The following is a 71232-nucleotide window of genomic DNA, read 5'->3' on the forward strand; positions in this document are numbered from 1 at the left end:
GGGCGGGTACTGCCTTCAGACGAGAGTGATGGATCCAGTTCTTCTGTCCCTCGATCTTTGCCGCTGTATGGGAGATCAGCAGGACGGTATAGGGTCCTTTCCACTTTTCCTGGAGAGGCTCGTCTTTCCAGGTGCGAACAAGCACGGAGTCACCAGGCTGTAAGGAGTGAACGGGAGAGTCCAAGGGGAGAGGCTGGGAATCCTTGGTATACCTGTGAAGAGACAAGAGAACAGCAGACAGGGAACACATATACTGTGACAAAAAACCATTACCCAACTCCCATTCCCCTGACAGAACCGGGGTGCCATTCATGGGCCATGCCCTTCCAAACATAATTTCAAAGGGACTGAGCCCTAATCTACCCTTTGGGAGAACGCGGATACGGAGTAGGACGAGGGGCAAAGCATCAGGCCATCGCAGTGAGGCTTCTTGGCACACTTTTGAGAGATGCCGTTTGAGGGTCTGATTGGTACGCTCCACTACCCCACTGGCTTGCGGTCTCCAGGGCGTATGGAGTTTCCAGGGGATCTGTGAGGCATGTGAGATGCTTTGAATGATTTTTGACGTGAAGTGTGTCCCGTTGTCAGATTCCATCCACAGGGGGAGTCCAAAGCGAGGAATGAGCTCCTTAACAAACTTGAGGGCCACTGTCCTGGCAGTGCAGTTACGGCATGGGAAGGCTTCTGGCCATCCGCTGAACCGATCCACTATAACAAGGAGATATTTGAACCCTTGGGTTCGGGGAAACTCAGTAAAGTCTATTTGCCACACTTGTCCGGGGCCCGGAGTGGGTTCTAGGGCAGCTGGTGGCACAGGATGTCCCGGTCGGGGGTTATTCTTTTGGCAGACTAAGCAGTCCGCTTGTACCTGGGCAGCCAGGGGTCGGAGTCCGGAAGTGATAAAGTATTTTCCCATTAGTTGGATAAGTGCTTCCCTGCCAGCATGAGTGGTTTGATGTAGTTTCTGCAGCACTGGCCGGATTAGGCCCTTTGGTAAGAGGACCTTCCCTTCTGGGGAATGGAGCCATCCCTCCTTTTCCCGGAGACTGAGTTTGTCAGTTAGCTGTCTCTCCTCCCCAGAGTACTGAGGGGTTGGAAGCTCCCCTACTGATGGGATAAGGGCATGCATATGGGCGTTCTCAGCCTGAGGGGATGGCAGGGTGGCAGCATGCTTAGCCTCTCTATCTGCCCGGGCGTTACCTCTGGCCACATCTTGATCCTCCCTTTGATGGGCTTTACAGTGTACCACCGCCACTTCCGAGGGGAGTTGTACAGCTTCTAGGAGCTGGAGGATTTGGGGCCCGTACTTGACTGGGGAGCCTTGGGCTGTCAGCATTCCCCTTTGCTTCCATAGGCCAGCAGGAGCATGCAGCACACCAAAAGCATACTTTGAATCAGTAAAAATGTTGACCCGCTTTCCTTTTGACAGTTCAAGTGCACGGGTCAGGGCTATTAGTTCGGCAAGCTGGGCAGAGGTCCCAGCAGGCAAACCTTCAGCTTCCACAGTGTCATGGAGGGTCACAACAGCATAACCCGCCCTCCTTTGCCCATCTATTACAGTACTGCTACCATCAGTGTACCACTCATAATCTGCATTTGGGAGAGGTACATCCTTTAAATCCGGACGGCTGGAGTACTGGACATCTATGATCTCTAAACAGTCATGTTTCTGTTCCTCTGTTTCTGGCAAGAGAGTGGCTGGGTTAAGGGAGGGGCAAGGCTGTAGGGTGACTTCAGAGTTCTCTAACAGCTTAGCCTGGTACCGAGCAATCCGAGCCTGGGTGAGCCAAAGCCCTCCCTTTGCATCCAATAAGGCTCGGACCATATGGGGAGTATAGATTTGCATAACCCCTCCCAATGTTAGCTTCTCGGCTTCCTCAAGCAATAGGGCAGTAGCTGCGACCGCCCGTAAACATGCCGGCCAACCCTTTGCAACCTGATCCAGTTGCTTAGAAAAATAAGCCACAGGACGCTTCCATGCTCCTAACAGCTGTGTAAGCACTCCTAGCGCCACCCCCCTTCGTTCATGTACATACAACTGAAACGGCTGAGAGAGATCTGGCAGGCCCAGAGCCGGGGCTTCCATCAATTTTCTTTTCAGGATTTTAAATGCCCTATCAGCCTCTGGGGTCCAATAGAAGGGGTCATGATCTGCTCCTTTTACACAGTCGTACAGGGGTTTAGCCCACAGTCCAAACTCTGGGATCCATATCCTGCAAAAGCCTGCCATACCCAGAAATGCCCTGAGCCGCTTACGGTTACTTGGGGTAGGAACTTGACAGATAGCTTCCTTTCTTTTGCTTGAAAGCTGACGCTCCCCTTGCCTTAGCTGTAACCTGATCCCTCTCCACCTCAGACAACAGGGTTCTCAGGAGGACGTTACAATCATCCCAGTCCGGCTTGTGACTACTGAGGCACCCCTCAAAGACTGATATAAACCTGCTTGGGTTGGTGGAAAACTCTCCTGCCTGTGCTTTGAAAGCTGCTAAGTCTATTGGATTGAATGGCACATGGATGTAAACTTGCATAGTGGTAGCCTGACGTCCATCTGCCCCTGGGCAAGCCACAACAGTCTCGGTAAGCAAAGGATAGAGTCCCACCGAGGGGGCAATCTCTGTAACCCGAGGCATCCTACCCTTATAAGGTGGGGATGTGGGGGCCGAAGGGGACACCGGCTCTGCCATTACAGTGGGGGTGGGGGTCTGGGGACTAACATTAGCTGCTACCGAACCAGTTGGAGTCAGATTACAGCGCTGTAAAATATCTGGTCGAGTACATAAAGTCAGAAACAAATGCGCATACATATGTTCATTCCATTTCCTTGTTCTCTGACAGAACAGGAGTAACTGAAGGATCGTGTTGTAATTAATTGACCCTCCTGGTGGCCACCACTCCTGGTCCTCTAGTTGATATTGAGGCCAGTCAACTGTACAGAATCGTTTTAATTGGCTCTTAGTCATCGGATCCGCACCAAATACCTTCCAGTTTGCTAGAATGCACTCTAGGGGCGTACACCGTGCCCTAACCTCTGAGCTCTGTCCCTGTCCCATACCTACAGGGTAACTCTGGGCGTCCCCAGGTTCCAACAGAGCATATAATCCGGATTTTAAAAGGATCCTACCTTATCCAAGGGACCGGTTCTTCACCGCCGTCCTGTAGCTGCTGCTCCCCCACGTCTAAGGGACCGGTTCTTCACCGCCGTCCACAACAGCTTCTCCACTATATGAGTGCGTTGCACCGTTGTGCCCTCTGGGGTCGATCAAATCGCGTCTCCTCCGAGGCCCCCGATGAACTCACCGGTGCGCGCTGGGCGTCGGTTCTTGTCGCAATCCTCGACCTCCAGGAGGGGTCCGGGCAAGGCTAAATTGCAGCCTCGTCGCCCACCCAGGGACGCCAAAAGCTGTTGCCGGCACCCAGTGCCGAGAGGCTGAACAACAGCTTGAGTGGTTCGTTACCCGGTGTGCTACACCCAATAATCACAACGGGGTGGAGAAGCAGAAAAGTTTATTTGCAGCTGCAAAAAGGTACAGGGAGAATAAAATCTCAAATCCTGCACAACAGAGTAGGAAGTTACACAGGCTTTTATACATCCTTTTTCCCAGCATACTTATCCAATAGCAAGCTGCTCCAAGTATCCATATAGCCAGCCAATCCAGTTCCCAGCTAGTTCCCTGATTCTCTGTATCATTTGTGAAACTATACATAAAGCTGCTTTATTCAGCATTGTTCTTCCATATCTGTCCTGTTTGGCCTTGCTTAGTTTCAGGCAGTCTGACTCTGCAACATACTGTTGCAGATTCTCAGCATAACTGCTGTGTGTGCCTCCAGGCAGGGGGGCCAAGGACACTTGGGCCTAGTACGCAGAGCTGCTGCGAGTGCCTCCAGGCAGGAGGGGGGCCAAGGACACCGGGGCCTAGTGCGAGGGGGCTTCATCGACACTCGTGGTCTTCCATCCCCTCGAGTTACCTAGTGGCCATGCCCCAGTGTTCCCAACAACTCCCCCCTTTGAGAACACTCAACAGCCTTGGCTCTGAGTTTTCTCACTTGGGCTTGCTACATTGGAGATATTAACTGGACGGCAAGTTACATTTTCAAACCCCTTTTTTGTGGTAAGATTATTTGTAAGTGTTTCCCTAAAAGGGGAGGAACCATTACACCCACATTGCTGGCCTCGCCTTTTGGTCTTTATCCAATACCCATCAGCCCACTGTGTAATAACACAGGAGCTCTTTCCCACAGGATGCCCATAGGGATCAGATTGGTTTCGGGTAAAACATAACACTCCCTCAGTGAGTACTGCAACTGAATACTCCTGGTCCTGATAGGTGGCCTGCTGTAAAGAGGTCTTGTTCCAGAACGGTGAGTCCGTTCTTTCCTGCTCTTTGGTGGTGGCTCATTCTGCTAGGGTCAAGGGCAGCATGTCAAGGGGCATTCCCGTTTTGGGGGATAGTGGAGTTGGAGCACACACCCAGCAATCAGTCTGGTTTGTTAAAGTAGCACCATGGTGCGCAAGCAAAACAAAGGAGTTATGCTCCCGATATGCACCATTTGGAAATACCAATACAAAGAATAACAATGTTACCCAATTAATTATTACCAGAGTCTTCCCAACCCAGGGTCTCCAGTACCTGGGTGGGCCCATTTTAGCATTAAGGTGCCCGCTATTTGTGTCTTTTAAACAGTAGCTTTAGCCCGAGATCGTCACTAGATGAGGAGTCAGCAGGTTGGACGGTCCACTGTTCTGCTGACGAGGGGGCGGGTACTGCCTTCAGACGAGAGTGATGGATCCAGTTCTTCTGTCCCTCGATCTTTGCCGCTGTATGGGAGATCAGCAGGACGGTATAGGGTCCTTTCCACTTTTCCTGGAGAGGCTCGTCTTTCCAGGTGCGAACAAGCACGGAGTCACCAGGCTGTAAGGAGTGAACGGGAGAGTCCAAGGGGAGAGGCTGGGAATCCTTGGTATACCTGTGAAGAGACAAGAGAACAGCAGACAGGGAACACATATACTGTGACAAAAAACCATTACCCAACTCCCATTCCCCTGACAGAACCGGGGTGCCATTCATGGGCCATGCCCTTCCAAACATAATTTCAAAGGGACTGAGCCCTAATCTACCCTTTGGGAGAACGCGGATACGGAGTAGGACGAGGGGCAAAGCATCAGGCCATCGCAGTGAGGCTTCTTGGCACACTTTTGAGAGATGCCGTTTGAGGGTCTGATTGGTACGCTCCACTACCCCACTGGCTTGCGGTCTCCAGGGCGTATGGAGTTTCCAGGGGATCTGTGAGGCATGTGAGATGCTTTGAATGATTTTTGACGTGAAGTGTGTCCCGTTGTCAGATTCCATCCACAGGGGGAGTCCAAAGCGAGGAATGAGCTCCTTAACAAACTTGAGGGCCACTGTCCTGGCAGTGCAGTTACGGCATGGGAAGGCTTCTGGCCATCCGCTGAACCGATCCACTATAACAAGGAGATATTTGAACCCTTGGGTTCGGGGAAACTCAGTAAAGTCTATTTGCCACACTTGTCCGGGGCCCGGAGTGGGTTCTAGGGCAGCTGGTGGCACAGGATGTCCCGGTCGGGGGTTATTCTTTTGGCAGACTAAGCAGTCCGCTTGTACCTGGGCAGCCAGGGGTCGGAGTCCGGAAGTGATAAAGTATTTTCCCATTAGTTGGATAAGTGCTTCCCTGCCAGCATGAGTGGTTTGATGTAGTTTCTGCAGCACTGGCCGGATTAGGCCCTTTGGTAAGAGGACCTTCCCTTCTGGGGAATGGAGCCATCCCTCCTTTTCCCGGAGACTGAGTTTGTCAGTTAGCTGTCTCTCCTCCCCAGAGTACTGAGGGGTTGGAAGCTCCCCTACTGATGGGATAAGGGCATGCATATGGGCGTTCTCAGCCTGAGGGGATGGCAGGGTGGCAGCATGCTTAGCCTCTCTATCTGCCCGGGCGTTACCTCTGGCCACATCTTGATCCTCCCTTTGATGGGCTTTACAGTGTACCACCGCCACTTCCGAGGGGAGTTGTACAGCTTCTAGGAGCTGGAGGATTTGGGGCCCGTACTTGACTGGGGAGCCTTGGGCTGTCAGCATTCCCCTTTGCTTCCATAGGCCAGCAGGAGCATGCAGCACACCAAAAGCATACTTTGAATCAGTAAAAATGTTGACCCGCTTTCCTTTTGACAGTTCAAGTGCACGGGTCAGGGCTATTAGTTCGGCAAGCTGGGCAGAGGTCCCAGCAGGCAAACCTTCAGCTTCCACAGTGTCATGGAGGGTCACAACAGCATAACCCGCCCTCCTTTGCCCATCTATTACAGTACTGCTACCATCAGTGTACCACTCATAATCTGCATTTGGGAGAGGTACATCCTTTAAATCCGGACGGCTGGAGTACTGGACATCTATGATCTCTAAACAGTCATGTTTCTGTTCCTCTGTTTCTGGCAAGAGAGTGGCTGGGTTAAGGGAGGGGCAAGGCTGTAGGGTGACTTCAGAGTTCTCTAACAGCTTAGCCTGGTACCGAGCAATCCGAGCCTGGGTGAGCCAAAGCCCTCCCTTTGCATCCAATAAGGCTCGGACCATATGGGGAGTATAGATTTGCATAACCCCTCCCAATGTTAGCTTCTCGGCTTCCTCAAGCAATAGGGCAGTAGCTGCGACCGCCCGTAAACATGCCGGCCAACCCTTTGCAACCTGATCCAGTTGCTTAGAAAAATAAGCCACAGGACGCTTCCATGCTCCTAACAGCTGTGTAAGCACTCCTAGCGCCACCCCCCTTCGTTCATGTACATACAACTGAAACGGCTGAGAGAGATCTGGCAGGCCCAGAGCCGGGGCTTCCATCAATTTTCTTTTCAGGATTTTAAATGCCCTATCAGCCTCTGGGGTCCAATAGAAGGGGTCATGATCTGCTCCTTTTACACAGTCGTACAGGGGTTTAGCCCACAGTCCAAACTCTGGGATCCATATCCTGCAAAAGCCTGCCATACCCAGAAATGCCCTGAGCCGCTTACGGTTACTTGGGGTAGGAACTTGACAGATAGCTTCCTTTCTTTTGCTTGAAAGCTGACGCTCCCCTTGCCTTAGCTGTAACCTGATCCCTCTCCACCTCAGACAACAGGGTTCTCAGGAGGACGTTACAATCATCCCAGTCCGGCTTGTGACTACTGAGGCACCCCTCAAAGACTGATATAAACCTGCTTGGGTTGGTGGAAAACTCTCCTGCCTGTGCTTTGAAAGCTGCTAAATCTATTGGATTGAATGGCACATGGATGTAAACTTGCATAGTGGTAGCCTGACGTCCATCTGCCCCTGGGCAAGCCACAACAGTCTCGGTAAGCAAAGGATAGAGTCCCACCGAGGGGGCAATCTCTGTAACCCGAGGCATCCTACCCTTATAAGGTGGGGGTGTGGGGGCCGAAGGGGACACCGGCTCTGCCATTACAGTGGGGGTGGGGGTCTGGGGACTAACATTAGCTGCTACCGAACCAGTTGGAGTCAGATTACAGCGCTGTAAAATATCTGGTCGAGTACATAAAGTCAGAAACAAATGCGCATACATATGTTCATTCCATTTCCTTGTTCTCTGACAGAACAGGAGTAACTGAAGGATCGTGTTGTAATTAATTGACCCTCCTGGTGGCCACCACTCCTGGTCCTCTAGTTGATATTGAGGCCAGTCAACTGTACAGAATCGTTTTAATTGGCTCTTAGTCATCGGATCCGCACCAAATACCTTCCAGTTTGCTAGAATGCACTCTAGGGGCGTACACCGTGCCCTAACCTCTGAGCTCTGTCCCTGTCCCATACCTACAGGGTAACTCTGGGCGTCCCCAGGTTCCAACAGAGCATATAATCCGGATTTTAAAAGGATCCTACCTTATCCAAGGGACCGGTTCTTCACCGCCGTCCTGTAGCTGCTGCTCCCCCACGTCTAAGGGACCGGTTCTTCACCGCCGTCCACAACAGCTTCTCCACTATATGAGTGCGTTGCACCGTTGTGCCCTCTGGGGTCGATCAAATCGCGTCTCCTCCGAGGCCCCCGATGAACTCACCGGTGCGCGCTGGGCGTCGGTTCTTGTCGCAATCCTCGACCTCCAGGAGGGGTCCGGGCAAGGCTAAATTGCAGCCTCGTCGCCCACCCAGGGACGCCAAAAGCTGTTGCCGGCACCCAGTGCCGAGAGGCTGAACAACAGCTTGAGTGGTTCGTTACCCGGTGTGCTACACCCAATAATCACAACGGGGTGGAGAAGCAGAAAAGTTTATTTGCAGCTGCAAAAAGGTACAGGGAGAATAAAATCTCAAATCCTGCACAACAGAGTAGGAAGTTACACAGGCTTTTATACATCCTTTTTCCCAGCATACTTATCCAATAGCAAGCTGCTCCAAGTATCCATATAGCCAGCCAATCCAGTTCCCAGCTAGTTCCCTGATTCTCTGTATCATTTGTGAAACTATACATAAAGCTGCTTTATTCAGCATTGTTCTTCCATATCTGTCCTGTTTGGCCTTGCTTAGTTTCAGGCAGTCTGACTCTGCAACATACTGTTGCAGATTCTCAGCATAACTGCTGTGTGTGCCTCCAGGCAGGGGGGCCAAGGACACTTGGGCCTAGTACGCAGAGCTGCTGCGAGTGCCTCCAGGCAGGAGGGGGGCCAAGGACACCGGGGCCTAGTGCGAGGGGGCTTCATCGACACTCGTGGTCTTCCATCCCCTCGAGTTACCTAGTGGCCATGCCCCAGTGTTCCCAACAACTCCCCCCTTTGAGAACACTCAACAGCCTTGGCTCTGAGTTTTCTCACTTGGGCTTGCTACATTGGAGATATTAACTGGACAGCAAGTTACATTTTCAAACCCCTTTTTTGTGGTAAGATTATTTGTAAGTGTTTCCCTAAAAGGGGAGGAACCATTACACCCACATTGCTGGCCTCGCCTTTTGGTCTTTATCCAATACCCATCAGCCCACTGTGTAATAACACAGGAGCTCTTTCCCACAGGATGCCCATAGGGATCAGATTGGTTTCGGGTAAAACATAACACTCCCTCAGTGAGTACTGCAACTGAATACTCCTGGTCCTGATAGGTGGCCTGCTGTAAAGAGGTCTTGTTCCAGAACGGTGAGTCCGTTCTTTCCTGCTCTTTGGTGGTGGCTCATTCTGCTAGGGTCAAGGGCAGCATGTCAAGGGGCATTCCCGTTTTGGGGGATAGTGGAGTTGGAGCACACACCCAGCAATCAGTCTGGTTTGTTAAAGTAGCACCATGGTGCGCAAGCAAAACAAAGGAGTTATGCTCCCGATATGCACCATTTGGAAATACCAATACAAAGAATAACAATGTTACCCAATTAATTATTACCAGAGTCTTCCCAACCCAGGGTCTCCAGTACCTGGGTGGGCCCATTTTAGCATTAAGGTGCCCGCTATTTGTGTCTTTTAAACAGTAGCTTTAGCCCGAGATCGTCACTAGATGAGGAGTCAGCAGGTTGGACGGTCCACTGTTCTGCTGACGAGGGGGCGGGTACTGCCTTCAGACGAGAGTGATGGATCCAGTTCTTCTGTCCCTCGATCTTTGCCGCTGTATGGGAGATCAGCAGGACGGTATAGGGTCCTTTCCACTTTTCCTGGAGAGGCTCGTCTTTCCAGGTGCGAACAAGCACGGAGTCACCAGGCTGTAAGGAGTGAACGGGAGAGTCCAAGGGGAGAGGCTGGGAATCCTTGGTATACCTGTGAAGAGACAAGAGAACAGCAGACAGGGAACACATATACTGTGACAAAAAACCATTACCCAACTCCCATTCCCCTGACAGAACCGGGGTGCCATTCATGGGCCATGCCCTTCCAAACATAATTTCAAAGGGACTGAGCCCTAATCTACCCTTTGGGAGAACGCGGATACGGAGTAGGACGAGGGGCAAAGCATCAGGCCATCGCAGTGAGGCTTCTTGGCACACTTTTGAGAGATGCCGTTTGAGGGTCTGATTGGTACGCTCCACTACCCCACTGGCTTGCGGTCTCCAGGGCGTATGGAGTTTCCAGGGGATCTGTGAGGCATGTGAGATGCTTTGAATGATTTTTGACGTGAAGTGTGTCCCGTTGTCAGATTCCATCCACAGGGGGAGTCCAAAGCGAGGAATGAGCTCCTTAACAAACTTGAGGGCCACTGTCCTGGCAGTGCAGTTACGGCATGGGAAGGCTTCTGGCCATCCGCTGAACCGATCCACTATAACAAGGAGATATTTGAACCCTTGGGTTCGGGGAAACTCAGTAAAGTCTATTTGCCACACTTGTCCGGGGCCCGGAGTGGGTTCTAGGGCAGCTGGTGGCACAGGATGTCCCGGTCGGGGGTTATTCTTTTGGCAGACTAAGCAGTCCGCTTGTACCTGGGCAGCCAGGGGTCGGAGTCCGGAAGTGATAAAGTATTTTCCCATTAGTTGGATAAGTGCTTCCCTGCCAGCATGAGTGGTTTGATGTAGTTTCTGCAGCACTGGCCGGATTAGGCCCTTTGGTAAGAGGACCTTCCCTTCTGGGGAATGGAGCCATCCCTCCTTTTCCCGGAGACTGAGTTTGTCAGTTAGCTGTCTCTCCTCCCCAGAGTACTGAGGGGTTGGAAGCTCCCCTACTGATGGGATAAGGGCATGCATATGGGCGTTCTCAGCCTGAGGGGATGGCAGGGTGGCAGCATGCTTAGCCTCTCTATCTGCCCGGGCGTTACCTCTGGCCACATCTTGATCCTCCCTTTGATGGGCTTTACAGTGTACCACCGCCACTTCCGAGGGGAGTTGTACAGCTTCTAGGAGCTGGAGGATTTGGGGCCCGTACTTGACTGGGGAGCCTTGGGCTGTCAGCATTCCCCTTTGCTTCCATAGGCCAGCAGGAGCATGCAGCACACCAAAAGCATACTTTGAATCAGTAAAAATGTTGACCCGCTTTCCTTTTGACAGTTCAAGTGCACGGGTCAGGGCTATTAGTTCGGCAAGCTGGGCAGAGGTCCCAGCAGGCAAACCTTCAGCTTCCACAGTGTCATGGAGGGTCACAACAGCATAACCCGCCCTCCTTTGCCCATCTATTACAGTACTGCTACCATCAGTGTACCACTCATAATCTGCATTTGGGAGAGGTACATCCTTTAAATCCGGACGGCTGGAGTACTGGACATCTATGATCTCTAAACAGTCATGTTTCTGTTCCTCTGTTTCTGGCAAGAGAGTGGCTGGGTTAAGGGAGGGGCAAGGCTGTAGGGTGACTTCAGAGTTCTCTAACAGCTTAGCCTGGTACCGAGCAATCCGAGCCTGGGTGAGCCAAAGCCCTCCCTTTGCATCCAATAAGGCTCGGACCATATGGGGAGTATAGATTTGCATAACCCCTCCCAATGTTAGCTTCTCGGCTTCCTCAAGCAATAGGGCAGTAGCTGCGACCGCCCGTAAACATGCCGGCCAACCCTTTGCAACCTGATCCAGTTGCTTAGAAAAATAAGCCACAGGACGCTTCCATGCTCCTAACAGCTGTGTAAGCACTCCTAGCGCCACCCCCCTTCGTTCATGTACATACAACTGAAACGGCTGAGAGAGATCTGGCAGGCCCAGAGCCGGGGCTTCCATCAATTTTCTTTTCAGGATTTTAAATGCCCTATCAGCCTCTGGGGTCCAATAGAAGGGGTCATGATCTGCTCCTTTTACACAGTCGTACAGGGGTTTAGCCCACAGTCCAAACTCTGGGATCCATATCCTGCAAAAGCCTGCCATACCCAGAAATGCCCTGAGCCGCTTACGGTTACTTGGGGTAGGAACTTGACAGATAGCTTCCTTTCTTTTGCTTGAAAGCTGACGCTCCCCTTGCCTTAGCTGTAACCTGATCCCTCTCCACCTCAGACAACAGGGTTCTCAGGAGGACGTTACAATCATCCCAGTCCGGCTTGTGACTACTGAGGCACCCCTCAAAGACTGATATAAACCTGCTTGGGTTGGTGGAAAACTCTCCTGCCTGTGCTTTGAAAGCTGCTAAATCTATTGGATTGAATGGCACATGGATGTAAACTTGCATAGTGGTAGCCTGACGTCCATCTGCCCCTGGGCAAGCCACAACAGTCTCGGTAAGCAAAGGATAGAGTCCCACCGAGGGGGCAATCTCTGTAACCCGAGGCATCCTACCCTTATAAGGTGGGGGTGTGGGGGCCGAAGGGGACACCGGCTCTGCCATTACAGTGGGGGTGGGGGTCTGGGGACTAACATTAGCTGCTACCGAACCAGTTGGAGTCAGATTACAGCGCTGTAAAATATCTGGTCGAGTACATAAAGTCAGAAACAAATGCGCATACATATGTTCATTCCATTTCCTTGTTCTCTGACAGAACAGGAGTAACTGAAGGATCGTGTTGTAATTAATTGACCCTCCTGGTGGCCACCACTCCTGGTCCTCTAGTTGATATTGAGGCCAGTCAACTGTACAGAATCGTTTTAATTGGCTCTTAGTCATCGGATCCGCACCAAATACCTTCCAGTTTGCTAGAATGCACTCTAGGGGCGTACACCGTGCCCTAACCTCTGAGCTCTGTCCCTGTCCCATACCTACAGGGTAACTCTGGGCGTCCCCAGGTTCCAACAGAGCATATAATCCGGATTTTAAAAGGATCCTACCTTATCCAAGGGACCGGTTCTTCACCGCCGTCCTGTAGCTGCTGCTCCCCCACGTCTAAGGGACCGGTTCTTCACCGCCGTCCACAACAGCTTCTCCACTATATGAGTGCGTTGCACCGTTGTGCCCTCTGGGGTCGATCAAATCGCGTCTCCTCCGAGGCCCCCGATGAACTCACCGGTGCGCGCTGGGCGTCGGTTCTTGTCGCAATCCTCGACCTCCAGGAGGGGTCCGGGCAAGGCTAAATTGCAGCCTCGTCGCCCACCCAGGGACGCCAAAAGCTGTTGCCGGCACCCAGTGCCGAGAGGCTGAACAACAGCTTGAGTGGTTCGTTACCCGGTGTGCTACACCCAATAATCACAACGGGGTGGAGAAGCAGAAAAGTTTATTTGCAGCTGCAAAAAGGTACAGGGAGAATAAAATCTCAAATCCTGCACAACAGAGTAGGAAGTTACACAGGCTTTTATACATCCTTTTTCCCAGCATACTTATCCAATAGCAAGCTGCTCCAAGTATCCATATAGCCAGCCAATCCAGTTCCCAGCTAGTTCCCTGATTCTCTGTATCATTTGTGAAACTATACATAAAGCTGCTTTATTCAGCATTGTTCTTCCATATCTGTCCTGTTTGGCCTTGCTTAGTTTCAGGCAGTCTGACTCTGCAACATACTGTTGCAGATTCTCAGCATAACTGCTGTGTGTGCCTCCAGGCAGGGGGGCCAAGGACACTTGGGCCTAGTACGCAGAGCTGCTGCGAGTGCCTCCAGGCAGGAGGGGGGCCAAGGACACCGGGGCCTAGTGCGAGGGGGCTTCATCGACACTCGTGGTCTTCCATCCCCTCGAGTTACCTAGTGGCCATGCCCCAGTGTTCCCAACAACTCCCCCCTTTGAGAACACTCAACAGCCTTGGCTCTGAGTTTTCTCACTTGGGCTTGCTACATTGGAGATATTAACTGGACAGCAAGTTACATTTTCAAACCCCTTTTTTGTGGTAAGATTATTTGTAAGTGTTTCCCTAAAAGGGGAGGAACCATTACACCCACATTGCTGGCCTCGCCTTTTGGTCTTTATCCAATACCCATCAGCCCACTGTGTAATAACACAGGAGCTCTTTCCCACAGGATGCCCATAGGGATCAGATTGGTTTCGGGTAAAACATAACACTCCCTCAGTGAGTACTGCAACTGAATACTCCTGGTCCTGATAGGTGGCCTGCTGTAAAGAGGTCTTGTTCCAGAACGGTGAGTCCGTTCTTTCCTGCTCTTTGGTGGTGGCTCATTCTGCTAGGGTCAAGGGCAGCATGTCAAGGGGCATTCCCGTTTTGGGGGATAGTGGAGTTGGAGCACACACCCAGCAATCAGTCTGGTTTGTTAAAGTAGCACCATGGTGCGCAAGCAAAACAAAGGAGTTATGCTCCCGATATGCACCATTTGGAAATACCAATACAAAGAATAACAATGTTACCCAATTAATTATTACCAGAGTCTTCCCAACCCAGGGTCTCCAGTACCTGGGTGGGCCCATTTTAGCATTAAGGTGCCCGCTATTTGTGTCTTTTAAACAGTAGCTTTAGCCCGAGATCGTCACTAGATGAGGAGTCAGCAGGTTGGACGGTCCACTGTTCTGCTGACGAGGGGGCGGGTACTGCCTTCAGACGAGAGTGATGGATCCAGTTCTTCTGTCCCTCGATCTTTGCCGCTGTATGGGAGATCAGCAGGACGGTATAGGGTCCTTTCCACTTTTCCTGGAGAGGCTCGTCTTTCCAGGTGCGAACAAGCACGGAGTCACCAGGCTGTAAGGAGTGAACGGGAGAGTCCAAGGGGAGAGGCTGGGAATCCTTGGTATACCTGTGAAGAGACAAGAGAACAGCAGACAGGGAACACATATACTGTGACAAAAAACCATTACCCAACTCCCATTCCCCTGACAGAACCGGGGTGCCATTCATGGGCCATGCCCTTCCAAACATAATTTCAAAGGGACTGAGCCCTAATCTACCCTTTGGGAGAACGCGGATACGGAGTAGGACGAGGGGCAAAGCATCAGGCCATCGCAGTGAGGCTTCTTGGCACACTTTTGAGAGATGCCGTTTGAGGGTCTGATTGGTACGCTCCACTACCCCACTGGCTTGCGGTCTCCAGGGCGTATGGAGTTTCCAGGGGATCTGTGAGGCATGTGAGATGCTTTGAATGATTTTTGACGTGAAGTGTGTCCCGTTGTCAGATTCCATCCACAGGGGGAGTCCAAAGCGAGGAATGAGCTCCTTAACAAACTTGAGGGCCACTGTCCTGGCAGTGCAGTTACGGCATGGGAAGGCTTCTGGCCATCCGCTGAACCGATCCACTATAACAAGGAGATATTTGAACCCTTGGGTTCGGGGAAACTCAGTAAAGTCTATTTGCCACACTTGTCCGGGGCCCGGAGTGGGTTCTAGGGCAGCTGGTGGCACAGGATGTCCCGGTCGGGGGTTATTCTTTTGGCAGACTAAGCAGTCCGCTTGTACCTGGGCAGCCAGGGGTCGGAGTCCGGAAGTGATAAAGTATTTTCCCATTAGTTGGATAAGTGCTTCCCTGCCAGCATGAGTGGTTTGATGTAGTTTCTGCAGCACTGGCCGGATTAGGCCCTTTGGTAAGAGGACCTTCCCTTCTGGGGAATGGAGCCATCCCTCCTTTTCCCGGAGACTGAGTTTGTCAGTTAGCTGTCTCTCCTCCCCAGAGTACTGAGGGGTTGGAAGCTCCCCTACTGATGGGATAAGGGCATGCATATGGGCGTTCTCAGCCTGAGGGGATGGCAGGGTGGCAGCATGCTTAGCCTCTCTATCTGCCCGGGCGTTACCTCTGGCCACATCTTGATCCTCCCTTTGATGGGCTTTACAGTGTACCACCGCCACTTCCGAGGGGAGTTGTACAGCTTCTAGGAGCTGGAGGATTTGGGGCCCGTACTTGACTGGGGAGCCTTGGGCTGTCAGCATTCCCCTTTGCTTCCATAGGCCAGCAGGAGCATGCAGCACACCAAAAGCATACTTTGAATCAGTAAAAATGTTGACCCGCTTTCCTTTTGACAGTTCAAGTGCACGGGTCAGGGCTATTAGTTCGGCAAGCTGGGCAGAGGTCCCAGCAGGCAAACCTTCAGCTTCCACAGTGTCATGGAGGGTCACAACAGCATAACCCGCCCTCCTTTGCCCATCTATTACAGTACTGCTACCATCAGTGTACCACTCATAATCTGCATTTGGGAGAGGTACATCCTTTAAATCCGGACGGCTGGAGTACTGGACATCTATGATCTCTAAACAGTCATGTTTCTGTTCCTCTGTTTCTGGCAAGAGAGTGGCTGGGTTAAGGGAGGGGCAAGGCTGTAGGGTGACTTCAGAGTTCTCTAACAGCTTAGCCTGGTACCGAGCAATCCGAGCCTGGGTGAGCCAAAGCCCTCCCTTTGCATCCAATAAGGCTCGGACCATATGGGGAGTATAGATTTGCATAACCCCTCCCAATGTTAGCTTCTCGGCTTCCTCAAGCAATAGGGCAGTAGCTGCGACCGCCCGTAAACATGCCGGCCAACCCTTTGCAACCTGATCCAGTTGCTTAGAAAAATAAGCCACAGGACGCTTCCATGCTCCTAACAGCTGTGTAAGCACTCCTAGCGCCACCCCCCTTCGTTCATGTACATACAACTGAAACGGCTGAGAGAGATCTGGCAGGCCCAGAGCCGGGGCTTCCATCAATTTTCTTTTCAGGATTTTAAATGCCCTATCAGCCTCTGGGGTCCAATAGAAGGGGTCATGATCTGCTCCTTTTACACAGTCGTACAGGGGTTTAGCCCACAGTCCAAACTCTGGGATCCATATCCTGCAAAAGCCTGCCATACCCAGAAATGCCCTGAGCCGCTTACGGTTACTTGGGGTAGGAACTTGACAGATAGCTTCCTTTCTTTTGCTTGAAAGCTGACGCTCCCCTTGCCTTAGCTGTAACCTGATCCCTCTCCACCTCAGACAACAGGGTTCTCAGGAGGACGTTACAATCATCCCAGTCCGGCTTGTGACTACTGAGGCACCCCTCAAAGACTGATATAAACCTGCTTGGGTTGGTGGAAAACTCTCCTGCCTGTGCTTTGAAAGCTGCTAAGTCTATTGGATTGAATGGCACATGGATGTAAACTTGCATAGTGGTAGCCTGACGTCCATCTGCCCCTGGGCAAGCCACAACAGTCTCGGTAAGCAAAGGATAGAGTCCCACCGAGGGGGCAATCTCTGTAACCCGAGGCATCCTACCCTTATAAGGTGGGGATGTGGGGGCCGAAGGGGACACCGGCTCTGCCATTACAGTGGGGGTGGGGGTCTGGGGACTAACATTAGCTGCTACCGAACCAGTTGGAGTCAGATTACAGCGCTGTAAAATATCTGGTCGAGTACATAAAGTCAGAAACAAATGCGCATACATATGTTCATTCCATTTCCTTGTTCTCTGACAGAACAGGAGTAACTGAAGGATCGTGTTGTAATTAATTGACCCTCCTGGTGGCCACCACTCCTGGTCCTCTAGTTGATATTGAGGCCAGTCAACTGTACAGAATCGTTTTAATTGGCTCTTAGTCATCGGATCCGCACCAAATACCTTCCAGTTTGCTAGAATGCACTCTAGGGGCGTACACCGTGCCCTAACCTCTGAGCTCTGTCCCTGTCCCATACCTACAGGGTAACTCTGGGCGTCCCCAGGTTCCAACAGAGCATATAATCCGGATTTTAAAAGGATCCTACCTTATCCAAGGGACCGGTTCTTCACCGCCGTCCTGTAGCTGCTGCTCCCCCACGTCTAAGGGACCGGTTCTTCACCGCCGTCCACAACAGCTTCTCCACTATATGAGTGCGTTGCACCGTTGTGCCCTCTGGGGTCGATCAAATCGCGTCTCCTCCGAGGCCCCCGATGAACTCACCGGTGCGCGCTGGGCGTCGGTTCTTGTCGCAATCCTCGACCTCCAGGAGGTGTCCGGGCAAGGCTAAATTGCAGCCTCGTCGCCCACCCAGGGACGCCAAAAGCTGTTGCCGGCACCCAGTGCCGAGAGGCTGAACAACAGCTTGAGTGGTTCGTTACCCGGTGTGCTACACCCAATAATCACAACGGGGTGGAGAAGCAGAAAAGTTTATTTGCAGCTGCAAAAAGGTACAGGGAGAATAAAATCTCAAATCCTGCACAACAGAGTAGGAAGTTACACAGGCTTTTATACATCCTTTTTCCCAGCATACTTATCCAATAGCAAGCTGCTCCAAGTATCCATATAGCCAGCCAATCCAGTTCCCAGCTAGTTCCCTGATTCTCTGTATCATTTGTGAAACTATACATAAAGCTGCTTTATTCAGCATTGTTCTTCCATATCTGTCCTGTTTGGCCTTGCTTAGTTTCAGGCAGTCTGACTCTGCAACATACTGTTGCAGATTCTCAGCATAACTGCTGTGTGTGCCTCCAGGCAGGGGGGCCAAGGACACTTGGGCCTAGTACGCAGAGCTGCTGCGAGTGCCTCCAGGCAGGAGGGGGGCCAAGGACACCGGGGCCTAGTGCGAGGGGGCTTCATCGACACTCGTGGTCTTCCATCCCCTCGAGTTACCTAGTGGCCATGCCCCAGTGTTCCCAACAACTCCCCCCTTTGAGAACACTCAACAGCCTTGGCTCTGAGTTTTCTCACTTGGGCTTGCTACATTGGAGATATTAACTGGACGGCAAGTTACATTTTCAAACCCCTTTTTTGTGGTAAGATTATTTGTAAGTGTTTCCCTAAAAGGGGAGGAACCATTACACCCACATTGCTGGCCTCGCCTTTTGGTCTTTATCCAATACCCATCAGCCCACTGTGTAATAACACAGGAGCTCTTTCCCACAGGATGCCCATAGGGATCAGATTGGTTTCGGGTAAAACATAACACTCCCTCAGTGAGTACTGCAACTGAATACTCCTGGTCCTGATAGGTGGCCTGCTGTAAAGAGGTCTTGTTCCAGAACGGTGAGTCCGTTCTTTCCTGCTCTTTGGTGGTGGCTCATTCTGCTAGGGTCAAGGGCAGCATGTCAAGGGGCATTCCCGTTTTGGGGGATAGTGGAGTTGGAGCACACACCCAGCAATCAGTCTGGTTTGTTAAAGTAGCACCATGGTGCGCAAGCAAAACAAAGGAGTTATGCTCCCGATATGCACCATTTGGAAATACCAATACAAAGAATAACAATGTTACCCAATTAATTATTACCAGAGTCTTCCCAACCCAGGGTCTCCAGTACCTGGGTGGGCCCATTTTAGCATTAAGGTGCCCGCTATTTGTGTCTTTTAAACAGTAGCTTTAGCCCGAGATCGTCACTAGATGAGGAGTCAGCAGGTTGGACGGTCCACTGTTCTGCTGACGAGGGGGCGGGTACTGCCTTCAGACGAGAGTGATGGATCCAGTTCTTCTGTCCCTCGATCTTTGCCGCTGTATGGGAGATCAGCAGGACGGTATAGGGTCCTTTCCACTTTTCCTGGAGAGGCTCGTCTTTCCAGGTGCGAACAAGCACGGAGTCACCAGGCTGTAAGGAGTGAACGGGAGAGTCCAAGGGGAGAGGCTGGGAATCCTTGGTATACCTGTGAAGAGACAAGAGAACAGCAGACAGGGAACACATATACTGTGACAAAAAACCATTACCCAACTCCCATTCCCCTGACAGAACCGGGGTGCCATTCATGGGCCATGCCCTTCCAAACATAATTTCAAAGGGACTGAGCCCTAATCTACCCTTTGGGAGAACGCGGATACGGAGTAGGACGAGGGGCAAAGCATCAGGCCATCGCAGTGAGGCTTCTTGGCACACTTTTGAGAGATGCCGTTTGAGGGTCTGATTGGTACGCTCCACTACCCCACTGGCTTGCGGTCTCCAGGGCGTATGGAGTTTCCAGGGGATCTGTGAGGCATGTGAGATGCTTTGAATGATTTTTGACGTGAAGTGTGTCCCGTTGTCAGATTCCATCCACAGGGGGAGTCCAAAGCGAGGAATGAGCTCCTTAACAAACTTGAGGGCCACTGTCCTGGCAGTGCAGTTACGGCATGGGAAGGCTTCTGGCCATCCGCTGAACCGATCCACTATAACAAGGAGATATTTGAACCCTTGGGTTCGGGGAAACTCAGTAAAGTCTATTTGCCACACTTGTCCGGGGCCCGGAGTGGGTTCTAGGGCAGCTGGTGGCACAGGATGTCCCGGTCGGGGGTTATTCTTTTGGCAGACTAAGCAGTCCGCTTGTACCTGGGCAGCCAGGGGTCGGAGTCCGGAAGTGATAAAGTATTTTCCCATTAGTTGGATAAGTGCTTCCCTGCCAGCATGAGTGGTTTGATGTAGTTTCTGCAGCACTGGCCGGATTAGGCCCTTTGGTAAGAGGACCTTCCCTTCTGGGGAATGGAGCCATCCCTCCTTTTCCCGGAGACTGAGTTTGTCAGTTAGCTGTCTCTCCTCCCCAGAGTACTGAGGGGTTGGAAGCTCCCCTACTGATGGGATAAGGGCATGCATATGGGCGTTCTCAGCCTGAGGGGATGGCAGGGTGGCAGCATGCTTAGCCTCTCTATCTGCCCGGGCGTTACCTCTGGCCACATCTTGATCCTCCCTTTGATGGGCTTTACAGTGTACCACCGCCACTTCCGAGGGGAGTTGTACAGCTTCTAGGAGCTGGAGGATTTGGGGCCCGTACTTGACTGGGGAGCCTTGGGCTGTCAGCATTCCCCTTTGCTTCCATAGGCCAGCAGGAGCATGCAGCACACCAAAAGCATACTTTGAATCAGTAAAAATGTTGACCCGCTTTCCTTTTGACAGTTCAAGTGCACGGGTCAGGGCTATTAGTTCGGCAAGCTGGGCAGAGGTCCCAGCAGGCAAACCTTCAGCTTCCACAGTGTCATGGAGGGTCACAACAGCATAACCCGCCCTCCTTTGCCCATCTATTACAGTACTGCTACCATCAGTGTACCACTCATAATCTGCATTTGGGAGAGGTACATCCTTTAAATCCGGACGGCTGGAGTACTGGACATCTATGATCTCTAAACAGTCATGTTTCTGTTCCTCTGTTTCTGGCAAGAGAGTGGCTGGGTTAAGGGAGGGGCAAGGCTGTAGGGTGACTTCAGAGTTCTCTAACAGCTTAGCCTGGTACCGAGCAATCCGAGCCTGGGTGAGCCAAAGCCCTCCCTTTGCATCCAATAAGGCTCGGACCATATGGGGAGTATAGATTTGCATAACCCCTCCCAATGTTAGCTTCTCGGCTTCCTCAAGCAATAGGGCAGTAGCTGCGACCGCCCGTAAACATGCCGGCCAACCCTTTGCAACCTGATCCAGTTGCTTAGAAAAATAAGCCACAGGACGCTTCCATGCTCCTAACAGCTGTGTAAGCACTCCTAGCGCCACCCCCCTTCGTTCATGTACATACAACTGAAACGGCTGAGAGAGATCTGGCAGGCCCAGAGCCGGGGCTTCCATCAATTTTCTTTTCAGGATTTTAAATGCCCTATCAGCCTCTGGGGTCCAATAGAAGGGGTCATGATCTGCTCCTTTTACACAGTCGTACAGGGGTTTAGCCCACAGTCCAAACTCTGGGATCCATATCCTGCAAAAGCCTGCCATACCCAGAAATGCCCTGAGCCGCTTACGGTTACTTGGGGTAGGAACTTGACAGATAGCTTCCTTTCTTTTGCTTGAAAGCTGACGCTCCCCTTGCCTTAGCTGTAACCTGATCCCTCTCCACCTCAGACAACAGGGTTCTCAGGAGGACGTTACAATCATCCCAGTCCGGCTTGTGACTACTGAGGCACCCCTCAAAGACTGATATAAACCTGCTTGGGTTGGTGGAAAACTCTCCTGCCTGTGCTTTGAAAGCTGCTAAATCTATTGGATTGAATGGCACATGGATGTAAACTTGCATAGTGGTAGCCTGACGTCCATCTGCCCCTGGGCAAGCCACAACAGTCTCGGTAAGCAAAGGATAGAGTCCCACCGAGGGGGCAATCTCTGTAACCCGAGGCATCCTACCCTTATAAGGTGGGGGTGTGGGGGCCGAAGGGGACACCGGCTCTGCCATTACAGTGGGGGTGGGGGTCTGGGGACTAACATTAGCTGCTACCGAACCAGTTGGAGTCAGATTACAGCGCTGTAAAATATCTGGTCGAGTACATAAAGTCAGAAACAAATGCGCATACATATGTTCATTCCATTTCCTTGTTCTCTGACAGAACAGGAGTAACTGAAGGATCGTGTTGTAATTAATTGACCCTCCTGGTGGCCACCACTCCTGGTCCTCTAGTTGATATTGAGGCCAGTCAACTGTACAGAATCGTTTTAATTGGCTCTTAGTCATCGGATCCGCACCAAATACCTTCCAGTTTGCTAGAATGCACTCTAGGGGCGTACACCGTGCCCTAACCTCTGAGCTCTGTCCCTGTCCCATACCTACAGGGTAACTCTGGGCGTCCCCAGGTTCCAACAGAGCATATAATCCGGATTTTAAAAGGATCCTACCTTATCCAAGGGACCGGTTCTTCACCGCCGTCCTGTAGCTGCTGCTCCCCCACGTCTAAGGGACCGGTTCTTCACCGCCGTCCACAACAGCTTCTCCACTATATGAGTGCGTTGCACCGTTGTGCCCTCTGGGGTCGATCAAATCGCGTCTCCTCCGAGGCCCCCGATGAACTCACCGGTGCGCGCTGGGCGTCGGTTCTTGTCGCAATCCTCGACCTCCAGGAGGTGTCCGGGCAAGGCTAAATTGCAGCCTCGTCGCCCACCCAGGGACGCCAAAAGCTGTTGCCGGCACCCAGTGCCGAGAGGCTGAACAACAGCTTGAGTGGTTCGTTACCCGGTGTGCTACACCCAATAATCACAACGGGGTGGAGAAGCAGAAAAGTTTATTTGCAGCTGCAAAAAGGTACAGGGAGAATAAAATCTCAAATCCTGCACAACAGAGTAGGAAGTTACACAGGCTTTTATACATCCTTTTTCCCAGCATACTTATCCAATAGCAAGCTGCTCCAAGTATCCATATAGCCAGCCAATCCAGTTCCCAGCTAGTTCCCTGATTCTCTGTATCATTTGTGAAACTATACATAAAGCTGCTTTATTCAGCATTGTTCTTCCATATCTGTCCTGTTTGGCCTTGCTTAGTTTCAGGCAGTCTGACTCTGCAACATACTGTTGCAGATTCTCAGCATAACTGCTGTGTGTGCCTCCAGGCAGGGGGGCCAAGGACACTTGGGCCTAGTACGCAGAGCTGCTGCGAGTGCCTCCAGGCAGGAGGGGGGCCAAGGACACCGGGGCCTAGTGCGAGGGGGCTTCATCGACACTCGTGGTCTTCCATCCCCTCGAGTTACCTAGTGGCCATGCCCCAGTGTTCCCAACAACTCCCCCCTTTGAGAACACTCAACAGCCTTGGCTCTGAGTTTTCTCACTTGGGCTTGCTACATTGGAGATATTAACTGGACGGCAAGTTACATTTTCAAACCCCTTTTTTGTGGTAAGATTATTTGTAAGTGTTTCCCTAAAAGGGGAGGAACCATTACACCCACATTGCTGGCCTCGCCTTTTGGTCTTTATCCAATACCCATCAGCCCACTGTGTAATAACACAGGAGCTCTTTCCCACAGGATGCCCATAGGGATCAGATTGGTTTCGGGTAAAACATAACACTCCCTCAGTGAGTACTGCAACTGAATACTCCTGGTCCTGATAGGTGGCCTGCTGTAAAGAGGTCTTGTTCCAGAACGGTGAGTCCGTTCTTTCCTGCTCTTTGGTGGTGGCTCATTCTGCTAGGGTCAAGGGCAGCATGTCAAGGGGCATTCCCGTTTTGGGGGATAGTGGAGTTGGAGCACACACCCAGCAATCAGTCTGGTTTGTTAAAGTAGCACCATGGTGCGCAAGCAAAACAAAGGAGTTATGCTCCCGATATGCACCATTTGGAAATACCAATACAAAGAATAACAATGTTACCCAATTAATTATTACCAGAGTCTTCCCAACCCAGGGTCTCCAGTACCTGGGTGGGCCCATTTTAGCATTAAGGTGCCCGCTATTTGTGTCTTTTAAACAGTAGCTTTAGCCCGAGATCGTCACTAGATGAGGAGTCAGCAGGTTGGACGGTCCACTGTTCTGCTGACGAGGGGGCGGGTACTGCCTTCAGACGAGAGTGATGGATCCAGTTCTTCTGTCCCTCGATCTTTGCCGCTGTATGGGAGATCAGCAGGACGGTATAGGGTCCTTTCCACTTTTCCTGGAGAGGCTCGTCTTTCCAGGTGCGAACAAGCACGGAGTCACCAGGCTGTAAGGAGTGAACGGGAGAGTCCAAGGGGAGAGGCTGGGAATCCTTGGTATACCTGTGAAGAGACAAGAGAACAGCAGACAGGGAACACATATACTGTGACAAAAAACCATTACCCAACTCCCATTCCCCTGACAGAACCGGGGTGCCATTCATGGGCCATGCCCTTCCAAACATAATTTCAAAGGGACTGAGCCCTAATCTACCCTTTGGGAGAACGCGGATACGGAGTAGGACGAGGGGCAAAGCATCAGGCCATCGCAGTGAGGCTTCTTGGCACACTTTTGAGAGATGCCGTTTGAGGGTCTGATTGGTACGCTCCACTACCCCACTGGCTTGCGGTCTCCAGGGCGTATGGAGTTTCCAGGGGATCTGTGAGGCATGTGAGATGCTTTGAATGATTTTTGACGTGAAGTGTGTCCCGTTGTCAGATTCCATCCACAGGGGGAGTCCAAAGCGAGGAATGAGCTCCTTAACAAACTTGAGGGCCACTGTCCTGGCAGTGCAGTTACGGCATGGGAAGGCTTCTGGCCATCCGCTGAACCGATCCACTATAACAAGGAGATATTTGAACCCTTGGGTTCGGGGAAACTCAGTAAAGTCTATTTGCCACACTTGTCCGGGGCCCGGAGTGGGTTCTAGGGCAGCTGGTGGCACAGGATGTCCCGGTCGGGGGTTATTCTTTTGGCAGACTAAGCAGTCCGCTTGTACCTGGGCAGCCAGGGGTCGGAGTCCGGAAGTGATAAAGTATTTTCCCATTAGTTGGATAAGTGCTTCCCTGCCAGCATGAGTGGTTTGATGTAGTTTCTGCAGCACTGGCCGGATTAGGCCCTTTGGTAAGAGGACCTTCCCTTCTGGGGAATGGAGCCATCCCTCCTTTTCCCGGAGACTGAGTTTGTCAGTTAGCTGTCTCTCCTCCCCAGAGTACTGAGGGGTTGGAAGCTCCCCTACTGATGGGATAAGGGCATGCATATGGGCGTTCTCAGCCTGAGGGGATGGCAGGGTGGCAGCATGCTTAGCCTCTCTATCTGCCCGGGCGTTACCTCTGGCCACATCTTGATCCTCCCTTTGATGGGCTTTACAGTGTACCACCGCCACTTCCGAGGGGAGTTGTACAGCTTCTAGGAGCTGGAGGATTTGGGGCCCGTACTTGACTGGGGAGCCTTGGGCTGTCAGCATTCCCCTTTGCTTCCATAGGCCAGCAGGAGCATGCAGCACACCAAAAGCATACTTTGAATCAGTAAAAATGTTGACCCGCTTTCCTTTTGACAGTTCAAGTGCACGGGTCAGGGCTATTAGTTCGGCAAGCTGGGCAGAGGTCCCAGCAGGCAAACCTTCAGCTTCCACAGTGTCATGGAGGGTCACAACAGCATAACCCGCCCTCCTTTGCCCATCTATTACAGTACTGCTACCATCAGTGTACCACTCATAATCTGCATTTGGGAGAGGTACATCCTTTAAATCCGGACGGCTGGAGTACTGGACATCTATGATCTCTAAACAGTCATGTTTCTGTTCCTCTGTTTCTGGCAAGAGAGTGGCTGGGTTAAGGGAGGGGCAAGGCTGTAGGGTGACTTCAGAGTTCTCTAACAGCTTAGCCTGGTACCGAGCAATCCGAGCCTGGGTGAGCCAAAGCCCTCCCTTTGCATCCAATAAGGCTCGGACCATATGGGGAGTATAGATTTGCATAACCCCTCCCAATGTTAGCTTCTCGGCTTCCTCAAGCAATAGGGCAGTAGCTGCGACCGCCCGTAAACATGCCGGCCAACCCTTTGCAACCTGATCCAGTTGCTTAGAAAAATAAGCCACAGGACGCTTCCATGCTCCTAACAGCTGTGTAAGCACTCCTAGCGCCACCCCCCTTCGTTCATGTACATACAACTGAAACGGCTGAGAGAGATCTGGCAGGCCCAGAGCCGGGGCTTCCATCAATTTTCTTTTCAGGATTTTAAATGCCCTATCAGCCTCTGGGGTCCAATAGAAGGGGTCATGATCTGCTCCTTTTACACAGTCGTACAGGGGTTTAGCCCACAGTCCAAACTCTGGGATCCATATCCTGCAAAAGCCTGCCATACCCAGAAATGCCCTGAGCCGCTTACGGTTACTTGGGGTAGGAACTTGACAGATAGCTTCCTTTCTTTTGCTTGAAAGCTGACGCTCCCCTTGCCTTAGCTGTAACCTGATCCCTCTCCACCTCAGACAACAGGGTTCTCAGGAGGACGTTACAATCATCCCAGTCCGGCTTGTGACTACTGAGGCACCCCTCAAAGACTGATATAAACCTGCTTGGGTTGGTGGAAAACTCTCCTGCCTGTGCTTTGAAAGCTGCTAAGTCTATTGGATTGAATGGCACATGGATGTAAACTTGCATAGTGGTAGCCTGACGTCCATCTGCCCCTGGGCAAGCCACAACAGTCTCGGTAAGCAAAGGATAGAGTCCCACCGAGGGGGCAATCTCTGTAACCCGAGGCATCCTACCCTTATAAGGTGGGGATGTGGGGGCCGAAGGGGACACCGGCTCTGCCATTACAGTGGGGGTGGGGGTCTGGGGACTAACATTAGCTGCTACCGAACCAGTTGGAGTCAGATTACAGCGCTGTAAAATATCTGGTCGAGTACATAAAGTCAGAAACAAATGCGCATACATATGTTCATTCCATTTCCTTGTTCTCTGACAGAACAGGAGTAACTGAAGGATCGTGTTGTAATTAATTGACCCTCCTGGTGGCCACCACTCCTGGTCCTCTAGTTGATATTGAGGCCAGTCAACTGTACAGAATCGTTTTAATTGGCTCTTAGTCATCGGATCCGCACCAAATACCTTCCAGTTTGCTAGAATGCACTCTAGGGGCGTACACCGTGCCCTAACCTCTGAGCTCTGTCCCTGTCCCATACCTACAGGGTAACTCTGGGCGTCCCCAGGTTCCAACAGAGCATATAATCCGGATTTTAAAAGGATCCTACCTTATCCAAGGGACCGGTTCTTCACCGCCGTCCTGTAGCTGCTGCTCCCCCACGTCTAAGGGACCGGTTCTTCACCGCCGTCCACAACAGCTTCTCCACTATATGAGTGCGTTGCACCGTTGTGCCCTCTGGGGTCGATCAAATCGCGTCTCCTCCGAGGCCCCCGATGAACTCACCGGTGCGCGCTGGGCGTCGGTTCTTGTCGCAATCCTCGACCTCCAGGAGGGGTCCGGGCAAGGCTAAATTGCAGCCTCGTCGCCCACCCAGGGACGCCAAAAGCTGTTGCCGGCACCCAGTGCCGAGAGGCTGAACAACAGCTTGAGTGGTTCGTTACCCGGTGTGCTACACCCAATAATCACAACAGGGTGGAGAAGCAGAAAAGTTTATTTGCAGCTGCAAAAAGGTACAGGGAGAATAAAATCTCAAATCCTGCACAACAGAGCAGGAAGTTACACAGGCTTTTATACATCCTTTTTCCCAGCATACTTATCCAATAGCAAGCTGCTCCAAGTATCCATATAGCCAGCCAATCCAGTTCCCAGCTAGTTCCCTGATTCTCTGTATCATTTGTGAAACTATACATAAAGCTGCTTTATTCAGCATTGTTCTTCCATATCTGTCCTGTTTGGCCTTGCTTAGTTTCAGGCAGTCTGACTCTGCAACATACTGTTGCAGATTCTCAGCATAACTGCTGTGTGCGCCTCCAGGCAGGGGGGCCAAGGACACTTGGGCCTAGTACGCAGAGCTGCTGCGAGTGCCTCCAGGCAGGAGGGGGGCCAAGGACACCGGGGCCTAGTGCGAGGGGGCTTCATCGACACTCGTGGTCTTCCATCCCCTCGAGTTACCTAGTGGCCATGCCCCAGTGTTCCCAACAACTCCCCCCTTTGAGAACACTCAACAGCCTTGGCTCTGAGTTTTCTCACTTGGGCTTGCTACATTGGAGATATTAACTGGACGGCAAGTTACATTTTCAAACCCCTTTTTTGTGGTAAGATTATTTGTAAGTGTTTCCCTAAAAGGGGAGGAACCATTACACCCACATTGCTGGCCTCGCCTTTTGGTCTTTATCCAATACCCATCAGCCCACTGTGTAATAACACAGGAGCTCTTTCCCACAGGATGCCCATAGGGATCAGATTGGTTTCGGGTAAAACATAACACTCCCTCAATGAGTACTGCAACTGAATACTCCTGGTCCTGATAGGTGGCCTGCTGTAAAGAGGTCTTGTTCCAGAACGGTGAGTCCGTTCTTTCCTGCTCTTTGGTGGTGGCTAATTCTGCTAGGGTCAAGGGCAGCATGTCAAGGGGCATTCCCGTTTTGGGGGATAGTGGAGTTGGAGCACACACCCAGCAATCAGTCTGGTTTGTTAAAGTAGCAACATGGTGCGCAAGCAAAACAAAGGAGTTATGCTCCCGATATGCACCATTTGGAAATACCAATACAAAGAATAACAATGTTACCCAATTAATTATTACCAGAGTCTTCCCAACCCATGGTCTCCAGTACCTGGGTGGGCCCATTTTAGCATTAAGGTGCCCGCTATTTGTGTCTTTTAAACAGTAGCTTTAGCCCGAGATCGTCACTAGATGAGGAGTCAGCAGGTTGGACGGTCCACTGTTCTGCTGACGAGGGGGCGGGTACTGCCTTCAGACGAGAGTGATGGATCCAGTTCTTCTGTCCCTCGATCTTTGCCGCTGTATGGGAGATCAGCAGGACGGTATAGGGTCCTTTCCACTTTTCCTGGAGAGGCTCGTCTTTCCAGGTGCGAACAAGCACGGAGTCACCGGGCTGTAAGGAGTGAACGGGAGAGTCCAAGGGGAGAGGCTGGGAATCCTTGGTATACCTGTGAAGAGACAAGAGAACAGCAGACAGGGAACACATATACTGTGACAAAAAACCATTACCCAACTCCCATTCCCCTGACAGAACCGGGGTGCCATTCATGGGCCATGCCCTTCCAAACATAATTTCAAAGGGACTGAGCCCTAATCTACCCTTTGGGAGAACGCAGATACGGAGTAGGACGAGGGGCAAAGCATCAGGCCATCGCAGTGAGGCTTCTTGGCACACTTTTGAGAGATGCCGTTTGAGGGTCTGATTGGTACGCTCCACTACCCCACTGGCTTGCGGTCTCCAGGGCGTATGGAGTTTCCAGGGGATCTGTGAGGCATGTGAGATGCTTTGAATGATTTTTGACGTGAAGTGTGTCCCGTTGTCAGATTCCATCCACAGGGGGAGTCCAAAGCGAGGAATGAGCTCCTTAACAAACTTGAGGGCCACTGTCCTGGCAGTGCAGTTACGGCATGGGAAGGCTTCTGGCCATCCGCTGAACCGATCCACTATAACAAGGAGATATTTGAACCCTTGGGTTCGGGGAAACTCAGTAAAGTCTATTTGCCACACTTGTCCGGGGCCCGGAGTGGGTTCTAGGGCAGCTGGTGGCACAGGATGTCCCGGTCGGGGGTTATTCTTTTGGCAGACTAAGCAGTCCGCTTGTACCTGGGCAGCCAGGGGTCGGAGTCCGGAAGTGATAAAGTATTTTCCCATTAGTTGGATAAGTGCTTCCCTGCCAGCATGAGTGGTTTGATGTAGTTTCTGCAGCACTGGCCGGATTAGGCCCTTTGGTAAGAGGACCTTCCCTTCTGGGGAATGGAGCCATCCCTCCTTTTCCCGGAGACTGAGTTTGTCAGTTAGCTGTCTCTCCTCCCCAGAGTACTGAGGGGTTGGAAGCTCCCCTACTGATGGGATAAGGGCATGCATATGGGCGTTCTCAGCCTGAGGGGATGGCAGGGTGGCAGCATGCTTAGCCTCTCTATCTGCCCGGGCGTTACCTCTGGCCACATCTTGATCCTCCCTTTGATGGGCTTTACAGTGTACCACCGCCACTTCCGAGGGGAGTTGTACAGCTTCTAGGAGCTGGAGGATTTGGGGCCCGTACTTGACTGGGGAGCCTTGGGCTGTCAGCATTCCCCTTTGCTTCCATAGGCCAGCAGGAGCATGCAGCACACCAAAAGCATACTTTGAATCAGTAAAAATGTTGACCCGCTTTCCTTTTGACAGTTCAAGTGCACGGGTCAGGGCTATTAGTTCGGCAAGCTGGGCAGAGGTCCCAGCAGGCAAACCTTCAGCTTCCACAGTGTCATGGAGGGTCACAACAGCATAACCCGCCCTCCTTTGCCCATCTATTACAGTACTGCTACCATCAGTGTACCACTCATAATCTGCATTTGGGAGAGGTACATCCTTTAAATCCGGACGGCTGGAGTACTGGACATCTATGATCTCTAAACAGTCATGTTTCTGTTCCTCTGTTTCTGGCAAGAGAGTGGCTGGGTTAAGGGAGGGGCAAGGCTGTAGGGTGACTTCAGAGTTCTCTAACAGCTTAGCCTGGTACCGAGCAATCCGAGCCTGGGTGAGCCAAAGCCCTCCCTTTGCATCCAATAAGGCTCGGACCATATGGGGAGTATAGATTTGCATAACCCCTCCCAATGTTAGCTTCTCGGCTTCCTCAAGCAATAGGGCAGTAGCTGCGACCGCCCGTAAACATGCCGGCCAACCCTTTGCAACCTGATCCAGTTGCTTAGAAAAATAAGCCACAGGACGCTTCCATGCTCCTAACAGCTGTGTAAGCACTCCTAGCGCCACCCCCCTTCGTTCATGTACATACAACTGAAACGGCTGAGAGAGATCTGGCAGGCCCAGAGCCGGGGCTTCCATCAATTTTCTTTTCAGGATTTTAAATGCCCTATCAGCCTCTGGGGTCCAATAGAAGGGGTCATGATCTGCTCCTTTTACACAGTCGTACAGGGGTTTAGCCCACAGTCCAAACTCTGGGATCCATATCCTGCAAAAGCCTGCCATACCCAGAAATGCCCTGAGCCGCTTACGGTTACTTGGGGTAGGAACTTGACAGATAGCTTCCTTTCTTTTGCTTGAAAGCTGACGCTCCCCTTGCCTTAGCTGTAACCTGATCCCTCTCCACCTCAGACAACAGGGTTCTCAGGAGGACGTTACAATCATCCCAGTCCGGCTTGTGACTACTGAGGCACCCCTCAAAGACTGATATAAACCTGCTTGGGTTGGTGGAAAACTCTCCTGCCTGTGCTTTGAAAGCTGCTAAGTCTATTGGATTGAATGGCACATGGATGTAAACTTGCATAGTGGTAGCCTGACGTCCATCTGCCCCTGGGCAAGCCACAACAGTCTCGGTAAGCAAAGGATAGAGTCCCACCGAGGGGGCAATCTCTGTAACCCGAGGCATCCTACCCTTATAAGGTGGGGATGTGGGGGCCGAAGGGGACACCGGCTCTGCCATTACAGTGGGGGTGGGGGTCTGGGGACTAACATTAGCTGCTACCGAACCAGTTGGAGTCAGATTACAGCGCTGTAAAATATCTGGTCGAGCACATAAAGTCAGAAACAAATGCGCATACATATGTTCATTCCATTTCCTTGTTCTCTGACAGAACAGGAGTAACTGAAGGATCGTGTTGTAATTAATTGACCCTCCTGGTGGCCACCACTCCTGGTCCTCTAGTTGATATTGAGGCCAGTCAACTGTACAGAATCGTTTTAATTGGCTCTTAGTCATCGGATCCGCACCAAATACCTTCCAGTTTGCTAGAATGCACTCTAGGGGCGTACACCGTGCCCTAACCTCTGAGCTCTGTCCCTGTCCCATACCTACAGGGTAACTCTGGGCGTCCCCAGGTTCCAACAGAGCATATAATCCGGATTTTAAAAGGATCCTACCTTATCCAAGGGACCGGTTCTTCACCGCCGTCCTGTAGCTGCTGCTCCCCCACGTCTAAGGGACCGGTTCTTCACCGCCGTCCACAACAGCTTCTCCACTATATGAGTGCGTTGCACCGTTGTGCCCTCTGGGGTCGATCAAATCGCGTCTCCTCCGAGGCCCCCGATGAACTCACCGGTGCGTGCTGGGCGTCGGTTCTTGTCGCAATCCTCGACCTCCAGGAGGGGTCCGGGCAAGGCTAAATTGCAGCCTCGTCGCCCACCCAGGGACGCCAAAAGCTGTTGCCGGCACCCAGTGCCGAGAGGCTGAACAACAGCTTGAGTGGTTCGTTACCCGGTGTGCTACACCCAATAATCACAACGGGGTGGAGAAGCAGAAAAGTTTATTTGCAGCTGCAAAAAGGTACAGGGAGAATAAAATCTCAAATCCTGCACAACAGAGTAGGAAGTTACACAGGCTTTTATACATCCTTTTTCCCAGCATACTTATCCAATAGCAAGCTGCTCCAAGTATCCATATAGCCAGCCAATCCAGTTCCCAGCTAGTTCCCTGATTCTCTGTATCATTTGTGAAACTATACATAAAGCTGCTTTATTCAGCATTGTTCTTCCATATCTGTCCTGTTTGGCCTTGCTTAGTTTCAGGCAGTCTGACTCTGCAACATACTGTTGCAGATTCTCAGCATAACTGCTGTGTGTGCCTCCAGGCAGGGGGGCCAAGGACACTTGGGCCTAGTACGCAGAGCTGCTGCGAGTGCCTCCAGGCAGGAGGGGGGCCAAGGACACCGGGGCCTAGTGCGAGGGGGCTTCATCGACACTCGTGGTCTTCCATCCCCTCGAGTTACCTAGTGGCCATGCCCCAGTGTTCCCAACAACTCCCCCCTTTGAGAACACTCAACAGCCTTGGCTCTGAGTTTTCTCACTTGGGCTTGCTACATTGGAGATATTAACTGGACGGCAAGTTACATTTTCAAACCCCTTTTTTGTGGTAAGATTATTTGTAAGTGTTTCCCTAAAAGGGGAGGAACCATTACACCCACATTGCTGGCCTCGCCTTTTGGTCTTTATCCAATACCCATCAGCCCACTGTGTAATAACACAGGAGCTCTTTCCCACAGGATGCCCATAGGGATCAGATTGGTTTCGGGTAAAACATAACACTCCCTCAGTGAGTACTGCAACTGAATACTCCTGGTCCTGATAGGTGGCCTGCTGTAAAGAGGTCTTGTTCCAGAACGGTGAGTCCGTTCTTTCCTGCTCTTTGGTGGTGGCTCATTCTGCTAGGGTCAAGGGCAGCATGTCAAGGGGCATTCCCGTTTTGGGGGATAGTGGAGTTGGAGCACACACCCAGCAATCAGTCTGGTTTGTTAAAGTAGCACCATGGTGCGCAAGCAAAACAAAGGAGTTATGCTCCCGATATGCACCATTTGGAAATACCAATACAAAGAATAACAATGTTACCCAATTAATTATTACCAGAGTCTTCCCAACCCAGGGTCTCCAGTACCTGGGTGGGCCCATTTTAGCATTAAGGTGCCCGCTATTTGTGTCTTTTAAACAGTAGCTTTAGCCCGAGATCGTCACTAGATGAGGAGTCAGCAGGTTGGACGGTCCACTGTTCTGCTGACGAGGGGGCGGGTACTGCCTTCAGACGAGAGTGATGGATCCAGTTCTTCTGTCCCTCGATCTTTGCCGCTGTATGGGAGATCAGCAGGACGGTATAGGGTCCTTTCCACTTTTCCTGGAGAGGCTCGTCTTTCCAGGTGCGAACAAGCACGGAGTCACCAGGCTGTAAGGAGTGAACGGGAGAGTCCAAGGGGAGAGGCTGGGAATCCTTGGTATACCTGTGAAGAGACAAGAGAACAGCAGACAGGGAACACATATACTGTGACAAAAAACCATTACCCAACTCCCATTCCCCTGACAGAACCGGGGTGCCATTCATGGGCCATGCCCTTCCAAACATAATTTCAAAGGGACTGAGCCCTAATCTACCCTTTGGGAGAACGCGGATACGGAGTAGGACGAGGGGCAAAGCATCAGGCCATCGCAGTGAGGCTTCTTGGCACACTTTTGAGAGATGCCGTTTGAGGGTCTGATTGGTACGCTCCACTACCCCACTGGCTTGCGGTCTCCAGGGCGTATGGAGTTTCCAGGGGATCTGTGAGGCATGTGAGATGCTTTGAATGATTTTTGACGTGAAGTGTGTCCCGTTGTCAGATTCCATCCACAGGGGGAGTCCAAAGCGAGGAATGAGCTCCTTAACAAACTTGAGGGCCACTGTCCTGGCAGTGCAGTTACGGCATGGGAAGGCTTCTGGCCATCCGCTGAACCGATCCACTATAACAAGGAGATATTTGAACCCTTGGGTTCGGGGAAACTCAGTAAAGTCTATTTGCCACACTTGTCCGGGGCCCGGAGTGGGTTCTAGGGCAGCTGGTGGCACAGGATGTCCCGGTCGGGGGTTATTCTTTTGGCAGACTAAGCAGTCCGCTTGTACCTGGGCAGCCAGGGGTCGGAGTCCGGAAGTGATAAAGTATTTTCCCATTAGTTGGATAAGTGCTTCCCTGCCAGCATGAGTGGTTTGATGTAGTTTCTGCAGCACTGGCCGGATTAGGCCCTTTGGTAAGAGGACCTTCCCTTCTGGGGAATGGAGCCATCCCTCCTTTTCCCGGAGACTGAGTTTGTCAGTTAGCTGTCTCTCCTCCCCAGAGTACTGAGGGGTTGGAAGCTCCCCTACTGATGGGATAAGGGCATGCATATGGGCGTTCTCAGCCTGAGGGGATGGCAGGGTGGCAGCATGCTTAGCCTCTCTATCTGCCCGGGCGTTACCTCTGGCCACATCTTGATCCTCCCTTTGATGGGCTTTACAGTGTACCACCGCCACTTCCGAGGGGAGTTGTACAGCTTCTAGGAGCTGGAGGATTTGGGGCCCGTACTTGACTGGGGAGCCTTGGGCTGTCAGCATTCCCCTTTGCTTCCATAGGCCAGCAGGAGCATGCAGCACACCAAAAGCATACTTTGAATCAGTAAAAATGTTGACCCGCTTTCCTTTTGACAGTTCAAGTGCACGGGTCAGGGCTATTAGTTCGGCAAGCTGGGCAGAGGTCCCAGCAGGCAAACCTTCAGCTTCCACAGTGTCATGGAGGGTCACAACAGCATAACCCGCCCTCCTTTGCCCATCTATTACAGTACTGCTACCATCAGTGTACCACTCATAATCTGCATTTGGGAGAGGTACATCCTTTAAATCCGGACGGCTGGAGTACTGGACATCTATGATCTCTAAACAGTCATGTTTCTGTTCCTCTGTTTCTGGCAAGAGAGTGGCTGGGTTAAGGGAGGGGCAAGGCTGTAGGGTGACTTCAGAGTTCTCTAACAGCTTAGCCTGGTACCGAGCAATCCGAGCCTGGGTGAGCCAAAGCCCTCCCTTTGCATCCAATAAGGCTCGGACCATATGGGGAGTATAGATTTGCATAACCCCTCCCAATGTTAGCTTCTCGGCTTCCTCAAGCAATAGGGCAGTAGCTGCGACCGCCCGTAAACATGCCGGCCAACCCTTTGCAACCTGATCCAGTTGCTTAGAAAAATAAGCCACAGGACGCTTCCATGCTCCTAACAGCTGTGTAAGCACTCCTAGCGCCACCCCCCTTCGTTCATGTACATACAACTGAAACGGCTGAGAGAGATCTGGCAGGCCCAGAGCCGGGGCTTCCATCAATTTTCTTTTCAGGATTTTAAATGCCCTATCAGCCTCTGGGGTCCAATAGAAGGGGTCATGATCTGCTCCTTTTACACAGTCGTACAGGGGTTTAGCCCACAGTCCAAACTCTGGGATCCATATCCTGCAAAAGCCTGCCATACCCAGAAATGCCCTGAGCCGCTTACGGTTACTTGGGGTAGGAACTTGACAGATAGCTTCCTTTCTTTTGCTTGAAAGCTGACGCTCCCCTTGCCTTAGCTGTAACCTGATCCCTCTCCACCTCAGACAACAGGGTTCTCAGGAGGACGTTACAATCATCCCAGTCCGGCTTGTGACTACTGAGGCACCCCTCAAAGACTGATATAAACCTGCTTGGGTTGGTGGAAAACTCTCCTGCCTGTGCTTTGAAAGCTGCTAAGTCTATTGGATTGAATGGCACATGGATGTAAACTTGCATAGTGGTAGCCTGACGTCCATCTGCCCCTGGGCAAGCCACAACAGTCTCGGTAAGCAAAGGATAGAGTCCCACCGAGGGGGCAATCTCTGTAACCCGAGGCATCCTACCCTTATAAGGTGGGGATGTGGGGGCCGAAGGGGACACCGGCTCTGCCATTACAGTGGGGGTGGGGGTCTGGGGACTAACATTAGCTGCTACCGAACCAGTTGGAGTCAGATTACAGCGCTGTAAAATATCTGGTCGAGTACATAAAGTCAGAAACAAATGCGCATACATATGTTCATTCCATTTCCTTGTTCTCTGACAGAACAGGAGTAACTGAAGGATCGTGTTGTAATTAATTGACCCTCCTGGTGGCCACCACTCCTGGTCCTCTAGTTGATATTGAGGCCAGTCAACTGTACAGAATCGTTTTAATTGGCTCTTAGTCATCGGATCCGCACCAAATACCTTCCAGTTTGCTAGAATGCACTCTAGGGGCGTACACCGTGCCCTAACCTCTGAGCTCGGTCCCTGTCCCATACCTACAGGGTAACTCTGGGCGTCCCCAGGTTCCAACAGAGCATATAATCCGGATTTTAAAAGGATCCTACCTTATCCAAGGGACCGGTTCTTCACCGCCGTCCTGTAGCTGCTGCTCCCCCACGTCTAAGGGACCGGTTCTTCACCGCCGTCCACAACAGCTTCTCCACTATATGAGTGCGTTGCACCGTTGTGCCCTCTGGGGTCGATCAAATCGCGTCTCCTCCGAGGCCCCCGATGAACTCACCGGTGCGCGCTGGGCGTCGGTTCTTGTCGCAATCCTCGACCTCCAGGAGGGGTCCGGGCAAGGCTAAATTGCAGCCTCGTCGCCCACCCAGGGACGCCAAAAGCTGTTGCCGGCACCCAGTGCCGAGAGGCTGAACAACAGCTTGAGTGGTTCATTACCCGGTGTGCTACACCCAATAATCACAACAGGGTGGAGAAGCAGAAAAGTTTATTTGCAGCTGCAAAAAGGTACAGGGAGAATAAAATCTCAAATCCTGCACAACAGAGCAGGAAGTTACACAGGCTTTTATACATCCTTTTTCCCAGCATACTTATCCAATAGCAAGCTGCTCCAAGTATCCATATAGCCAGCCAATCCAGTTCCCAGCTAGTTCCCTGATTCTCTGTATCATTTGTGAAACTATACATAAAGCTGCTTTATTCAGCATTGTTCTTCCATATCTGTCCTGTTTGGCCTTGCTTAGTTTCAGGCAGTCTGACTCTGCAACATACTGTTGCAGATTCTCAGCATAACTGCTGTGTGCGCCTCCAGGCAGGGGGGCCAAGGACACTTGGGCCTAGTACGCAGAGCTGCTGCGAGTGCCTCCAGGCAGGAGGGGGGCCAAGGACACCGGGGCCTAGTGCGAGGGGGCTTCATCGACACTCGTGGTCTTCCATCCCCTCGAGTTACCTAGTGGCCATGCCCCAGTGTTCCCAACAACTCCCCCCTTTGAGAACACTCAACAGCCTTGGCTCTGAGTTTTCTCACTTGGGCTTGCTACATTGGAGATATTAACTGGACGGCAAGTTACATTTTCAAACCCCTTTTTTGTGGTAAGATTATTTGTAAGTGTTTCCCTAAAAGGGGAGGAACCATTACACCCACATTGCTGGCCTCGCCTTTTGGTCTTTATCCAATACCCATCAGCCCACTGTGTAATAACACAGGAGCTCTTTCCCACAGGATGCCCATAGGGATCAGATTGGTTTCGGGTAAAACATAACACTCCCTCAGTGAGTACTGCAACTGAATACTCCTGGTCCTGATAGGTGGCCTGCTGTAAAGAGGTCTTGTTCCAGAACGGTGAGTCCGTTCTTTCCTGCTCTTTGGTGGTGGCTAATTCTGCTAGGGTCAAGGGCAGCATGTCAAGGGGCATTCCCGTTTTGGGGGATAGTGGAGTTGGAGCACACACCCAGCAATCAGTCTGGTTTGTTAAAGTAGCAACATGGTGCGCAAGCAAAACAAAGGAGTTATGCTCCCGATATGCACCATTTGGAAATACCAATACAAAGAATAACAATGTTACCCAATTAATTATTACCAGAGTCTTCCCAACCCATGGTCTCCAGTACCTGGGTGGGCCCATTTTAGCATTAAGGTGCCCGCTATTTGTGTCTTTTAAACAGTAGCTTTAGCCCGAGATCGTCACTAGATGAGGAGTCAGCAGGTTGGACGGTCCACTGTTCTGCTGACGAGGGGGCGGGTACTGCCTTCAGACGAGAGTGATGGATCCAGTTCTTCTGTCCCTCGATCTTTGCCGCTGTATGGGAGATCAGCAGGACGGTATAGGGTCCTTTCCACTTTTCCTGGAGAGGCTCGTCTTTCCAGGTGCGAACAAGCACGGAGTCACCGGGCTGTAAGGAGTGAACGGGAGAGTCCAAGGGGAGAGGCTGGGAATCCTTGGTATACCTGTGAAGAGACAAGAGAACAGCAGACAGGGAACACATATACTGTGACAAAAAACCATTACCCAACTCCCATTCCCCTGACAGAACCGGGGTGCCATTCATGGGCCATGCCCTTCCAAACATAATTTCAAAGGGACTGAGCCCTAATCTACCCTTTGGGAGAACGCAGATACGGAGTAGGACGAGGGGCAAAGCATCAGGCCATCGCAGTGAGGCTTCTTGGCACACTTTTGAGAGATGCCGTTTGAGGGTCTGATTGGTACGCTCCACTACCCCACTGGCTTGCGGTCTCCAGGGCGTATGGAGTTTCCAGGGGATCTGTGAGGCATGTGAGATGCTTTGAATGATTTTTGACGTGAAGTGTGTCCCGTTGTCAGATTCCATCCACAGGGGGAGTCCAAAGCGAGGAATGAGCTCCTTAACAAACTTGAGGGCCACTGTCCTGGCAGTGCAGTTACGGCATGGGAAGGCTTCTGGCCATCCGCTGAACCGATCCACTATAACAAGGAGATATTTGAACCCTTGGGTTCGGGGAAACTCAGTAAAGTCTATTTGCCACACTTGTCCGGGGCCCGGAGTGGGTTCTAGGGCAGCTGGTGGCACAGGATGTCCCGGTCGGGGGTTATTCTTTTGGCAGACTAAGCAGTCCGCTTGTACCTGGGCAGCCAGGGGTCGGAGTCCGGAAGTGATAAAGTATTTTCCCATTAGTTGGATAAGTGCTTCCCTGCCAGCATGAGTGGTTTGATGTAGTTTCTGCAGCACTGGCCGGATTAGGCCCTTTGGTAAGAGGACCTTCCCTTCTGGGGAATGGAGCCATCCCTCCTTTTCCCGGAGACTGAGTTTGTCAGTTAGCTGTCTCTCCTCCCCAGAGTACTGAGGGGTTGGAAGCTCCCCTACTGATGGGATAAGGGCATGCATATGGGCGTTCTCAGCCTGAGGGGATGGCAGGGTGGCAGCATGCTTAGCCTCTCTATCTGCCCGGGCGTTACCTCTGGCCACATCTTGATCCTCCCTTTGATGGGCTTTACAGTGTACCACCGCCACTTCCGAGGGGAGTTGTACAGCTTCTAGGAGCTGGAGGATTTGGGGCCCGTACTTGACTGGGGAGCCTTGGGCTGTCAGCATTCCCCTTTGCTTCCATAGGCCAGCATGAGCATGCAGCACACCAAAAGCATACTTTGAATCAGTAAAAATGTTGACCCGCTTTCCTTTTGACAGTTCAAGTGCACGGGTCAGGGCTATTAGTTCGGCAAGCTGGGCAGAGGTCCCAGCAGGCAAACCTTCAGCTTCCATAGTGTCATGGAGGGTCACAACAGCATAACCCGCCCTCCTTTGCCCATCTATTACAGTACTGCTACCATCAGTGTACCACTCATAATCTGCATTTGGGAGAGGTACATCCTTTAAATCCGGACGGCTGGAGTACTGGACATCTATGATCTCTAAACAGTCATGTTTCTGTTCCTCTGTTTCTGGCAAGAGAGTGGCTGGGTTAAGGGAGGGGCAAGGCTGTAGGGTGACTTCAGAGTTCTCTAACAGCTTAGCCTGGTACCGAGCAATCCGAGCCTGGGTGAGCCAAAGCCCTCCCTTTGCATCCAATAAGGCTCGGACCATATGGGGAGTATAGATTTGCATAACCCCTCCCAATGTTAGCTTCTCGGCTTCCTCAAGCAATAGGGCAGTAGCTGCGACCGCCCGTAAACATGCCGGCCAACCCTTTGCAACCTGATCCAGTTGCTTAGAAAAATAAGCCACAGGACGCTTCCATGCTCCTAACAGCTGTGTAAGCACTCCTAGCGCCACCCCCCTTCGTTCATGTACATACAACTGAAACGGCTGAGAGAGATCTGGCAGGCCCAGAGCCGGGGCTTCCATCAATTTTCTTTTCAGGATTTTAAATGCCCTATCAGCCTCTGGGGTCCAATAGAAGGGGTCATGATCTGCTCCTTTTACACAGTCGTACAGGGGTTTAGCCCACAGTCCAAACTCTGGGATCCATATCCTGCAAAAGCCTGCCATACCCAGAAATGCCCTGAGCCGCTTACGGTTACTTGGGGTAGGAACTTGACAGATAGCTTCCTTTCTTTTGCTTGAAAGCTGACGCTCCCCTTGCCTTAGCTGTAACCTGATCCCTCTCCACCTCAGACAACAGGGTTCTCAGGAGGACGTTACAATCATCCCAGTCCGGCTTGTGACTACTGAGGCACCCCTCAAAGACTGATATAAACCTGCTTGGGTTGGTGGAAAACTCTCCTGCCTGTGCTTTGAAAGCTGCTAAGTCTATTGGATTGAATGGCACATGGATGTAAACTTGCATAGTGGTAGCCTGACGTCCATCTGCCCCTGGGCAAGCCACAACAGTCTCGGTAAGCAAAGGATAGAGTCCCACCGAGGGGGCAATCTCTGTAACCCGAGGCATCCTACCCTTATAAGGTGGGGATGTGGGGGCCGAAGGGGACACCGGCTCTGCCATTACAGTGGGGGTGGGGGTCTGGGGACTAACATTAGCTGCTACCGAACCAGTTGGAGTCAGATTACAGCGCTGTAAAATATCTGGTCGAGTACATAAAGTCAGAAACAAATGCGCATACATATGTTCATTCCATTTCCTTGTTCTCTGACAGAACAGGAGTAACTGAAGGATCGTGTTGTAATTAATTGACCCTCCTGGTGGCCACCACTCCTGGTCCTCTAGTTGATATTGAGGCCAGTCAACTGTACAGAATCGTTTTAATTGGCTCTTAGTCATCGGATCCGCACCAAATACCTTCCAGTTTGCTAGAATGCACTCTAGGGGCGTACACCGTGCCCTAACCTCTGAGCTCGGTCCCTGTCCCATACCTACAGGGTAACTCTGGGCGTCCCCAGGTTCCAACAGAGCATATAATCCGGATTTTAAAAGGATCCTACCTTATCCAAGGGACCGGTTCTTCACCGCCGTCCTGTAGCTGCTGCTCCCCCACGTCTAAGGGACCGGTTCTTCACCGCCGTCCACAACAGCTTCTCCACTATATGAGTGCGTTGCACCGTTGTGCCCTCTGGGGTCGATCAAATCGCGTCTCCTCCGAGGCCCCCGATGAACTCACCGGTGCGCGCTGGGCGTCGGTTCTTGTCGCAATCCTCGACCTCCAGGAGGGGTCCGGGCAAGGCTAAATTGCAGCCTCGTCGCCCACCCAGGGACGCCAAAAGCTGTTGCCGGCACCCAGTGCCGAGAGGCTGAACAACAGCTTGAGTGGTTCGTTACCCGGTGTGCTACACCCAATAATCACAACGGGGTGGAGAAGCAGAAAAGTTTATTTGCAGCTGCAAAAAGGTACAGGGAGAATAAAATCTCAAATCCTGCACAACAGAGCAGGAAGTTACACAGGCTTTTATACATCCTTTTTCCCAGCATACTTATCCAATAGCAAGCTGCTCCAAGTATCCATATAGCCAGCCAATCCAGTTCCCAGCTAGTTCCCTGATTCTCTGTATCATTTGTTAAACTATACATAAAGCTGCTTTATTCAGCATTGTTCTTCCATATCTGTCCTGTTTGGCCTTGCTTAGTTTCAGGCAGTCTGACTCTGCAACATACTGTTGCAGATTCTCAGCATAACTGCTGTGTGCGCCTCCAGGCGGGGGGGCCAAGGACACTTGGGCCTAGTACGCAGAGCTGCTGCGAGTGCCTCCAGGCAGGAGGGGGGCCAAGGACACCGGGGCCTAGTGCGAGGGGGCTTCATCGACACTCGTGGTCTTCCATCCCCTCGAGTTACCTAGTGGCCATGCCCCAGTGTTCCCAACACCCAGGTCCATTTCTGCAGAACTACTGCTTAGCCAGTCAGTCCCCATAGTGTAGTGGTGCATGGGATTCTTACATCCTAAGTGCAGAGTCCTGCACTTGTACTTGTTGAACCTCATTAGATTTCTTTTGGTCCAATCCTCCAATTTGTCTCGGTCACTCTGGACCCTATTCCTACTCTACAGCGTATCTACCTCTCCTCCCCCCAGCTTAGTGTCTTCCGCAAACTTGCTGAGGGTGCAATTCATCCCGTCATCCAGATCATAAATAAAGATGTTGAACAAAACCAGCCCCAGGACTAACCCCTGGGGCACTCCGCTTGATACTGGCTGCCAACTAGACATCCAGTCGTTGATCACTACCCGTTGAGCCCAACAATCTAGCCAGCTTTCTATCCACCCATCTTTATGTTGCACAATTCAAAGAGACAAACAGAAATTTCATAGATTAACACAAGAATGCAAGTGATTTTCTCTACTGTGGCATCACGGCTAAGTAATCCTGAGAAAAGCGAACTCTGCAGCCCAGATATTTAATCAGCTTCTGGGCAGCTCGCTACTAACCAACACATTGCTGCAAAATGGAACCTGAAAGGAAAAAAGGAAAAAGCAATCCCAAACATTTCTGAAGCCACTGATTTCTAAAAACCAATTCAAATCCAAATCAATTCAAACTCAAATCAAATGGATTTACATGACAACAGGTTCACTTTTCTTCATTCATAATGCACCCTGCTAACAATTTTTGACAAATTGGATAGATTTTTATCCAAAAGGTATAAACAAGTGATTTATCATTTCATTCCTCAAATAAAGTGTTGTGGATATAAGGATTTAAATTTTAACTTTCATTTATTTTAAGCAGACCCTTTAACATTCTGATTAAAAATAAACAAACAAAAAAAAACCCTTGCATTTGAACTTCTCACTTATCACCTTTTAATATCTTAAAAACCACTTGTAGAAATCTAGATTACCAACAGCCTGGCCTTATGGTAGAAAACTCAGGTTTTGATATTCTAATCTCCAATACTATTGTCCATTTCTAATTAGTCTCCGATTAAGGCCTTAATCCCACAAAACCCCTTAACTTTACAGCTGTCAGCAGTACTATCAAAGTGAGTGGAACTACTCAGAGAGTCTAAAGTTAAAGCACGTGCACTCCGTATTCCCTCACCAAAAACAGTGGCTTGGCCAAGTTGCAGCCATGTTGGTATTAGCTTCTTGCCAGCTCCTCCATCATATGCCCAGTCTCCTAGGGCAGGGGCCGCTTTCAAACTTGGTCCTAGCGGGCATCCCTCAGCTAAGAAAAAAATAAAAACAGTGGTGCTGCTCCCGACACAAGGACCTAGAAATGCGCTACTTTGCAAGAATAGGAGTAATGGAGTAGAATGGCTGTGATCAATCTGAAACGTACAAGAAACACACACGTGGGGGCTCCTCCTCCCTTTTACTTCTTATTCGTGGGGGAAAGACCCTTCCCTCAACACCTTCCCCTACCCATGCTCCTGTGCAGCCCCCACCCAGGGGCCTCACTACAGCTCCTCCGTCTTCGCTCTGCCCCCTGCCCTACTTTAGCTCTCTCCCGCCCAGGGTGCAGCCCCTGCCCAGCTCCCACCCCGGAGCGCTGTCTGTTCCCGGCAACGGGCTCAACCTTTTGCACAGCTCTCCCCTCCCAGGACGCTGCCCCCTGCCGCTGCCCAGCTCCCTCTCCAGCAGGCTGCTCCGTCTGCCCCCAGCGCAGGGGCGCCCACGCACCCAGCTCCCTGCCCTTCGCCCCGCCTCACCTCTGTCTCCCCCGTTCCCTGGTGCCGGGGGACACGGAAAGGGGCGAGCAACTGCTGCCTCGAGCTGCTGCACCGTTTACACGGGCTCCGCCCCCCCCCTCCTCTCTCTCTCTCTCTCTCTCTCTCTCTCTCTCTCTCTCTCTCTCCAGGAGTCCGCTGCAAGCCCTGAAGCGACCTTTAGGGCGGGTAGTAGCAGCCCCGGCAGGCCTATGATATCAATACAGTATAGCTCAGCCACACCCACTGCGCGGCCAGGGTGGGGAAACGGATAAACAACGCCGCCTCTGTTTGACAGCGGCCGTTGTAGGGGTTGCGGAGCGTGGGGCGACACATAATGGTGCTTGGGGCAGCATGCACTTTTGGCCTTCTTGCTGTATCAATACTTTGGTGTCACCTGTTAAGCAGCTTTTAAGGGAACGCTGCTCTACTGTTCCTATTCTTCTGCCTTTGCTCTCCAACCTAGTGCAGCGATGCAACCGTAGTGAGCCCTCCAAAGGTCCATTTCTCAATGTAAAACCATTGGGTTCCCTGAACCATAGGCTTCCTTTGTAACCTGGCTCCCCCTACCCTAGACCCCCCCAACCCAGAAACCTCTTCTCAGCCATGATCTCCTAGGTAGTGTTGCCGGCACCCAGTGCGGAGAGGCTGAACAACAGCTTGAGTGGTTCGTTACCCGGTGTGCTACACCCAATAATCACAAGGGGGTGGAGAAGCAGAAAAGTTTATTTGCAGCTGCAAAAAGGTACAGGGAGAATAAAATCTCAAATCCTGCACAACAGAGCAGGAAGTTACACAGGCTTTTATACATCCTTTTATCCAGCATACTTGTCCAATAGCAAGCTGCCCCAAGTATCCATATAGCGAGCCAATTCAGTTCCCAGCTAGTTCCCTGATTATCTGTATCATTTGTTAAGCTATACATAAAGCTGCTTTATTCAGCATTGTTCTTCCATATCTCCCCTGTTTCGCCTTGCTTAGTTTCAGGCAGTCTGACTCTGCAACATATTGTTGCAGATTCTCAGCATAACTGCTGTGTGTGCCTTAGCTGTAACCTGATCCCTCTCCACCTCAGACAACAGGGTTTTCAGGAGGATATTACAGTGGTCTCAATCGGCTTGTGACTACTGAGGCACCCCTCAAAGACTGAAATAAACCTGCTTGCATTCGTTGAGAATTCCCCAGTCTGTGTTTTAAAAGCTGCTAAGTCTATTGGATTGAACGGCACACGGGTGTAAACTTGCATAGTGGTAGCCTGACGTCCATCTGCCCCTGGGCAAGCCACAACAGTCTCGGTAAGCAAAGAATAGAGGGGGCAATCTCTATAACCCGAGGCATCCTACCCTCATACGGTGGGGGTGTGGGGGCCGAAGGGGACACCGGCTCTGCCATTACAGTGGGGGTGGGAGTCTGGGGACTAACATTAGCTGCTACCGAACCAGTCGGAGTCAGATTACAGTGCTGTAAAATATCTGGTCGAGTACATAAAGTCAGAAACAAATGCGCATACATATGTTAATTCCATTTACCCATTCACTGACAAAACAAAACTAATTGGAGGATCGTGTTGTAATTAATTGACCCTCCTGGTGGCCACCACTCCTGGTCCTCTAGTTGATATTGAGGCCAGTCAACTGTACAGAATCGTTTTAATTGGCTCTTAGTCATCGGATCCACACCAAATACCTTCCAGTTAGCTAGAATGCACTCTAGGGGCGTACACCGTGCCCTAACCTCTGAGCTCTGTCCCTGTCCCATACCTACAGGGTAACTCTGGGCGTCCCCAGGTTCCAACAGAGCATATAATCCGGATTTTAAAAGGTTCCTACCTTATCCAAAGGACCGGTTCTTCACCGTGGCCTGCAGCTGCTCCTCCCCCATGTCTAAGGGACCGGTTCTTCACCGCCGTCCACAACAGCTTCTCCACTATATGAGTGTGTTGCACCGTTGTGCCCTCTGGGGTCGATCAAATCGCGTCTCTTCCGAGGCCCCCGATGAACTCACCAGTGCGCGCTGGGCGTCGGTTCTCGCTGCAATCCTCGACCTCCAGGAGGGGCCCGGGCAAGGCTAAATTGCAGCCTCGTCGCCCACCCAGGGACGCCAAAAGCTGTTGCAGGCACCCAGTGCCGAGAGGCTGAACAACAGCTTGAGTGGTTCGTTACCCGGTGTGCTACACCCAATAATCACAACGGGGTGGAGAAGCAGAAAAGTTTATTTGCAGCTGCAAAAAGGTACAGGGAGAATAAAATCTCCAACAGAGCAGGAAGTTACACAGGCTTTTATACATCCTTTTTTTCCAGCACACTTGTCCAATAGCAAGCTGCCCCAAGTATCCATATAGCCAGCCAATCCAGTTCCCAGCTAGTTCCCTGATTATCTGTATCATTTGTTAAACTATACATAAAGCTGCTTTATTCAGCATTGTTCTTCCATATCTCCCCTGTTTGGCCTTGCTTAGTTTCAGGCAGTCTGACTCTGCAACATATTGTTGCAGATTCTCAGCATAACTGCTGTGTGTGCCTCCAGGTGGGGGGGAGGGAGGGAGGGGAAGGACACTTTGGCCTAGTACGCAGAGCTGCTGCGAGTGCCTCCAGGCAGGAGGGGGGGGGGCAAGGACACCGGGGCCTAGTGCGAGGGGGCTTCATCGACACTCGTGGTCTTCCATCCCCTCGAGTTACCTAGTGGCCATGCCCCAGTGTTCCCAACAGTAGCCTCTCTCAGCCTCTTTCCACTTATCTCCACCAGCCCCCCACTCGCTCCGCCTCTCTCTCCACCCGCCTGAAATCATTAAAGGGTGAAACAGAGAGATTATAAAAACCAACAAGGAGTCCTCATGGGATTTTAAAGACTAACAGGTTTATTTGGACATAAACGTTCCTGGGTAGAAAAAACACTTCTTCAGATGTTTTTGTGGATACAAACTAACACGGCTACCCCCGATACTTGACACCAGGCACAGGGATTATAATTTCACTTTAAGTGCAAATTTCAATGCAACCTTAAATATAGTATCACCAAGAATACCTGCATAATGTTCCACCCCTAACAAAATAAGTAACCTGGCCTGCTATTGCCTGGGACATTTAATAACTTCTGAAATGAGAATTAATTATATAAAGTTATGGTCAGGGCATTAGATCTCCACTAGAGAAATACAGTGAAATAGGCTTTATCTCTTTCCCTTTTCATGGATTATTATTTATTATTATTTTGTTTTATTTTATTATTGGTAGGAAGTGGAAAAAATGTTAGAAAAAGGTTGAAGCCCTCTTCAACATGTATGTTTTCAAATTGTCGTAGTTCAAGAACCTATTTAGTTCACTTCAGATTGGTAGAACAATTCTACCTCAGCCCCTCATCTAAATTTAGTAAATTTCTGATGCTAACATGATCTTCTATGTGTATTTTAGAGGGAAGGCTAAAATTATGATTGAAAATCAGTTCAAACCTTAACTATAAAGTGAATTCTGCAAATGTAAAATGAACATTCAGGAGTACAAGCTTCCTTTTTTTTTCTTTTCTTTTTTATTCCTAGTTTGTTTGGGCTTTTTTTTTGTTTGATTGTTTGGTTTTGTTTGTTTGTTGTTTTTTAATAAGGATTTCCCCCCAACTGATTGTCCCTTAAAGGAAAAATAAACAAACCAATACATTTTCCTAAATAGTCCCTGGCATCAAATCAAGTCCTAATATGCTGCTTGTTAACCCTGCCTCCTAACACCTGTGCTGCTTAGCCTCTTTAAAAGGCTTGCATTCTGGTATTGTTTAAGTAGCATTTTATCCCCCTTTTCCCCCCAGTGTTAGTGCAGGTAAGGCCTCTTACAAGTGTAGAAAAGGAAGTGGCAAATTTATTTTTAAAGATTTCTATAAAGCTTAACAACTTTTTCTTAAAGTAGGACCCTGGTGTGAGAAAGAAGATCATTCCTCAGGGAAAGAAACGTGAAAGTTTGCTGATTAGTAGCAAAGGAGCAGAGGTAAGAAAAACCAGAAATCACATTAGCTACCAACTGCTCTCAGGTTATTAGGTCCTCTTTAATTTTTTTTCCCTTATGGACTGTTGGTCACTTCATTATAGTAACATCTCTAAATACCTGCAGATCTAGCTTATTTAGAATAAAACACATTTTTGGTGTCTACCTGTGGGTCCTGGGTGTCCTTGCCATCAATTTAAACAGACACTGATACAATACCAGGGAAGCTATATGCTGATTTTACTGTGAGTTTTGTGGTATTATGAGGGATGGTCACTTGATCATGGCTTTCTCTCTTCTTAAAAAGTAAGTTTCTAGATCTCATGGGTCTGAGAAAAGACTGAAGATGTTTTGAGCCTTTAAGGTTTTACCAGTAGTAAAGGAGATAAGTTGTTTCTGGTAATATCCTGTGCAGTTGATAACCTGTGTTAATGGCCAATAATATAAAGAAACCACATGGGAACAGCTGAGTTGTACATAACCATACTCCCCATGTATATGCCTGCAAGGCTGAGACAGGCTGTAAGTCTAGCTTGTTTCTAAAACATAAAAAAGTGAGCCATACGAGGGGGCTCACAGGATAGTGCATAGGAAGGAAAATAATATACTAGTAGAGTGATAGTTTACAAAAATCCTGTATTATTTCTTTGTTCTGGCTGTGTATGTAGTTTAGGAATAGATATTTTAAATAAAAAGAAGGGAGAGGAGACATGAGGGATAGGGCAGGGGAGAAGAGGTAGGAAAGGAAGGGAGGCTGGTGGAGTGAGAATGAGGGTGGTTGTTGAAGTAACATAATCAGAAGAGAATATCTAGAGTAAAACTATAAAAAGCAGCTTGAAGGCATTTTCAGCAGGGACTGTCTAAGACTCCTGAGCCTCTTGCTACCAGCTTGAAGTTTGTTTGTGGGGTATGGTAGGGGTTTTTCCCTTCCCCTGACCTTTGGAGATGCCTTACACACACAGAGGGTGTACATGTACCTACACACAATATGCCCTCTTTTCTCTTCTCCCCATCCTGCATGTGCCCTAGAGAGCGGGTGAGGATACCTCCTTCCTTTTGAAACCCTCTAAAGAGCACTGAAGTATTTCCTAGTCCAAGGTGGACTAATGAGAGGAGTAAGGCAAAGAATGATTTTTTTTTCCTCTTTTGGCTTTCTGGCAGTTCTGAGAAGGTAATGGGTTTTTTTTTTAAAACCCAAAACAACACACTGACTCTGCTCTCCACAGATGCAAATTAATGTCTTGATAGTCTCTGGATATCTATCTATATTGTACAACTTATTTTAATGTGATTGACTGTCTTTGTTCAGGGCACTTGATGATCAAAAATAGTTGGAGTTATTGTGGGATGGGACCGACAGAGCTGGTGCTAACCCATTGGAAGCCTCAAGCAGAAATATTCCCCTTCTCCAAACAAATAACTAAGGAAGTTGTTCGAATAAATGAATGGAGGGCGGGGGGCCCCTTGAGCTGCTTGGGGCCCTAAGCAATTGCTTTGTCTGCTTATGCCTAGCACCGGCTCTAGGGATTGACATTGACAAGATTTTATTTAGTTCTTACAGTGACAGAAATGGCTTCTGTAACTGAATGAGTTTCAGGATAGAGATTAAACTTTAACTGGTAATGCTGAAAACCAAGTAAGGCACTAATACCATACCTACTTTTTAATGATGGTTCCTCATTAAGCTGCAGTACTCTACATCTCCTTGGTAGGGTTGTCATAACTCAATGAGTATCTTCAATAATAAATTTGTAAGGTTGAATCTTATTATAGCTAAATGTAACACTTACCTGAGACCACATAGCTTAGTCTTGTACTAAAACTTCCATAGGGCTGCCCTGGGTAAGCCAATGTGTCTGAGCTTCCCATGAAGAATTGTGTTCATGAACAGTTGCTTTTTTCTGAATTACTGTTAATGTGAGGAGTTATAATTTGGCCCAGACACTTGGCCGAGACACTTTTTTTTTAAAAAAAAAACTGGCATCAAATGGCCATCTTTCATTTTATAGCACAGCTGTAGTAATGCTATCTAAAGGAAATGAATAGTCAGTTAACCATAGGGTCTTGTAAAAATTCACCTTACTTATAATTTTGTTTTTCTTGCATATTTGTGAACAGTAAATTGCTTCTGAGGAAACATCTCAAATTCATTAATCAGCTTGCTGAGTTAATGTACTGACATACTAAAAATAGTCTTCCCATGGGAAAACTACTTTAAACGGGTCTGTCTTTTTTTTATTATTAAAGCACCACTGCTTAAATGGAGCAGCTGTCAACTTCTTGTTAATTTCTACTCCTTTTTCCTTGGGGGGGAAAAATTATTGCCCTGCTGTATAAAATCCTTAAATAGCACCCACTTTCAGGACAGCTTGAAACTTCAAGGATCATAGACTGGACTCTTCTGGTAACCTCTACCTGCTTACTGCTTCTAGTATAAGATTGCTAGAAAGTTTAGCGTCTCTCATGTATGATAAATAAGAGAACAGGGACTAGAACCTGGTGGTGGCAGTGGCACTCTTCCAAAAGCTCTGATCCTAAATAGCGCCCACTCTGCTGGGTGCTGGACAAACACAAATAGAAATATGCAGCTCTTGATTTGGAGAGCAGATGCTCTTGAGATAGGATGCACTGAGTGAATATTTAATAAAATTAACAAAAATTACCTAAGAGAGAGGACATTTTCTTGAAACATCCCCCTCGCCCCCACCAAAACCCTCCGTCCCCTTGTTTCAAAATTTGAGGTACCCGTCGTCCTCTAGAAATAAAGGTGTGAACATCTGTTTACATGAGGTAGCTATTTCTACCACTTGGTGGCTCATTTGTTGTCATTGATGGCTAGATTGTTAAACTTCTTATGGGTGTTGCATCAGAAGTGGGCCTTGAGGAATTTGAAGGAAAGGGTAGGGTTTTTATATCCATTCAAGAGGGGAATAAGAGCTGGGGAACCGGTGTGTCATAAATATAAAGGGAAGGGTAAACCCCTTTGAAATCCCTCCTGGCCAGGGGAAAGCTCCTCTCACCTGTAAAGGTTAAGAAGCTAAAGGTAACCTTGCTGGCACATGACCAATGAGGAGACAAGATACTTTCAAAAGCTGGGAGGAGGGAGAGAAACAAAGGGTCTGTGTGTCTGTCTTTGCCGGGGATAGACCAGGAATGGAGTCTTAGAACTTTTAGTAAGTAATCTAGCTAGGTACATGTTAGATTATGATTTCTTTAAATGGCTGAGAAAAGAATTGTGCTGAATAGAATAACTATTTCTGTCTGTGTATCTTTTTTGTAACTTAAGGTTTTGCCTAGAGGGGTTCTCTATTAGTTTTTGAATCTAATTACCCTGTAAGATATCTACCATCCTGATTTTACAGGGGGGATTTCTTTATTTCTATTTACTTCTATTTTTTATTAAGTCTTCTTGTAAAAAACTGAATGCTTTTTCATTGCTCTCAGATCCAAGGGTTTGGGTCTGTGGTCACCTATGCAAATTGGTGAGGCTTTTTATCCAACATTTCCCAGGAAAGGGGGGGGTGCAAGTGTTGGGAGGATTGTTCATTGTTCTTAAGATCCAAGGGTCTAGGTCTGTAGTCACCTAGGCAAATTGGTGAGGCTTTTTACCAAACCTTGTCCAGGAAGTGGGGTGCAAGGTTTTGGGAAGTATTTTGGGGGGGAAAGACGCATCCAAACAGCTCTTCCCCAGTAACCAGTATTAGTTTGGTGGTGGTAGTGGCAAGTCCAAGGACAACGGGTGGAATATGTTGTACCTTGGGGAAGTTTTGACCTAAGCTGGTAAAGATAAGCTTAGGAGGTTTTTCATGCAGGTCCCCACATCTGTACCCTAGAGTTCAGAGTGGGGGAGGAACCTTGACACGGTGAATGGACCTAAGGGCTTTCAAAGCTTGCAGAATGGGGTAGAGGCAACATGATATGTACAGAGGGGCACAGTTGTGAAGAGCTTTGAAATCAAAGACAAGCTCAAATTTGATGGGGATGGAAAAGGGGAGCTAGTTGAGGTTAGTGTGACTTGGTCAGAACGCTAGGCAGCAAAAAGTGTCTTGGCCGATGTCTGCTATGGTTCAGAAGAGGGCTCTGATTGTCATTCACGATTATCATGGAGAATTAGGAAGCTGCACTCCTCTGTATAACAGAGATGGGGCCTGAACAAGCGTTTTAGTGGCATAGACAGTCTCTTTAAGGCTCTTCAGGAAGAAGAAGTGGGAGGAAGAAGTGACAGGAGTAGCACATAAGCTGGATGTGAGGTTGGGGGGGGGGGGGAGATAGGAATAACATACATGGTAGTGGTCCCACAGGCTAGGGCATTGGGATAAACTGTTCAAAGGAAGATATTCCATAAGTGACAGTCTACCACGGGGTTCTTCCTCAGTATATCTAGTACTGACTGATGGATGGGATGCTGGACTAGAAGGTCATGCTTGATGAAGCCAGTGGTCCATTTTTACTTTCCTATGGAAGTTTTTTTTAAGGAAAGACAACTTTGGGATCCGTACATGGGGATCTTTTTCTAAAGAAGCATCATGGGCAAAACTGACACACTTTCTTTCTTTTCAGACTGCACTTCTTCACCCACACTTGAGAGCCATGGCCACTTGGAAATCCTACATTGACCACCTGATGGCTGATGGGACATGCCAGGATGCTGCCATTGTTGGTTACAAGGATGTTCCTTCTGTGTGGGCTGCTGTCCCTGGCAAGGTCTTTGTGGGCATCTCTCCTGTGGAGATGAATGTGTTACTGGGGAAGGATCGCTCTCTGCTATTAGTCAATGGACTGACGCTGGGAGGCCAGAAGTGCTCAGTGATCAGAGACAATCTGATGGATGGAGAGTTCACCATAGATCTGAGAACAAAGAGCATTAAAGGAGAACCCACTTTCAACATTACAGTCTCCCAAACAGCCAGAACTTTGGTTGTGCTAATGGGCAAAGAAGGAACCCATGGAGGAAATGTTAACATGAAATGTTTTGAGATGGCTTGCTACTTAAGAAGTGCAGGGTATTGATGCTCCAGCTGTCCACTGTGGTTCTACTGATTAAGAGAATGCAACCCTTATCTTGCACAAAGGAAAATAGATCTTTCTGCTGCGAACTCTTGCTTTACCAGTTGGCTTTTCAAAACTAGTGTGTAATATGAAAATGGGAAAAATAAAAAATTAAAATAAATGCTATGGTGGCTTGTTACAAAGGGGGAAGAGATGAGTAGTGTTCCCAAACTAGTGGGGTCACAAATGTAATAGCTAGAGCTGGCTGGCTTCTCAGATCCAAACACCTTGAGACAATGAATCAGGTTCATTCAAGCAAACTTTTGGTCAAATTGCAGGGAGGTTCTATTAGAAGTCTGCCTGGTTCCCTTCCAGCTTGCCTCATGGGCTTCTGGAGAGTCTGGACTTCCAGTGATCCTGGGCCAGGACTGCCCATCAGACAGGAACATCAGGGTCCACACCTCTCCAGCAGCCTTGCCATGTCAGCTGTCTGGGGTTTCTAGAGTCTGGCTCCAAAACAGTCCTGCCAATGCAGGGCTTCCAAAATCTAGACTCCAAGTAGTTCAGCAGGCAGCCTGGGAACTCTGGATCAAGCCTGGACCCCTGGGGCATTCAGGCTTCCTGGTGTCCAGTCAGGAGGCTGGAGGACCTGGGATGGGCTACAAGTGTGTGATGTGGGGGCATCCCTGCCAGCTGTCTGAAAGCTCTGGGATCCCCAGCCCTGGAGTATCCTGAATGGTACAGTTATTCCAGAGCTGCAAACCCTGGAAGGCCAGAAAGCTGCTAAGCAAACGGTGGGTGGGGGTTTTTTTGGTGTGTAGTTTTTTTGTTTGGATTTCCACTCTGAGAGAAAGCTGAAAGACCAATTTAGTGCTAAATAAGAACAAAAACAAATGTTGACACCCTGTTTCTCACAAGCCAGGAATCCTGAGTTTCAGCAAATTCTAGTACATAATCCTTTCTCAGTAAAATTACTCTGGGGCTGCTAGACATACAGGTATTTCTAATTTTAAACTTAAATGCATGCAGAATTCATGTTTACATTTCCTTTTCTTTGAATGGTGGCTAGTCTTCTGTGACGTTCCACATTCATGCTATTGGAGAGAACGCTGCCAAATGGTATACGCTTAGTACTAGATTATCATGAAGGAATTGGAAAAGGGGAAACATCCCTGTGGAACCTCACAAGAAAAACTCACTGGATCTGTTGGGCCAGTACTTATCTATTATTGCAAAAGACAGAAATATGACAACTAAAATTATTACTGAAGTTTGGGGAGTGGAAGAGTGAAGTAGTAAATAGAGGTAGAGAGAGCTCTACTAAAACAGTATCAAATTGTCAACTAAAACGAAGCTTTTGTCAAAACTGATAATGTTCAGTGAAAGATTTCTTAGGTCCAGAATGAAACTTCTACTCAAATGAGAGAGGACTGAGAGACCAACATCCTCCCCCGCACCCACCCCCACAATTAGCCAATAGCCTGGTGGTAAGGATACACATCTTGGACAGGGGTTTCCCCCATGTTCACACATCTGCTTTGCCATTCTTCTGTGTGCCTAAACTATCAATTCATGGCTGGTCTGGGGTGGGTCACTGTTCAATGTATCAAGTGAAAAGGCCTCTTCTCCTAATGTAGGAGAAGAATCTCAAGTGGGTTTTTTGTTTTTTGGCAGGACTAGGAATTTTTTTTTTTTTAGTCAGCCCTAGTAGATGATGATGACGACAAGACAATTGAGAGTTATTAAGATGAGCTCCTATGAACATGCACTCAATACAGCTAAATAAAAGGTCAGTCAAGGAACAAAGGAGGTATATCACACTTACAGGGTGGAGGACTATCTTGGAAAGTACTAACCAGGCAAGGACAAGGAAAGCATGGTGGATACCAAACAGAACATGCAATGTAACCTCTAAGAGTAGATGTAATGCTTGGAAATAGAGGTAGTATTACTGTACAGCATTAGTGATTTCATAAAGGAATACCATGGCCAGTTCTGGTGATTAAGGAATTCCTTATGAAGTTCTCTGGCCTGTGTTACACAGGAAGGACTAGATCATTATGGTTCCTTTTAGCTGTTACGTAAGAATAATACATTCATTTCACTACCACTAAAGTGCAGAAACAGGACACTTAGTTATTGGAGGGGGTTTCTACCAAATTTTCAGACAAACTGTCAAAGTTCCTTTTATAAAGCAGTGCTAGGCTTGCCTGTCCGTTAACAAGAGTTAAAGCTTTCTTCCTCAAACTAGTGAAATCTCACCAGTTATCTCCAAGTTTTCCTAGTCTAGGTAAAAGATGGTGGTGGTTTTTTGTTTTTGTTTTTTTTTTTGCGCATAAGCATTGACCTATATAGTCCCCCTGCCACTCCACTTCCTGCTCCTATGGGGGTAGGTCACACCCCCAAGCTGAGCTGCAGCAGGAAGTCACTGCCTGGTTCTATAGCCCTTAAAGGGGCACATACCTTTTCCAGCAAGCCAGACAATGGGCTCCCATTGCTTAATGTGTAGTGAGGTCACCTGTAGACCACTTCAGGCTAGCAAGCTTGTTTTGTTTTGTTTTTTTTATATGTGCATAAATCAGATTCAATTCAAGAAGAACAACTTTCAACAGCAAAATAATGATTGGGGGTGTGGGGGGAGAGATTGTATTAGCATTCCCATGGACCAGGATGCACAGAAGGTGCATAACATGGTGCAATAGAGTATGACTTTTGAGCTATCCTAACCTTGGTGTAGTCATTAATGTTTTGTATAATCTTGCTTGGGCTAGATCCCATGATATTTGGAACCTTCTTTGCATTTTATCGCACCCATAAGGGACTGAAACACACTAATGTGGGTCTCTGCATCAACACTGCTAGCCTCTGTCAACATACAAAGGAGCAGGTACAGAATGTAACACTTACCTTACAGCTCAGATCACAGTATTGTAGGTCTTTCTTTTCCACTAATGCAGGAGAGGAGACTAGTCCATAATTTGCAAACTGGCATTTGCACTGACTACTGTTCAGCGGCCAGTCCCCCAACAAGGGGGCCCTACTGGCTTTGCAGGAATATACCGTGGCATCACAACATCCAAACATGGAATGAATAGTGCTAAAGTTGGACTTGCTTTGTGAGGTATAAAAGCTAATTAGACAAAAATACTCCTTTGCTAGAGACTTCTAAAATCTTGCTGAAGAATGGCATTTTGATAGCTTATTGGAGGAACTATATTTTTTTGAGATAAATCTGACTCAAGTGGATTAAAAGGAAAATTATGTAAATTATATAACTTTAAAGATAATTCCTTTCACTAGTAAAGGTGCCTACTAAGCTCTAAAATCATGTGTGTTTATTTTTTAACTGTGGGGGGAAAACTAATCACCTAGAACCTGTCAACTTTACATGTTCAGGGCCAGTTGACATAGACTACTGTTGCCAAATTTAGAAGGCACCTAACACTGATCAAACTGAACTAATACAGAAAAATACCACTGAGACAGGTGCACAGAAGCCATAAAGGGACAGTCCCTGTCATCTCTTTATTATACAGCAATAATGGAAGTACTTGCCTCAGTGTCATTAAATACAGACTTGTTTACTGTTAGCCCAACAATTCGGCCTTCAAAGAGCAGATTGATACATCTCCATTCAAGTTTTAATTACCTCTCTTGGTGAAAGGCTAGACTATAAAGTCTCAAAATTGTTGACAACAGGAACCCCTTCTACCACCACTGAAATTGAACTTTACTGGCTCCCTGTGGAGCAGATTACTGTCATACCAGTGAAAAAGGTCCACAGTAATTATCTTCAATGCACAGCCATTTCAGAAAGAATTAGACAAGTGGTAAAGGGTTACATTAAGAGCTATACATTCCTCTTAATGAGTCTCTTTCACAAACATACACCCACATGCTTGGCAAACAGAGAAGGTAGTTACCAATTTTATAGATGACTTCTTCCCTCCAGCTCTGTTCTTCTCAGCCCTCTGGTCTGTCTCAGATTCCTGTGAGGCAAGGCCTCAGTTGCCTTGAGGCCCCTCTGGTTCACCATCGTACTTAAGCCCATTGAGCAGAGTTTTGGCTACTCTGTCTAGCAGTGTTACTTCTTTAAGGATCAATTAAGGAATCCCAACCACAGAAATGTACTGTGCTTGATTCTTATACTCCTTTTTTTCCCCCTCAAAGAGTCACATGTCTTAAAAGCATGCTCAGTGGGCATGTACTTATTAATTTTACCTGATTAGTATTTTAGAAAGGGCTGGGGGTGGGGAGGTACCAAATGAAGATCACCCCACATTTACTCGCTCATCAATTATTCACTCTGGCTCTCTGCATGGTGTCCTTGCTGTAAGGTCACTATAACCAGATTGACCTGTGCTCCATGCTAGAACTTTATACATGTGATATTTACTTTTGCATGCGCCCATCTTTGCCAACCAATAGGTTCAATATCAATCACACACACAGCCTTTGCCAGTCCTTTATCAAATCTGCTTCTGCTTAAAGGACCCTGTTCCCAGGATCCTCTGCAGCCCTTCAGCCATGTTTAAGTCATGTCAAGTTATGCTCATACCATTCATTCAGTATGGCCACACCAATTTAGCACCATCCCTAATGGCAATGCCACTCATCAATTTAAGTTTAGACCCCTTCATGGGGCTATTTTTCCGATTGTATTGAAGATAATCTTTACTTAACATTACTAAAATCAAACTACTTAAGTTAATGGCGCTATCTTCTATTTTAGTTAGCACATCAGTAGCTGAAGTTTAAGATGACAGAAGAGGAAGTAACATCTCAAAAAGGATAAATAGAGCTGATCAAAAAACTAAGCCAAACTAATGACTTCACATGCAGTTTTGTTTACCTAACTTTGTCTTCTGTTTGAAAATGGAAAATGTTCAGTCTGAAAAATATTCTAGCATGTAACTATGATGGCTAATCAAAATCAACTAGCTGTGTGTTGGGTAAGATGTCCACAAGGCAAGGGCAAAGGCTAAATATTCATATTGTTCAAACTACTGGTAATCTGTAACAGGGTACTCCCTGACTACCGTTGTCCACCTACCCTATCTCTCCTGCGTTCAAAGTCTCTTAATCCACCTTCACAATTTCTGTATAAATAAAACCACCTTAAATTTGTAGACCAGTAGCATTCCCCTCCTCCGCCCAAAAAGTGAGAAAAGCTATTTGTGTCTAGTATAGTCTTGGGATCTCATCTGGCTTCCATTGACGTGAAAGTTAAATGTTCCCTGTTTCAGTGGAAGCGGGATTTGACTAAAAGCATACTGCCCTCCATTAGCTGTGGTGTAAAGAACATAAGTGGCATTCCACTGTACTGTGGCTACTGTAGACCTGCTAACTGCCAGTCCGGGGGCTGCATCAGGTCCATGTCAGCAAATTTCCTGAGCACAGAAATGGCCCTAGTGAATCAGATGTCTTCTAGCAGCCCCTGGCACAGGGGCAGGTTGGTGTTGGCTGAGGACGCATGGTGGTGACAGTCCTGCAATCACTGATGTGGGACACCTATAATGTCCCCGCAGAAGGGCTGCCACAGGATTCTAACCAGCTCATGTTCCCCAGAGTACCCCTCCAAAATTCTTGGTGATATAGAACACTGCATAATGTATTAAAAAATAATACATTTGAGAGTTAGATCATGCAACTAATAATCCTTATACTGGCTTCTTTCGTTAGACACATAAGCATGCTGTATCACTCCGGTGGGCAAAGAGATGCTTTAAAGTTAACTCAAGAATGGTTACACCAACTTAGAGGAAGGTCAGCAAACACTGTGCTTACTTAACTGCAAAAACACTAATTGATTTCTAATTCTTGAACCTGTGATAGGTAGAAATAGAGCACTCCCAAGTTCTATCCCAGCAAAGTATATTCCATTAGCTTTCCAAACAAGTTAATTTCCTTCTCAGAGTGCAGCTTTATTTCTTAACTAGATGGAAAAGAACGTCCAGAATTCCTAACTCATTCCTTCCTCTGTAAAGTGTATTCAGGAGTGATCTCTATTCTCCATTCTTAATTCAGATAAAGATTTTACTGGTGACAAAAGGAGATGTATAACTCTATTTGGTCATATTATTTAGAAAGGGAAATATTTTAAATATAGCCAATTCAAAGCTACTATGTTAACCTCCTATTCCACCTATCTCTCAAATGAGAAAATAAAATTAATCGGAATGACCATGGACATATTTCTGCTAAATTTCCTGTGATTGACCTTATTGGACCAAATAATTCCTGCTGTAACTCTCTGGAGTCTTAGTGGAGTAATATCAGTGACTAATTTGTGCTACCTTCTAACATTCGTTATACAGTGTGTGTATATGATTGTTTTATCATGTTCTAATATCCCCACACAATGTGAGCTCAGCCATATCTGATAAAGACATTAACTACTCAACCACTATAAATGTTTTCAAAATACACAATAAAATACAGATTCAAAAACTTCAGTCTGAGCTGTCCAGTTCACTACACAGTATCAAATACCATAGAACTCAGAGTGCCCTGAGCAGGTTGCAGAAGATGTTGTTTGTCCAACATCAAGCACTGTTACAAGCAATGCAGAGGTACTGGTAACACTGAGATACTTCATAATCATTAAATCACATGCCTGAGATTCTCTGAAGCCTGGGCAGTGACACCTCCCTCTAGTTGCATAGACTGGAAGCTGAAGAAGTCATGCAGGGTGCTTAGTTTCTTTGGTGGCCTGGTGCAACTGAAATCAGATGGAACATAGATGGAGAATGAGATTGTGCTCTGACTTATGGGTTGGGTATGTGCATGAGATGAGTAGGTTCTTGGGCTGTCAAACAGGCCTAGCTTCATATGAAGATTTGGTTTTGGGTGATATGTGATGAGATCAAAAAATCACATTGTTCTGGAATCAAATACCATGAGAGAGAGTGTTTAAATCAAGCAATTTCCCAGACTAGTTATGATCAAGAATCCCATCACTTATCCTTATATTTACAGCCCATATAATTCTGGTATCTGACTGACATTTAAAGCATGTTCTATCCACAAATGAATGGTTTATTTAAAATATGGGGAAATCCTTCAATGGGAAAACTCATTATTTTAAGAAAAAAGGAACGTTATGTATATTTTAAAAACACATGTTTGATTTCTTCATTATACAAGGAAAATCAAAATATGTATAAACTTAATTCATTATCCAACTACTCATCCTGTTAACAATCTTCCACTAACAGTGAGATTTTTTTTTCATATTCCCTGAACAATCAGGCATTATACACAAAGTGTACAAGTTATTTTAACAGTTTATAGTAATGAAAAAGATTTAAAGACAAAAATGTAAAGTACAAAATTGAAGATTACATAACTTGCTGTGCTTTGCAATCTAGCATTTTCTAATTATTCCACATTCTCCATCATCTAGCAAATAATTTAATTAATGGATATTTTACAGTAGCAGATCAGAAATACAATATTAATTTTAATTGTACATGCATTGTTTTCCATGACAACCTTTTCATTTTTCTTCTGAGTATACTGTTCTGTTCAAAAGAGCTTTTAATGATCAAAGTATTTCAGAAATAGAGTTTAAGCCATTTTTAAAGAACTTGTCATGGACAGTCTGTGATCATCTAAAAAAAATCCATTAAGATTGCATATTTGATAGCTGCCTCCTTGGTGGACACCTAAGGGATCAAACCAAGGTCCTCCCACGCTAGCAGCATAAGCTGTTACAACTGGAACGAACGAGCCATACCTCCTTTGCTGAGGCCAAAACAGATTCTCATCCTCTCCTGATTGGCACAGAGTGCAACCTGTGACACACATACACTGGTGTGCTACACAAGCATGCACTAACCAGACTTTAAGGCCTGATCCTGCAAGTCGGGATGCATGGGTGGACTTGTGCAACAACATAGAGCACTCACTGACTTCAGAAGGGCTCCATAAATTGCAGAGGTCTGCCCACATGTTGTAACTGGCAGCATCGAGGTCTAAACGAGAACTAGTTTACTATACTGCAGAGTACTCCTGGATCACTGTTTAGTGAGTAAACCGACAATTACATGTACAGTGTCCTTCAAACCGTGTTTTGTTACCTCTGAGAACCAGCAGGCCTTGTGAAAATGTTCTTTAAAAGCAGGAATTCCCTTTGACTTCCATTTCTACCCCTTAAATTGACATTATTGAAAGAGAGAGAATTCAGACTATACACTGATTTCCTTTCCCTTGGATTATCTCTCTCTCTCTCTGCTTGCTTGCTTGCTCGCTTGCTTGCTTGTTGGTGGTGCTGATCCAAAGCCAACTGAGGTCAGCTGGAGTCAATGGAAAGACTCATGTACTCTGGGTCAGGTCCTTAGTTAATCACAATTGTTAGAAAACAGATTGACAGAAAATATGATCTGTGCTGCTTGTGATTTGGGATCATCCACATACTCTATCGTGCTTTGCCTGCTTCTTGTGTTTAACTGTACCATGGCTACCGATAAGGAAAAGAGCCAAGTGCTATGTGAATTAGAATTGTGAACAATGACTGCATGTTATTGGCATAGGTAGTATTACTGTATAATCAGTTTATTTTAACTTCACAATTAAAATAATTAGCATATTTAGACAATGGGGATACGTCTTCTTGCGCAGACTATTTCTTTTTTCTTGCAGCCTCTGAAACATTTAAAAATAACAGAGAAAGAACGGGCACATTTGGGTGGGGAAGAAAAATCCCCAAGACATTCTGCATATTCAGAAAGTAACCTCTTAATGAAACTAATGTTAAAGAGATGGCCGTGTTTGAAAAGCAGATTTTAAAAGAGAAAAGTTTGCATTAAACTAAAAAAGTACTTTTTGTTAACTCTCAGGAGCTAGAAACAAGACAGGATTTCCTGATACTAACTGGTGATAGCAAATGGATTATCATGTCATGCTGCTAAATCCTGCCTGCTGGTGTCAAGGGGATTAAATGAAAGTAAAGAGCCTGAGGTGTTAAATTCTGGATTATGGGATTTTTTTTTTAAATTGTCACTTTGCTCAGTGCAGAGAAGAAAATAAAATGAAGTTTGCTACTGTACATTAGAAAAATAGCACACAGATGATAACGAGAGAGAAACAGAAGGAACTGTACCAGTTACAAAGGGGCAGAAATGTATCCCTTCTGCTTTCCCACCCTGAAAATAAATTAAAAAAAATCTTAGGGAAGACAAAAGCAGGTGGCTGACATAGCAGTAGCTTGTTCTTACATTATTGTACAATGTGCAAACTTAAAGCAAGTAATGGAGCTCAGGTGGCTATCAAAATCCATCTCTTTCCTTCCCTGCTTAATATGCTGACTAGTGACATGGCCACAGACTGGGATATACAGGAGCAAAGCCAAAGATTGCTTGCAGTAATGAACAAGAGAAGAAATTAGTAACAGACTTCACAGATAAAAACTGTTCTGGGCCTCCACATTAGGGTATGTCAGAGTTACTTCTGCATCCATGTGCCACAACGCTGGCCCCTTTTCCCATCCACCATTATGGGGACGATACACTGGTATGCCCACCCTCTTTCTGATCTGAGACTACCCATGCAAATCCGCTCAACCCTCAGATTCTGGTGTAACTCAGCAGCCTAAAATGTGTACCCTCCAGGTGAGTTGCTGGGAGTCATTTTAAGCCTCAGTTGTACCATCACCAAATGCTGAGACGAGCTCATGTTCTCTTCAGCTGGGGGTTAACTAAGTTACCACATTGTGGCTCCTGGGCAGAACCCTGGATCCTGAGCCTTGGGCAGTCTGCTGACTTATACCTTATCCTCTTTCAGATATAATATCTCATAACCCTGGGATCTCTTTGCGGTGGTCTGCTTGGGTTAGCTGCTCCCTCCAGTTTGGGTTTTCTCCCCACCTCTGGAGAATCTATGGCTCAACCCCATTATGGGATCCAGACTTGGGCCAGTATCCCTTAGGTTTTATCTCAGAATAAGACCTACTATCCATATATTTATCTGCTGATGGCTTGCAGAACACAGGTCCTTTTCAGTCCACTAGCCACAATATAAGGTTGTGTGGGCTCACCTCACAGAATTGTTCTAACCCTCTAGGTCATGCAAGGCATTCAGGGTAGTGACTCCTGTACCTTTGCTCCATTTGCAGAGATATTCTCCCATCTGGGTTGTATTACCTTACAATTACATTGAAAAAACCAGACATTATAGTCATAAGAATTTAGGGGTTTGAAAACTAGTTTTCACAATTCCAAACTACATACAAGAGTTGTTTGTTTTTGTTTTTATAAAAATAATACTAGGCTTGCCTGGGGAAGAAAGATTGAACTCTTGTTAATGCACGAATTAGTGCAATCTCACCAATTAACTCAAAGTTAACCTCTTTTATAGGCAGCTTCAGGACAGGAACTTTGATTAGTATCATTTTATTATAGTCTCCTGAATCAGTCCTATCTGACTCTCTGCTTCTATAGCTTTGAGTCCCAGAAATGGACTGAGACAGTAGAGTCTGCAGGGCAAGCCTGATTCAAATTTCAAACTTTTTCAAAGGCAGTAAGATAGGCATCTATATCTACTGCTTGGCTCGCTCAGCTCAGTACTCTCCTTTTCAAAGTCAACCAGCGTCTGATGCTCCAGTTCCAACTTCTGTTTCTCCACCTGAAGCCTCTGCGCTCCCAGCTATAGATTTTAACCTTCCAGTTCTTGAGTTGGGAAACTGGGTCTTGAGGATGCCCTGACTCTGCTCCAGCTGCTGCAGACACTGTGGTTGTCCTCTTCGGACTCACCTGGCACCACTGAAACATCTGGGTCTCCATCTCCCCTGCCCTGACCGACGCAGATGAACTGGGCTGTCCTCATGGAACCTCATCTGGGACTGGACTTTGTTTCTTTGCCAGGTCATTTTCATATAGTAGGTCAATCATTTGTAAGTTGGTGAATTTTTTAAATTTTAAACCTTTAAACCACTGTAATCTGCTTTTTAGGAAGCTGATTGATCGTACTTCATTTTCCTTACCTATCTTTTCCTTCCCACTACCCAAAATATTAAACCACTTTTCCCTTACTATTTTCCCTGACTACGCCTGTTACTGCTGTCATCACAAAACACTGATGTGGTATTCAGAATCCCACTAGTTTAGTACATATGCATAGGGTGTGCTATGCCTCCAGCCTTTAAATAGCCCTGCTGGGAGTGTATCCTTCTTAATGATAGGCATTGGGCCTCCACTCCGCTCATGGACAGGGGGCTATCTTGCAGCTTTGCTACACTGAGACTGGGGTCCCAAGCTTCTGCACCTCTGTTTCTCACTGTGGCTCCTTCAGCAGGTCCAAATGACCTTGGAGACTTACCCTCTTGGGAGCTATGTGACCATGAGATGTTTCCAACAACACAGGATAGCCTTTTCAAGATGACATTTATTAATCAACTGAAATACAGTATTTAGGGAGATTTGGTTAAAATGATAAAGTAAAGCCTAAATACATTTCTCATCTTAATAATCCATTCATATCAATCCAGACACATCTATGATCAATTGATTGTTTTATTGCCTGTCTTTGGAAAGAGATTAACCCTTTCATGCCAAGTAGGCAGCAAAACAAAAGTGAGTGGGGAAACTGAGTGAGGCATACTGTTCATAAAAATACAGAAAATTCCCACATTCTTCACAGATGTACACAACTACAAACAGTTTGCTAGTTTGGGGTGAAGGAGGGGCGGGCAGGGGAATAAAGAGTGCTGCCCAGTCTCTTGCAGTTAATGTAACAAAGTTATCTCTGCCTGTGCTTTAAATTAGTGTGTCAAACATGGCAAAGTCACTGCATCTTTAGAGGAAGCAGGTACTTTATTCTGCAGAACAGAGCTTTTGCACCCTCTTGATATGGAAGTAGAGGCAGAGCTGGCTGGCTAACAATAGTCACATACATTTATAGTAAGAGCCACTTTAAAAAATCTACTCAGTGTTGCATTTATATCAAAGATTGTAAGAAGCAGTAGAGAATTACTTGAGTGACTAAGTTTTAGACACTCTTAACTGTATTTGCCAATCCTGGAATGGGAAACTAAAATTCTGGTATTTTCTCCTTGACTGATTCCCCAATGTTTGTGTCAAGGTTCCTCCCCCACTCTGAACTCTAGGGTACAGATGTGGGGACCTGCATGAAAAACCTCCTAAAACCTTATCTTTACCAGCTTAGGTCAAAACTTCCCCAAGGTACAAAATATTCCACCTGTCGTCCTTGAATTGGCCGCTACCACCACCAAACTAATTCTGGTTACTGGGGAAGAGCTGTTTGGACGCGTCTTTCCCCCCCAAAATACTTCCCAAAACCTTGCACCCCACTTCCTGGACAAGGTTTGGTAAAAAGCCTCACCAATTTGCCTAGGTGACTACAGACCCAGACCCTTGGATCTTAAGAACAATGAACAATCCTCCCAACACTTGCACCCCCCCTTTCCTGGGAAATGTTGGATAAAAAGCCTCACCAATTTGCATAGGTGACCACAGACCCAAACCCTTGGATCTGAGAACAATGAAAAAGCATTCAGTTTTCTTACAAGAAGACTTTTAATAAAAATAGAAGTAAATAGAAATAAAGAAATCCCCCCTGTAAAATCAGGATGGTAGATATCTTACAGGGTAATTAGATTCAAAAACATAGAGAACCCCTCTAGGCAAAACCTTAAGTTACAAAAAAGATACACAGACAGAAATAGTTATTCTATTCAGCACAATTCTTTTCTCAGCCATTTAAAGAAATCATAATCTAACATGTACCTAGCTAGATTTCTTACTAAAAGTTTTAAGGCTCCATTCCTGGTCTATCCCCGACAAAGACAGACTATAGACAGACACACAGACCCTTTGTTTCTCTCCCTCCTCCCAGCTTTTGAAAGTATCTTGTCTCCTCATTGGTCATTTTGGTCAGGTGCCAGCGAGGTTACCTTTAGCTTCTTAACCCTTTACAGGTGAGAGGAGCTTTCCCCTGGCCAGGAGGGATTTCAAAGGGGTTTACCCTTCCCTTTATATTTATGACAGTCTGTATTTTTTTCAGCCATGTACACTGCATAAGTAATCTTCAGATGCTCAGCTGATAAGAACCTGTGGAAGAAGAATCAGGAGAGAGAGAAGCAGAGGTGGTATAGCACTAGCATAGGTGTGGTAGGTTTCCCATTCTTCTCCATCCCCATTGCATATGTAATTGCAGTAACATTATGCAGTAACAGACAAGTATAAAAATTCATGAATTTTTGTAAGTGAAATTTGAGTCTTCTTTTTACAAAACCTGGTTCTATATATAAAACTGGTCTACCTGTACCAAATTTGTTATGTGGTTCAAAGTTACAAAAAACAACAGTAACCATCTAATATCTTTAAGCAAGAGAGTTGATTGTCCTTGAAGTTATACTCTTCATGCTCCCAACTACCTCAGCCAAGTTCCCTCTCTTTTCTTTTCCATCAGGGTTGGTATTATTATTTACAATTTATATTACAATAGCAGCCAGAGGCCCCTCTAAGATAAGGACTCCACTGTTCTAGGTGTTGTAAAACACATAGAAAAGAGAGTCTGATCTGAAGAGCTTATAAACTTAGCAGGTTTTCTTAACAGAGATTCCTGAAAATCACTTTGTCCATTTCAGTCCATGCTGGTTCACATCCCTTTTAGTCTAACCCAACAATTTAAAATGCATTTCGGTATTATAGGAGATTTTCACCTGGTTTCTGCTTAAATCTATTTCCAGGTTCACACAAGAGGTTCAAGAAAAAGGTTCAGCAAACACTTTAGGAACCTCCACTGGGTTTCTTCTTTATAACAAAACCTAAAACTAGGTGAGGCTTGTATGGTGTATTTCAAAAATAAAGTTTCACACAAATTTCTTTCCCATGCTAAATAATTCAAAATTATTATATTTAATTATATGTAAATCCTTCCTTTCCAATAATTTTTACATTCATACCAATGTGACCTCTGCTATACTTTTCTTAAAGTGAGGCAAACAAAACTGGACACTGAACTGAAAGTGAGGGGATGTCATTGGTCTATATATCTATATAACATGTTGCATATATTTTTAGTCACTTTGGCAATGCACTCAAGTATCTATGTAATTGATTTCATGACATTCATCAATAAGTAAATGTTTGTCAAGATTTTTCTTTCCTTAACAATAAATCCATGTGTTACTAAAGTTTTGTAGTATTTCTTCTAGAATATTTCAATGTTTAAATCCCAGATCTGTTGGGGGGAAGCATAGAGGAAAACTTTGTTTTGTATTCCTTTTGCAGAAATCATAGATGAGAGCAACGTGCCGTGTAAAATCCTACTTTGTTGAACAATGATTAGAATGTAACCATGTAAAACTGAAAGGGTGGTGTTTCTGTGGCACTGCATATTTTCATGGACTGATACCCTGCAAAGGCACATACAACCTCTTGCACTCACTGACTTACCAAAATCTGACATTAGCACAGGGAAGACAAAAACACCATCGCTATGGGAACATCTTTTTAAGTAACATACAGTTTTCCATCAGTTGTTGAGATGGGCAGAAGGAATTATTTGGTTCAGCTGCTCTATTGACTAGTTTTAAAAAACAGGGCTTATTAATATTTCATTTTGATTGTACTGTTTGACAAGCCTGTCATAATTTTCATACCTGCTCACCTGCCATCTATGACAAATCCGTGACACTAATTCCTAACTGCTAGAGAAAAATTAGCATTTGGCCTTTAGCAGCTCAGCTTAGGTGGATTCTAAATGCAAGTCAGTGTCCTAAAAGTACTGTAGCTGATCTTTTCTTGGCTGAGAATTCAAGCAGCCGTATAGTGAACCACCACCGGCTAGGCACAGTGAAACAGCTCAAATGCCTGCAACTTCAACACTATACTGCTGGCAAATATGTTAACCATACTGCATATTGCTCCAGAAAAAACTGACACTGTTTCACTGATGTTTAATTGGATAGAATCATAGCATATTTTATCTGTCTTTTAAATGGAGCACCCAACTCCCATTGAAGTTCAGGATGTGTGAAACTTCAGAGACTCAGGTGTGAACTGGGTCAAATTAGAACTGGGAAAAGGTTTAAGATTATAGAACAATCACAACAGAAAGACAGAGAGAGACTTTGTACAAACATTTCCCAATGCTTTTATGCAATTCTTCCAAGGGTTACAAATTTTGCTAAAGATGATCATCTTTACTGCTCTTGGCCAGCAAGTCCAAAGGACCAAAATAGGAGCAATGTGGCTATGATTTCACATGCTAATTCTGGGAAGGGATAAAATGGCTGAAATCAGGTGTCTCTACAGTTTTAAATAATGAAAATAATACTTAAAGATGCCTGGAAATAAATGAACTATGTGCAAACATTTGAAGAAGTTGGTCACCGTAAAAGGCAAATGTGCTCCATTAATAATGGTTTCTTAGATACTTCCTTTTAGTATGGTCTCATTTTTATTTATAAGAACATGGTTGTCCACTATCCCCCTGTTCAAGGGGCATCTTTCCTTTGACTTCTGTGGTCTTTGATTAAACAGTTGCTGCTGTCTTCAGTTTTTCCCTATTTTACTTCTAGGCTTGCTTATTCCTGCCCCAACAGAAAATTATTTACCCAGGATGTACCTTGCAGTACAGGATATGACTGTTGAAGAATATTTATGATAAGTAAAGCCATTGAGCCCATTATAATGGATTTAATGTCTTGATATGCTTATCCACTGACTACCTCTAGTGTGGTCGCATATATCTTTCCTTTACATCCTGACAGATTATTAGCAGTGCTCAGTTTACTCTACAGCAGAAAGTCAGGGTGCAAACGTGCACACACACATAACTATGGTTCATAACTGAAAATACTCAATGTAAAATTTTAATTGATTGTCAATTTCAACAATGATAATTTAAGAGCATGTTTTCTTTTCTATGCTGTCCAGGTGGCCTGGCTCTGCTCCTCAGGACTTGGCTCCCACAGTGTTGTCTAGGTGATCTGGCTCAGCACCGCTCTCATGTGCCAGGGACGTGAGAAGCTTGTAGCAAGCCTCAGATTCTCAGCTTCTCAAGCCTTTGTTGCTCTGCAGTTCTCCAGGTAGCCTAGCTCACTAGCCTATGCTTCTGGCTTCCCAACACCCTACAGCCTGGTTGTGTAGAATAGTGCAGTGAGCGTGCACTATAATCCTTGCAGGGAAAGCTAAAGGGCCAGAGGAATCTCTGGACAGTTCCTAGCAGGATAGTAAACTAATTGTCTGGCTAGAACAAAGTGATGAGCTCCATGCCAAAAATGCTGAATTTCATGGCATTGTGGAAATATGCCAAATTCTGAAGTCAAAGAATAATGTGCAAAGATAAAATACAGAAAATAGGAAAAAGATGGAGTAAGTGACATGACTAAATGTTAAGGTCAAGTTAATGTACTCTATCCTTTACGAATGCATCCGATGAAGTGAGCTGTAGCTCACGAAAGCTTATGCTCAAATAAATTTGTTAGTCTGTAAGGTGCCACAAGTATTCCTTTTCTATCCTTTATGATAAATCTTCTGATTAATTATGTCCTCTCTACTTGCATGTGTAAAACTAATCATTGAAACTATCAAACTTTTTGTACCGGAAGTATTGTACTTGTGAAAGTGAGAGATGTTAAAATTTAGAAATTTTCTTCCACTGGGTGCAGGTTTTCACTGTGAAAATGGTGACATTTTGCTTGAATTCTGAATTGTTTCATAAATTGTTCTGATATAGACTGGTCAGAAACAAAAAAAAAATTATTTTGGTGGCAACATTAGTATTTTCCATCTACATAAGGTCTTTTAAATAATGTGGAAAATTTGCAGCAAAAGCATAAAACGTTGTTGTTTTTTGCAAGCCAGGAAATTGTTATTTAATTAACAATGAAAAGTGTTTTTTTTTCAGACAGTTCTGCATAAAGGATAATATGAATGAAATAAAGTAAAGCCTGATCTTTCAAAAGCTTACTCATGTGAGTATTCCTTACACTTGTTTTACCACTCACTGAAGTCACTGAGTCTATTTGACTAAGTAATGATTGCTAATGTCAGCCAGGTTTTACAAGATTGGGTCCTATTTCCTTCTGAATATTTTATCAAGAATGTTTTCTCTATAGGCACTATTTCTGTTGTTCTGTGTATTCTGCAAACTTATTGAGTGTATTACAAATAAACAGCTAACTTACAAATATAACTGCTGCCATAAATGCTTTCGTCGCTAGCAAAATCAGACATGACACAAGCAAAATGACTCTATTGCATGACAAAAAATTTTCCATGTTCTTGTGCTCTGAAATTATTTTCCAGAGCCAAAAAGAATTGTATTTGCATTTTGTCTTTATAATAGAGTTCCGTATATTGCAGCTGTCTAGATAATAAATGTATTCAGCATAAGAAAAAATTGCTTGGTATACAATAGTTCATTTTGAGAAACCAGGAATAAAAATTTCTCTCATAAAATGTTTGAAAAAATTGTTTTGGGGGGGGGGGGATAATAACTTTAGAAGCAAGAAAATGTTGTCCTGGTCACATTATTTTAATCGTGCTTTAGTGGGATAAATGTCAAATGATGGGTTTACCATTTTTTTTAACACTAATGGAATTCAGGTGCTTTGTAAATATAAACCAATTTAACATTAATACTCACTGACTACAGTTCTACCACAAATTCAGCTTTAATAAAATGCCTTTGTGCTGGCAGCTCTTTTGTCATTGGTGAAAATTTGATGCCCAAATCTATTGGTATGATAATACCAACAAAACCAAGTTACTTTTTATATTAAAAGTGCCCTACTATGTGCTATGCACCTCATGAACATGTTATTTCGAATAACTCCCCAAACACACCACAGTGAGAAGCAGATTTTTTCCCTTTCATCTGTTACCCTGTTTTGATGAAGTTAATGGTAATTCTGGTTTGCTCAAAATAAAATTGACATTGGCTAAATTGCCATAAACTTGATTACTTTAATAGAAAACTATTTCCCAAGCCCTGACCATCTATATGCTGACTATACTGCAATTTCTTCCTCTTTGATCTTGATGTCTGCAATTGTGCCCCCATAAAGTACACTCAAAACGTTGCTACACTCTCACTAGGCTACTCCCCTTTATAAGTTTCTCCCTTGGCTTCCCCTCTTCCACTGCATCAAACACAATCTTTTTGTCCTAATTTTCAAATCCTTCACAATCTAGCCTCACCCATCCTATTATTTTATCATGAGGCTCTTGCCTTCGTGCCACCAACAAGACCAACCTCAATTGCCTATTTGCCAGCTTCTCCCACAAGTACTTTAAATCAAACTAATTCCATTCCAAAATGCATCCAGTAAAGTGGGCTGTAGCCCATGAAAGCTTATGCTCAAATAAATTTGTTAGTCTCTAAGGTGCCACAAGTACTTCTGTTCTTTTTGCGGATACAGACTAGCATGACTGCTACTCTGAAACCTATTCTGATATATTGTCACTTCAGTTTCTACCTTTCTCCGGAGCCAGTGCCTCGAATTC

General features: G+C 47.4%; 3 protein-coding genes and 1 long non-coding RNA gene across 5 annotated transcripts; 1 reads left to right on the plus strand and 3 right to left on the minus strand.

Annotated features, from left to right (window-relative positions):
• Window positions 1–4894: 4894 nt before the first annotated feature.
• LOC140910325 (protein NYNRIN-like) lies at window positions 4895–12008 on the minus strand. The gene is made up of 2 exons (XM_073340981.1): window positions 7875–12008; window positions 4895–4965 (listed from the first exon to the last, which is right to left on the minus strand). Exon 1 carries the CDS (start codon window positions 11734–11736, stop codon window positions 9415–9417), a length of 2322 nt encoding a protein of 773 aa, XP_073197082.1. The 5' UTR covers window positions 11737–12008; the 3' UTR covers window positions 4895–4965; window positions 7875–9414.
• On the minus strand, window positions 9648–17751 carry LOC140910324 (protein NYNRIN-like). The gene is made up of 2 exons (XM_073340980.1): window positions 12628–17751; window positions 9648–9718 (listed from the first exon to the last, which is right to left on the minus strand). Exon 1 carries the CDS (start codon window positions 16487–16489, stop codon window positions 14168–14170), a length of 2322 nt encoding a protein of 773 aa, XP_073197081.1. The 5' UTR covers window positions 16490–17751; the 3' UTR covers window positions 9648–9718; window positions 12628–14167.
• Window positions 17752–39529: 21778 nt separating this feature from the next.
• On the minus strand, window positions 39530–43930 carry LOC140910326 (uncharacterized). Of its 2 annotated transcripts, none has more exons than XR_012158537.1 (3): window positions 43803–43930; window positions 43193–43318; window positions 39530–41487 (listed from the first exon to the last, which is right to left on the minus strand). It is a non-coding gene; the product is annotated as an uncharacterized lncRNA (long non-coding RNA). The 2 variants fall into 2 exon arrangements; XR_012158536.1 differs by having other exon boundaries at window positions 39530–41538.
• Window positions 43931–52357: 8427 nt separating this feature from the next.
• PFN1 (profilin 1) lies at window positions 52358–52777 on the plus strand. Its single transcript, XM_073340056.1, has one exon. The coding sequence runs from the start codon at window positions 52358–52360 to the stop codon at window positions 52775–52777; it is 420 nt and encodes a 139-aa protein (XP_073196157.1).
• Window positions 52778–71232: the final 18455 nt, after the last annotated feature.

Source organism: Lepidochelys kempii, chromosome 4, assembly GCF_965140265.1.
Source record: "Lepidochelys kempii isolate rLepKem1 chromosome 4, rLepKem1.hap2, whole genome shotgun sequence".
NCBI lineage: Eukaryota > Metazoa > Chordata > Testudines > Cheloniidae > Lepidochelys > Lepidochelys kempii.

Bases quoted from the DNA above. Each gene is read 5' to 3' on its own strand.
- LOC140910325 (XM_073340981.1), bottom strand. From the start codon at position 11,736: ATGGCAGGCTTTTGCAGGATATGGATCCCAGAGTTTGGACTGTGGGCT.
- LOC140910324 (XM_073340980.1), bottom strand. From the start codon at position 16,489: ATGGCAGGCTTTTGCAGGATATGGATCCCAGAGTTTGGACTGTGGGCT.
- PFN1 (XM_073340056.1), top strand. From the start codon at position 52,358: ATGGCCACTTGGAAATCCTACATTGACCACCTGATGGCTGATGGGACA.